Source organism: Dama dama, unplaced genomic scaffold (assembly GCF_033118175.1).
Source record: "Dama dama isolate Ldn47 unplaced genomic scaffold, ASM3311817v1 ptg000041l, whole genome shotgun sequence".
NCBI classification, from domain to species: Eukaryota; Metazoa; Chordata; class Mammalia; order Artiodactyla; family Cervidae; genus Dama; species Dama dama.
The window spans coordinates 67-72,155 of NW_026870879.1; the positions used below are offsets into that span (position 1 = coordinate 67).

Genomic DNA, 72,089 nt, shown 5'->3' on the forward strand with positions numbered 1-72,089 from the left:
TCACCTTCATTAAATCAAAACCGTGGTACTTCACTTTGCGACTCTTCAGTTTTGTATGAGAAAATCGTGCTTTATGCTTTATGTGACCGGTGAAAGTAGGGAAACCTGGAGACTCGGCCGTGGAAGAGAGAAACAGCGAGAAAATCGAGTTGCTGAATCCCAGCGTTTCAGAGTTGGGAGGGAGGAGTTCGGTCCCTAATTTACCGATGAGGAAGCGGAGGGGTGACGCGTCCTCGAGTCTCATTCAAGACACGGACACAGCTCTTTATTGAGGACCCGGGGGATTGCTATGGTTAAACTGAAGGCGGAAACTAACACTCTTTATAAGTCAATTTGAGAGGAGCATTTAGTTACAAAAAACTGTCAACAATTCGGGTGTAACTAAGTTCGTTGAGGAATGCATCAAATGAGTCAGCTGTCAGACCTGGTGAAACCGAGTTGCTTAACGGAACTGACTCTTTACTAACAAGCCTTCTATAGAGTCCACTGGCTCTCTAGCTTCGATTCACAAACTCCCGCAATGCTTCCCGAAGGACCGGAAAGCTCCGAGTGCCGCACGAGGAATGGAAACAGGAGTCCGGGGCGCGCCACTCGAGGGGCGGAGCAGTCGCGGGGTGGGGGCGGGGCATTGTGAGTCACGTGCCTGCTCTCTGAGGCGGGCGCTGGGAGGAAACTCTGTGTGTGATTGGTCCGCGGTAACCAGGTGACCGAAGGACGCGTTCCGGTTGGCAAGGGCCAGCCAGGCGAGCGGCTTTCAGTCGGGAGGCGGCGGCGGAAGGAGGAGGAGCTCCGGCCGCGCTCTCTCCCGGCAGTGGCTGTGCGTCTCAGCGCTCGTCGGGTCCCCACCCCTTTTAAATAAGCCGGGCTGGTCGCCGCCTTCACTGACTAGTTGACTCCGGGGAGGCGGCGGCGGCGAGATGGCGGGGTTGCCGCCGGGCCCGGAGCCCTGCCCCGGGCCCGGCGGCGGGGCGGACAGGAGAGAGGCAGGCGAGGCCGCGTCTCCATGTGCGGCGCAGCCCCGGCATAGCCCGGTGCCCGCCGGTGCCCGCCGCGCCATTGTTGGGGGAGGGGGCGGTCTCTGAGCTTGGCGGAGTCCGGGGCCGAGCGGAGGCGACGGCGGCGAGGAGCGGAGGCGCCCCATGGGGAACACGCTGACCTGTTGCCTGTCCCCCAATGCCAGCCCCAAGTTGGGCCGGCGCGCGGGGCCGGCGGAGCCAGACTACGAGTCTGAGGTCTACGAGGCGGCGGCCGGAGACGCGGTGGCCGTAGCACCGGCACCGGCGCCGGCTGCCGTGGAACCCACCGAGCTGGATTTCCGAGCGGGTGAAGGCCACCACCTGCAGCACATCAGCGACCGGGAGATGCCCGAAGGTAAGGAAGCGGCCGGCGCCGTCTGCTCTCGGGCTTACCTCTGGCCTCCGCCGACCCCCAGGTCCCCCGGGAGGAAGCCGCCGCCTAGGGCTCCTTCCTGCCTGGAGTTGGCTCTCTCGGGGCTGGGCACCAAGGACGGAGGCTGGCCCTGCCTGGCGTCCCCACCCCTTATTCTTTGTCCGTCGCGTCCAGCCAGTCTTTCTCCCTCTTCTCTACCCGAACGCCCAATTCTTCCCCATTCCCTTTTCGCAACCCGACCCAAGACCCTCAAGTCTGTGGCTCCTGTTCGTGATTCTATTTAACGTCTCGTGGGACTTTGTAAATACTTTCTGATGTATTCTCTCTTTTCTCAATGAAAACTTAAATACTCCCATCTTCGGCGATATCCATCCCATCTTCCTATCCTTACCTATTCAAATGGTACCTAAGAGAAGGAACGAGGTAAGGATCTAGATACACTTCCACTCGTTAGGATAGTTGATACTCGGGACAATTAAGACAGATTTTAGGGTTTGTTATTTAAAATCAAAACTGATATCGACAGAGTTAGTGTGGCGTTAAGTAATATTCTGTCTAGAGTTGTCCTGATTGAAGCGACCTTATTCTAACTATAATCTGAAAACGATAAGAAAGAAAAAGGTTGGAGGATGTCTTAAAATAACTGAACGGTGTGAAACGTTACTGCAACGGCTGCAGGGAATAGTTTTGTTGTTGTTGTTGTGTTTACCCAAAGACGATCCCACGGAGCTCTGATTAAGATTCCCACTTTGACACAAAAATGTCTTCAGCTCCCCAGCTTTAACCAACTTCACTTGCATGTTGCCTCTTCTAAGGGAGGATTGGGGGTGGTTCCTGAGACTGTTGGTCAAAAGTTTCAAAGGAGAAAAAAGAAATTCAGACTTTACTTTGTAATACAAAGATTTGGCAGTTAAGATGGCAGATCCTGCAGGAAAAGTTGTCTCCATGGCTACCTCTCCTTCCAACCCCCTCCTGCCAGTGGAATCCTATTCAACTTTTATAATGTTCAGGTAAAATTCTGAAGAGGAAGTGGCTGGGGGTGGGGGTGGGTTGTCATGGAGAAGAGGAGAGAGAGGAGAGGAAATGTTTGATTTTTTTTTTTCCTCTAGAATTTTGAAACTGGACGGCTCTAGGTTTTAAAAAAAAAAAAAGATTCTGGATAACACTGTGGCTCATTAATAAAGACTGTGTTCTTTAAAGTAGAAAACATTGTGCCGTGAAGATGTTAAAGCCCCACTGGCCCACTTGTTTCATTTAAATGCCAGAGAGTATTTCTTTATTTCATAGAGGAAATGTCTTATAGCTCTTCTATTTAAATTTTATTTGGGTTTACTTAATTTCTTTCAAAGTTAGAATAGGTAAGCCTGTGAACTCACCCATGTGATGGACATGGCTTTGTAAGTAGAAAGTACTCCCTTTTCAGAATAGTCAGATACTGTGAAAGAACAAATTATGTAAATTAATTGTAGCTTTAAAAACAAAGCTTGTGCATACCTGTGAAAACTGTTCAGCTTGTTGCTATAAGGTAAGCCTCTAAGTGATTTTAAAAAACAGTAGTAGGCTAGTGTAGGGAGACCAAAGTTGGACTTCTGTATGATTCTTTTACGATTTACAACGTATTTTCGGGTGTATTTCACCTGACCCTTCCATCTATAAATAAGGCCTGTAAATATTCTCCCTGTGATGCCAATGAAGAAGCCAAGACTTAGAGCTCTGAAATAACTGTGTAACATAGCTACTGAACAGAAGAGACAGACTTGAGAGTGGTAGATACACCAAATTCAGTTGTTGGGTGCTTAAAAAAAAGTTTGGAATGCACTTTTTATCTTATAGTTTATCCATAAGATAGGCCTAACTCAACTTCAGTTTGGTTATTTCCATTTGAGTTTATTGTTCACAACTCAGAAGCAACACATACCTCTCCATTCTGTGTCTGTACATTTATTACAATGGATAGGAATAAAAGAAGTCGTGAAATAGCCTCAATTTACCAGTCAGGTAAACATGTTGGTATATTTTAAAGAGTTTGTTCTGCTGACTCGAATTGAAGCCGAGAATGCCCTGGACAGAGGGACATTAGGAGAAACTGGTAAGCGGGCAGGTAAGGTACGAAGCATTTAGTGAGGGGGAGTGCTGAGTCGGGAACTAGAAAAAGAGAGTTCATGAGCACAGAATTTACCTTTTTATGTTTGACATGATTGTTAAAATTTTACTTAATTTTGTCTCTCTTTTTTGGCATTCAATAAAGTGATGAGAGAAACCTCAATTTCAGCATTTGCCTATTATTAAGTTTCCATAGATACGAGGTCAGAACACGAATGTAAAGTGCAAGCACATCGGAAGTTTGCTCTTAATGTTTTTATTTCAGACAATTTTATATCAGTTTCCCTGGAAACTGAGAAATACCTGCATTGATATAAAACATGTTGGCTTTTCAAAACCAAACATAAATGATGCTGTGTGTTTTTCTTCAGAAACCTTTGAGAAGAACATGATTTCTTCAAGCTGTTTCAGTTAACTCCTAAGAACCTAGAATAAATATCAGATAGACTCAAAAGAATTTTGTCGCTATCTTGCCTTTAACAGTGTATCTAATGTAGCTGATGTTAGTGTCAATAATAGAAAATAAGATGCTAAGGTCCTATTATCTGATTTTATTATTATGCATCAGCTTTTCAAACAGCCTTCATATTCTCCTCTTAGGAACTTTGCTCATTCTCTGGTGCAAGCTGCTCTCTCAAGTGATTCCTTCCTTCCATCCTCCAAGGAGTGGGTAGGGAAGGAATTGACAACGTAATGGGGGAAAACCTCTGAGCAACAGGTTTTTCCTCCTTTCAGTAGCTATTATAAACACTTTTTTTTTTTTTTTTACTTTTTTGATAACAGTAAACATTTGAGGTAAAAGATTTGCAAAATACTAAAAAGTCATTCACTCATACTCAGAATATCCAGAATTTTCATTAATATTTTGGTGTTGGTTCTTCCTGAACCTTTTGTATACGAATAAACAGAATGTTGTGTTTATTGTATGAGATTGTTCTTTGTGTGCCACGTTGTAGCTTTCTCTTGTAAAGTGAAGACGGGAAGCTCCTGGAACCGTGCTGACACCTGAAGCGTGCCCCAGGATGTATTTCCACGCAGCTGCATATAGCTGTGCAGTCTGCTTTTTACCACCTGTTTAATGGTTGGAGCATCATTCATTTACCCACCCTTTATGGTTGTCTTTTATAATCTCTTCATATTGCTTTAATCTGGGCACAGACATAAAAAGTGATGTATCGTACTTCCCTGTAGAATTCTGGTCTTGTGGCTTTGTCTTATGACTTAATTAAATTCATAGGGTGAGTCATTTTGTAGTTAAGGTATTTTAACATTAAATGTTCTTTCCCCAAATTAAAGTTACCATTGATTTTTCACTGAACAGTAGATTTCCTCTCTTAGGTTTTTGTGGGTTTTGGTAACCTGTCGGTGTCTTTGAGTCTGAGTAACTAAACTACCACTCGAAGAGATCTGAAATTAATGCTGGTCTTGGGTGACAGACACATCAAAGGACAGCATTAGAAGAAATCTTAGATGATGAAGGAAAATTGGGAGAAGCATAAATGATTTGGCGTACACTGAAATGGATGATTATTGGGCACGATTTAGGGGCAGGACAAACAGAGGTTATACTGACAAAACCCAAACCCTAACTCTGGTCTTTACTTCCTAGAGGTACCTGGGGCCTGTTGACACAGGAATAATGTCAAGTAGCGAGACACTGAGAAGAAAGAAAATGATGGTCATGGACTGAGAAGGGGGCAGTGTTACTGGGGGTGGTCTCCTTAAGTGACAGTGAGCATCCTAGGAGTGAGGGGGAGCCGTGTGAGGTCCTCAGAAGGAAATATGCTCGGTGTAGGCAGAGGACAGAAAGAGGGTGGCTGCAGCTGAGTGAAAGAATGCCAGGAGGAATATCAAGGGGTTAAGGCCTTGTGTCTAGTAGACCTTGACAAGAAAAAATACGGATTTTAGTCTAATTGTAATGGGAAACTATTGAAAGGTTATATGCAAGGGAATGGTGATAATTCTTAAAGAAGGGGAAGGAGACGTGGGGAGAGGGGAGGGAGATCAGACGAGCTACTCTAACGTGGGCAGGGGTAGAATGAAGCAGGGAGACAAGCTAAGAGGCTGGTGTAGTCACTCAGCTGAGAGCCAACAGTGGTTTGAACAAAAAAGCAACATTAATAAGGGCCTAAAATAGGCTGACTTGAAGAAACTGAGTGAATCTAAAAGTAGGCTAACAACAATATGAATGGGATAAGTCACAGAAAAAGAAATGCAGATGGCTTTTAAGCATATCCTCACACATAAGGGAAATGAAAATACAACTACTGTAGCTTGTGTTGGGAGAAAATTCAGAAACTTGGCACTGCATTCTTTGGTGATACTGAAGAAAGTTACATTCATATATTGCTGGTAAAAATGGGAAATTGGTCAACCCTTGAAGGGGAAGTTTGCACAGTCTCACTTAATCCAGAGATCCTACTAAAGGAATTTATTCTGAAGGTATAGGCTGCATATGTTGCATTATCTTCAGTAGCAAAATACTGGAAATAATTCAGATGTCCAGTAAGGGACTGGTAAACTAGCACATCCAGACACTGAAGAATTAGGGAGCTGTGAAGGAGCTCTCTCCACTGTTAATGACTTCATCTCCAGGGGATGTTAACCTGAAAAAAAATGGGGAGAAAATATACACTAATCTCCATGACAGAAGCAGGAGAAATGATATGTATTTGCTTATTAAAGAAGAAAAAGGAAGAACACTAGGAGAAATGCTTGCCCTTGGGTACTCTTATCCTCTTTCCTTTAGTGGGTGGCCTGACTCAATGACATATGAGTTTGCACAAACAGAATCATGTAGGACTGGGAAGCCTGGCGTGCTGCAGTCCATGGAGTTGCAAAGTCAGACACAACTTAGTGACTGAACAACAACAAAGCACTATTTATTTAAGATGTTATTTGGCTGAGGGTGATAAGTGGACATCAACTTTCCTACGAAATGCTAAATGTTCACTTTTGGCTTTTGAGTTAATTTGTGAAAGCTGTGATGTGTCATTTATTATGCTTTATATAGTATATCCCCTCATGGATTGCAGCCTTGTCATGGTGAAGGGGCTTGTGTAACTCAGTGAAGCTATAGTGTATGGATTGCTCTTGAATTTCATTTGATTCTTATCATGTTCTGAGTTAGGCAGTGTAGGGATTCTTCTCTGAGGTATAGAATTGTCCAAGGTTTTACTCATTTTTAAAACCTTGATCAGGACTGTAAATTCCATATACATGACATAGGGATAAAATTTATTGATGGCATTTTGTGCTCTGCTTTGAAATACTACCTTTTTTCTCGCCCCTTTTAGAAAAATTGTTTATTTTTAGGGTATAAAGTAATAAAACTTGAAGAGTTAAAACAGTAACAATGTATGATGTGAAATGAAATCACCGTAGCTTGCAACCCAGAAAGGTTCTTAAAAGTCCAAGAAGCCCGAGCTAAGTACTCTTTAGAAATACATAAAGCCAGGTATACTTACCTGTCTATCATCTCTTGGTCATCATCATTACAGCATTTGATTGAGGATTAAGGTAAGGCAGGACTGAGAACCAAGTTAGAGGCAAGTTGAGAAGCAGTTTGGAAGCCAGGTTGGTCAGAAACTGGGGAAGCAGGTCAGTTGAGGGGGTTGCAGGAGCATGCTGTGTGCCCTCCGGTGAGACAGCCCAGGTCAGCATCTGCTGGCAAGAACCGCTTGGTTAGGGTGTAAAGTGTGGACTCAGATGAAATCACCGGATGACTGTAAGCCATGAAATGTATTATTAGCCATAAAACTAATATACTGTACTACTAGGGGTGATAGGGCAGTTCAGTAAATGGAGTAAACCTTTAAGTAAACTGGAGCCCAGAAGTTGGCCCAGAAAATGCTGACAGTCCTGTTTAATTGCAATATATGAAGTGAAGAAGAACTAAAGGGCCTCTTGATGAAGGTGAAAGTGAAAGAGGAGAGTGAAAAAGTTGGCTTAAAGCTCAACATTCAGAAAACTAAGATCATTGCATACAGTCCCATCACTTCATGGCAAATAGATGTGGAAACAGTGGCTGACTTTATTTTTCTGGGCTCCAAAATCACTGCGGATGGTGATTGCAGCCATGAAATTAAAAGATGCTTGCTCCTTAGAAGAAAAGTTATGACCAACCTAGACAGCATACTAAAAAGCAGGGACATTACTTTGCCAACAAAGGTCCATCTAGTCAAGGCCATGGTTTTTCAGTGGTCATGTATGGATGTGAGAGTTGGACTATACAGAAAGCTGAGTGCCAAAGAATTGATGCTTTTGAACTGTGGTGTTGGAGAAGACTCCTGAGAGTCCCTTGAACTGCAAGGAGATCCAACCAGTCCATCCTAAAGGAGATGAGTCCTGGGTGTTCATTGGAAGGACTGATGTTGAAGGTGAACCTCCAATACTCTGGCCACCTGATGCAGAGAGCTGACTCATTTGAAAAGACCCTGATGCTGGGAAAGATTGAGGGCAGGCAGAGAAGGGGACGACAGAGGATGAGATGGTTGGATGGAATCACCGGCACAATGGACATGGGTTTGGGTGGACTCCGGGAGTTGGTGATGGACAGGGAGGCCTGGCATGCTGCGATTCATGGGGTCGCAAAGAGTCGGACTCGACTGAACTGAACTGAACTGAAGTCAGTATGTTGGCATTAGTCTCCTCCTGTCAGATGATTTCTTGGTCACTACCCTCTCTCTGATATTTTGACAGGGAAAAATCATTTATTGACAGTTTGACAGCATAATTTTAACACTTTTAGGCTTCAGTAATGCATCTTGTTTGTCCTAAGTTGCCTTTATTTTCATATTTTTAACATCTGCAATTGAGATGAATCTCACGATTGATAGAATGTTAGGTTGGAGGAAAAGTAATGTTCAGTGACCTGGTATTTTACGGGTTTCCTCCTGGGAGTGTTTATATTAAGACCCGAACTTAAATTTTTTTAGTCATCCTTTTTCCCCATAAGTCTATCATGCTGTCAAATAAGTTGCAATTTAAATTGGTAATATAAAAGTGATGGGTCTTAAAATATAACTTTAATGATAACCCCTAATCATAAGCTCAAGAATATTTCTCCTGGGTTAAAACATTCTTAAAGATTGCTAGAGAAGTAATTTTAGGAAGAATTCACATATAAAATGCACAGTAATTTCTCAAAATACCTCTAACATTACTGTGTGTGCTTGTAGGAGAGGGGATGAGGGGAAGTGTGGGTGGTAATGCTTTGCTTCAGAGTTGACAGTCTTACCTTTGTGACAGTGAAGAGTACGGTAGGTTTTTTTCATCGTCTCCTTAGACTCTTGGCAAAACAGTTAATGGAGTGTGCAGAAATATTGTGTGTATGTATGAGTTTACTGTCTAATGGCTTACCTGTCAAGTCTATTATAAAATAGTGATGTAATTTTCACTGGCAAAAAGTGCAAGTTGTATAGAAAATTGTTATATAGGCTGTAAACAGAAGATTAATATTTTCTGAAAACCTCATGCAAATTGACAGCAGTAAGGCCCTGGTATGTTTAGTATGTATGAATGATAGGCAGCTCACCAAAGTGGAAATGATGCTGATAATTATGGGAAAGTAGTAAAAACTGTGTAATCGAAAGAAATACAGATTAGATCTACAGTGCTGTTCCTTATTTATATTAGTAGGACTTCCCCCCTCCCCGCCTTTCAACTGTACAGAGCAGGGGTCGGAACTAAAACTGTCATGATTGGTAGTATTATACATTAATGTGGCCCCACCTTCTTCAGGAAGCAGTTTAGCACTGTACCTTGAGCCATGAAAATGATCTAACCTTTTGGCTTAGACATCCCACTTTTGAAGATCTTTGCTAAGGAGATAAAACCATTATTTATTTAAAAAGCTGTATAACAATAGATGAAAAGTTTCCTCATCAAAGAATAGAATGTTGTAAGTACCTAAACCCCAGCAATAGGGGATTGGCTAAGTCCAGCACAGGAATAACGCTTGATGGGCTGTTGTGTATTCATTAAACAGTAAATATGCAACAATCAGATGCAGAAGGGTTGTTAGTAACAAGAAGACATAAATTATACACTAATTAGAGCTTTTTCTAATGTATAAGGAAAACAACTAAAAGTAAGGGTTGTAAGTCTGTGGGTTAATTTTTAAATAGGGTCATTTTGTCTCATGCAAATTTTTGTTCATGACATTTGTTAAAGGAATGAGCAAGTGACTTTTACCTTTCCCCTCCTTCATTGTGATCATCAGTACTGCTGGTTAACCAGGTCTCTTTCAGTTGCAAGTTTGAGAAAATGTCTCAGAATAGCTTAAATTAAAAATTATATATATTGACTTTTATATAACTGGAGTTGAATGAGTAAATTAAGCAGTACTTGACCCAGGAGTTCAATGACCTCACAGCCTATCTCAGTTCTGCTGTCCTCTATTGATCTCTCCTGAAAAGCCTTTCCCCTCATGATGGCAAGAGGAGTGTCCAGCAGCCCCAGACTAGCTAAGGGTCCTAGGGCACCCCTCTGCCTTCTTCTGCTTCTTGGGAAGTTCCAGGAAAGCTGTGATCTATCAGTCAGTTCTGGGTCATGTGCCCACCCTTGAAACCTCTAGGGTAGGGTAGGGGGAGTGCCAGCTCTTTTCTGATCACTTGGGCAAGTTTACTTTTTTCCTGCGTGTTGTCATTTCTTTTATCCCAGCCTTCTTGCTTTCTGTATATAGATCCGTAGTAGCACATCATAGCGTACCTGGAACACACCCTGGGTGTGTGTGTGTGTGTGTGTGTGTGTGTGTGTGTGTGTGTGTTTGGCAGGGGTGTGTGTGTGTGTGTGTGTGTGTGTGTGTGTGTATGTTAAAGCTTGATTCTCTTTGATCCTGACACTTATTTTTCCTGGACTTCCATTGACTTGTTAAATTTTACCATTCCATAAACCCTGATGAAAAATATGGCTACTTTGCAAGCATTTCTGCTTATTTTTTAGATTCCAGTGTAGTCTGTTTACTTTCTGGTACAGGTAAGTAGTCATGAATCCTTTCAGAAGCCTTAGGTCGAAAGTCTGTGCCTGTCAACTTTGTATATAACTGAAATAATTTATTTTCCCAATGTCCCACTTTTCAAATATGTAGGGGGGAAAAAACTTGAAAATAATTTTATGGGTCTTTTACATAAAACTTTTGAGTAGAATATTTTCTCCAAAAACAGCTTAATAAACTCCAAATGCAGTGAAGGAATTTTCACGAAGAACAAAGCAGTCGGTTTAGCTATGTAAATTTCTAGTGCTGGCAGTAACAATTAAATTCCCATTAAACCAGGAAGTCCCAAATTACTGTTCATGCAAAATTCTTTCTTTGGGGAAGAAAAGGCTTCTAGGTAGATAACATTTGTGAAATGCTGGGTCAGACAGAATTCACTATGGGACTGGTTAGTTTTTATTTATTTTTTCATTTATTTTTATTAGTTGGAGGCTAATTACTTTACAATATTGTAGTAGTTTTTGCCATATGGGATGGGGAACCCATGGTTAGTTTTTAATGTATCAATGTATATTCTTTTGATTCTCAGCGATAATGTGTAAATGACGTTGACCACCAAAGTCCCCTTTAAAAATAGGCCAATTATTATGTGGTTTGGGAAATGCTGCCTTAACTGTTGCTCTTTAAAAATCTTGGTCCAGTTTCTTAAAAGATTGTTTAATTGGTTTGAGGTGGACTTCACTAAGTAACTGCCCACAGGGCTTTTACGTTTGTTTTAAACAACAACCTTACTGTCCAGCATGGCAGCTTGTGCTTGCTTGATATTTCTGCCTAAATAGAAGACTGTCCCACCTTGGTGCAAGGTGAACTGCCAGCAGACCCACCTTTTTTATGTAGGTATGGGCAAAATTTTTTTCAAGCAGCCCTTTGATGTGCTCCAGGAAGTACTGTTACTGAAGCCCTCTATTAATCATGCAGCATGAAAGGAAGAAGTGAGAGTTTAAGCTTTGGAAATAGAGGGCAAAGTTAAAACTCACTATCCTGGAAGTGTTCCTATGGATCAGAACATTGAACTCTTATGTAATCCTCTTAAATCTGCCATGATGAATAGCCCCTAGATAAACGGCAGCCAACCAAATGACTTCGTTTGTTGAGTGTAGTTGGAATTAGCCATTAGATTGTCTGAAGAACGTTTGCCAAAAGCAGCTCATTTGGTTATAGCATATTTGATTGATTGAGCTGGTATCTGATAGTAATTGACTACAGCATAACTTGCTTCTTGAGACTTCCTGAAATGTGCTAGTAATATCAGCTTAAAGAGAGGTGACTGAATTTTTAATCAATACGTAGGAGGGGAATCACATACATGATTCGCCTAAAAGTGGCATAGATTAGGTGCAAGTTAAAAAAAACCTAAGACATAGCCCTGGTTTTATTCCACATATATGGAGAATTTCTACAATTTTTCTGTTTCCCAATAGAATTTTTGTATTGTTGCCTTTACTACAGTTTCCTTCTTGTCATTACTAAACGCTCTTCTTAAGACTATTAAACTTGATTAAAATCAGCATGTAGCTGTTTTAAAAGTCATGTCTTTTTCTACTCAACTAAATTGTCACACCTTTTTCTCTTTTTCCTGTGCAGACTTAGCTTTGGAATCAAACCCTTCTGACCACCCAAGGGCAAGCACAATTTTCCTGAGCAAATCTCAAACGGATGGTAAGACAGTGTTTTCCCCCCGCTGAGAAAAAGATTGAAAACTGTTTTTGTTTTGTGTATTATAGGAAGATACAGAAAAGCACTTAGAATGGTTTAAATATTTTTTTTTCATATGTGATAATATTTTAATATGTGATGTTTTATTTTAATATGTGATGATACATTTTTCATTTAGGTGTCACTGTTTTAATGAGGAGAAACACCTAGACCATCTGTTTATACACTTTGCTATTTCTTTATCAGCAGTCAGCTTGCCACATGATTTAGTTGTGGTCTGTTTTTCCATGCTACTTTGTCCTTTTCCTTTCGCTCCAAGAGCACATGAGTTAAAGATGAATGATACGGTTTAGGTCACAGTTAGGTTTTCATAATCAGTTGTTATGTATGGGAGTCGAGGCTTATGATTTCGGCACCATTTTGCACAGTGCTCAACCGGGTGAACCTCTCTCACATCCACATTCATATGAATTTTTAAGTTCTTTTAAAAGTTCTTATAAGAACTTTTAGCTCTTCAAAGTTCTTTCATCCTGATGCAGTGCTGGGTCAGGGTAATCAGACCAATGTGCCTGCCATATGGGATTTTCCAGAAGGTTATCCTCAGTATGGGAAACCTTGTGTAAATTTCTAGTGTCCTGCTTGTTTTAAGATGAGAATCAGAAGTTTTTGCACTCCTGCTTGTCTTGCCTGCTTGTCTTCCTTAATATATGTTAAATCCTAGTTTATTTGCTAAAAAGCCATATATGATCAGGTTTTCCGGTTGTTTATGAGAGCAGGAATACCAGAAGTGAAAGTTCTATAATATTTGAAGTAATGCAGCACAGTAAAAAATAGAGGGTTCTTTTCCTCTTTTATTTTCATTAGATTACTGGTTTTTATCAAAGGGTCTGTCTCAGGAACAGCCAGACGGAAGAGGGCCCAGGCATGGGGGCAGGGCCCAGAGTGTACCACAGTTCTCCAACCTGGGAGCTCCTGGGGTTTCTAGTTTGCATTTTCTTAAAGTGTGTGTACTTTGCCTTGAGGCAATTATTTTTAGTTAGGATTACTGTATTTCTCAGTCTTTTCCAGACTCATGAGCTGCTCACACTGTAGAGAGACGGTGGAGAGAGTAAAAGAAACACTATCCCATGCCCTTGTCTCTCCTCAGTCTAAAGGAATTCGTGCTTGTGATGCCATGGGAAAGTGTATGGCCTAAGACCCTCTTTGAGCTTATATTCTTCTGGCCTTTGTTGGAGCAAAACAGTTCTATGTGCTGTCGATGTATGTTCAGTGAGGTCAGCACGTATGTTAAAATTTATAGATTACTTTCCAGTGTGTAAAGAACCTGTATTTTTTAAGTTGGGTGTTTGAGTAGGTGACCAGTAAGTGGTTTAGGATGCTTCCAGAGACACGGGTGCTTGACCAGAAACTGGAACTTAGAGTTGTCATCTGTTAATCCTGGTGACTAAAGTACATGTAGAACTAGAAAATACTACATACTGTGCAGCTGGTAAATTTTTTTATCAGCTAAATATCTCACCTGGCCTAATTTGCTTTGTCCTTTTCTTTTGTAAATGGAGAGTCTTTGATTTGTACCTAATACAGAGTATCTGTTAGTATTAGTCAAATAGTAAAACTAAGTTTTTAGATATTATTTATAGGATTCATTTTGCTGGGTGGTTTAAATTATATATTTTGTTGGAAATTATTTTAAAAAACCGAATGAAATTTTAACTCTTTGTGTATATTGGTAATCCATCAGATAATTAGTGACTTATTTTTCTATGGTAGTTTTATCAGAATTCATCAGTTAGTTTTTTTTTATTCTTAGTGCGAGAAAAGAGGAAGAGCAACCATTTAAACCATGTAAGTAAATAGTTGAAAAGTTAAGAAATCAATAGTTTGATTAATTAAAAGCATGTCTGCCATGATTCCTAGAAAGTATGATGGATCCAATACTGTTAGCATTAACCTCTTATTTATAAAATTTCTGAATCTCTAGTTCCTAATTATCAAGTATATTCAGAAAGGTTTTTGACTTAGTAGTACCCTTTTCTTTTTTTAAGGGTCCTGACATTTAAGTTAAATTTCAATAATATGATTATAGCATAAAGATCTACCTTAAATTCTTTTGCCTTAAATTTTTTATCTTAGTTTTTAACCAAAGTAATAAAAGTGTAATAGGTAATTTAATTTTTAGCACCGTCCATTGACTTCTTGGCACAACAGGTGAAAGCTTAACTTCCTCGTCCACCGTGATTTTATTTCCCTCCTTCTGTTCCCTTTACATGCATCAGTTTTTATTAAATCGGAATCCCTGTTTACATTATTATGACTAAGCAAGTGTTGTTCCTTGCTGAGCCATGTAGTTCTCTGTGCCACCTCCTTACGCACCTTTCATTCTTCTTCTTCAATGTTAATGAAATCTGAGCACTTCCACACTTCTCAGGATAATCCAGTTCTGCTTTTTCTAGCAAACATGATCTCACACAGCCCAACATAGTTGAGTAGCTCCCTGGCCAGTCTCCCTGTTTTCACATTCTTCATTTTTTTTCTGTGGAATTAATTTCCTGACTATATTCACTTGCCTGTTTTCTAACAGCTATTTTTTCCCCCAAATGTTGTAACATTTGTCACATGCCTATCAAAAATATTTACCATCCACAAAACCACATCTGTTCCATTTCTTCTTGGAGACACTCTTCGCCAACCTTTTGTCTTCCTACCCCCTACATACTAATGATTCCTGGACTGGCTCTGTGCCTGTTTTCCTGGGATATCTGTGTGAAGTCACCTGGGATCTCACATCACTGCTCTCTCCTGTTGGATCCCCTATGTCCTAGATTCTGTTTCCCTCTGTCCTGTTTTACTGGAGCACATTTTCCTGGAAAAAGGCACATGAGCAAAAATTTTATAAAGACCTAGCCTCTGTGAAACTCCTTCTATTTGATAAAGTGTAGAATTCTAGGTCAAAACTAATTTTTGCAGTTTTAGAGGCATTTCCTTCTTGCCTTCTCATTTACAGTGTTGCTCTTAAATCTATTGAATTTGATACATTGTATATTACCAAGTTAGTCTTTTCTCCATTCCTTCCTCCTGTGGAACCTTGTAGTACCCTCTGTCTTTGTGGGGTTTTGAAATTTCATAACATGGTTTGGTTTTGTCACGCTATTGGGGCATTTAAACATGCAGAACATCTTTTCTTCTGGTGAATTTTTTTGTGTGCTGCTTTGGTATTTTCTATTTTTTTCTTTTGGATTCCTGTTAGATGTTGAAAATTTTAGAGCAATATTTCTGCACAGATTTTTTTCCCCTTCTGTTTTCCATTTTGTCTTCTTGTCCTACTTCATGGAGGTTTCCTTGACTCTGCTCTAATCCTTCTATTGAATATATTGTTTTGTCTACCTTATTTTTTAGAGTTCTCTTCCATCCTTTCATTCTTTTTTTCACTGATGCAATTTCTCATCTTTCTGTAGATGTTGAAGATTTTTTTTTAAGTTTTTATTTGCTCCTGGATTTTTATCATTCCCATCAGTTCCTTCTCCCTGCTTTGATCTGTGACTTCTTGGAGGTTTCCCTCAAACATGTGATGGTCCCTCGCTGTCTGTTAAGATCTAACTGGAAGCATCACTTTGCTAACTGATAGACCTCACTGCACGGATTTGGCGACCACGTCTCTGAATTTTGAACCTGCCTTGGGTTCTGTAAGACAGATTGGTTTTGTTGTTCCTGGCCCAGTCACTCTGTAGTTCCAAGGTTGTGCTTCCTCTGTTATGCCATGTCAGTTACTACTCCTTTATCTCATTTTTTCATCTTTCAAACATCAAAAATCATCTGCAGTTTATCCTGTCTTGGGTACAGCTTTTTTGAAAAAATACTTTTAATTCTAATGAGATGATATTTCTGAAAGAAGGTGGGAAAAGAAGTAGACTTGTGGTTGGTCCACTCAAAGTTGGATTTATACTTTGAATGTAAATTCTAAGTTTAAAAGTTTTAATTCAGTGTAGTTAATGATACTGATTCAGACAATACTTTCTATTATACCTACAATTAAAATACTGTACATTTCTACTAAGGCCTTGATTAAGAATCCTGTTCAAACTACTCATCCTGCCACATTGTCCATTAATGTGCAGTAGTGTGGATGGAGTAGTTTACACTAATGCACTTCTTGTTGTTTTGTTGCTAAGTCAGACATGACTCTTTTGCAACCCCAGGGACTGTATCCCACCAGGCTCCCCTGTTCATGGACTTTTCCAGGCAAGAATACTGGAGTGGGTTGCTATTTCCTTCTTCAGGGGATCTTCCTGATTGAGGGATCAAACCTGCGTCTCCTGCATTGGCAGGTGGATTCTTCACCCACTGAGCCACCAGGGAAGCCCCACGCTAATGCATAGAATATTACAAAATTTTAAGTTAAAGTCTTAATAATTATTAATAAACACATCTAAAGCTTGTGGAAAGGGGAAGAAAAAAGTGAATTTCAGCTTAATTTTTTTGATGGGTTAAACTCAGAGGCAGTAGGCAGGATGGGAAGATTCACTTGGGTGGAGGCAGAATTTCAACAGGTGCTTGACTTTTAATGATAAGTTTTGGGGGGGATTGTTACTTATTAGTCTTCCAGTATGATGGTTTTCTAGTCTTTGCCATTAAACCTGAAGTCTACTAAGTAAGCCTTTTCCCTTCTTGTAAAGATTGTAGACGTCCATCTGTTCTGTCCTTAGCTCTGAATGAAGGTAAATACTCTTCTTCATTGAACATTAAACTATCAGTGAGTGGGTTCTGCTGTTTGATTTTTGTATTTGCATTTTATATCATTAATCTTTGTCAGTGTAGTTTATTGAGGTTTTGAGCCAGTGATGATAAGGCTTTAATCATAAAGGACAGTTACCTTAAATTTTAAAGTGAGATGAGGGGAAAGTAACCTGTTGGCAGCTAATACATCCAGGCTTTGCTCAGAGGCTTTAATTCTGCCATCCTTTAGTGAATAGTAGATGCCAAAAGTTTGAATCGCTTCAGGAGTAGGCCTGGAGAAGTGTTCACTATTTCTTTGGTAGGATCTAGCCAGTAGTCTGTAGGTTACTGATAGACTAAATGAGCACCCATAGTCTGTAGGGCTACGTCTGATTAAACTTCTTAAACGTTTCAGCACTAATATTTCCAAAGATAAACAGATATAATTCATAATAAAGAAAAAGTTTTAATAGAGAAAAACGGGATAAATGTTACCCCAAGCGAAAGCTCTACAAACTAGTCTATATTTTGGTGCATTTTCTTACTATTTTTATTCCCCTCATAGGTAGATTTTATAGTCAGAACTGACTTTTACTGTGTGTAATGTGTCATACTCTTAATAGTGGTGACCTTTTAAAAGATAACTTCATTTAGAATATAACTATTTGAATGAACATTTTTCATGCTGTGTCTCTTTTGAGATTCTAAAATTACACATTAACCAGATGGCTTAAGGAATATATGAGTTTCAGTTTAAATCATTTCTAGCTTGAAGGAGAAATTCTTCCAAATAGTACTTTTCAGGTATGTTATGTGTAGAACTTTTTGTTAATAAGGAGTAAGTGGCCTTGCCATAAAATACCTGAAACAAGCAAAATGGTGGCTTATACACCCATTTGGATAGTTCTTATTATTGGCTACTGGCAATGTTTTATTTAAATGCCCTGTATTTTAAAAAAACATTGACTAGATTTTCTCCTTGTTTCACCTTTGATGCGTTTGTGGAGGACACTGATAGAGTGTGACAGCGTGGTGAAAAACTACTTTATTTTAATAGAAGGAAGGAAGGCTCATCTGAATTAGTAAACAAAAACCAACAAAACCAAGTGTTAAAACTGTGTTCTGTGGTATTAAAGAATGCTATTACTCAGAGCTACTGACAGTGACTGGGATTTGATTATTGGCCTTTACTTAAAGGAAGAGAATTGTCCTCACATAGTTCAGGCTGTTTTAGTATTTGACTATGGCTGTGTTTTGGGCTCTTCACAAATAAATGGATACTTCTAAAGTGTTTTAAAGATAGCTTATTCTCTAGAGGGTCTGACAAAGCTCTTTGTCACCTACCCAGCACCACTGCAGATAGTTTGAATGTGTATCATTAGCATGATTTACCTTCCAGTTGTAATTGATCTTAAATAATTGGTCAAATGCTTCTTGATTCCTAATTTGTCCCAGATTCTGTTCTCAGCAGCTGGAGGAGGAGCAGTAAGAATCTGTCACCTGGAGGAGCTTGTTTGCTTACTTAGGAGGGGGATACCAGGCAAGCAGTTGAGACCATGTAACAGGTGGTGAAACAGAGGTGTAAGTGTGCAGAAAGGTAGAAGTTTGGTGGTGTGGCTGCTGGCTGAGGTTTGCTGGAGGTCGATGGGGTCAAGCTTGCTGGGACAAGGAGGAGGAAGAAGCCACTGCAGGCAGAGAGCAGCATGCGCAAGGCAGCAGAGTGCCATGATGAGTGGCAGATAACATGTAGAGTAGAATTAATAAAACTGTGAGATGAGTGGAAAGTATTCTCTGAGGCTCTCCCTTGTGTAATATAATGGCAGTCTTACTTAACCGTGAAATTCTCAGAGCTGCTCTGTCTGTTTCTTGGCTGTGAGAGAATCTTAAAGCTATACCCTTTCATCCTCCAGATAAGGAAACTGAGGCTCAAAGAGATCTATGGCCTTCAGGTCACTAGTGATAGAGCAGCCCTGGCATGCCCAGCCTCTGATTCAAAAACGCTTGTTTCCTCACACTGTCTCCCAAACTAATACATTTATGATTGGCATTCATTTACTGCAATGAAGTGCTCTCACATCGATATTATATAAAGCATTGCATTTTATTGTAGTAAATGAATAGAAATAGAATAGAATAGAATCCGCTGCATTTCATTGCTTAAGGAAGAAACACTGAAGTCTTACTAAAAGCTTTCTCATTACTATAAAGGCAATTTATAATAGGTGCTTTCCAGGTTCATTTGTGGGTCCTTTTTCAAGAGCAGCAGTTTATACCACATTTCTCAGATCTTGCCTGTGGAAGTTAGAGTACAGAGGTTTCCCATGGAGCTGCACGTGATGCCACACTCAGCAGTTCATGGAGTATAAGGAAAATCTTAATGCTTTATCGTCTGACATTTTAACCAAGGAAAAAACACACTTTTATAGGTTTAACTTACTGTGGCATTTTCTTCTATCTCCCTTCCCCTTCAGGTACCTTCAGGGCAGCTTACTAAAAAGTATAGCTTATGCCCAACCATATTTCTAGATGACAGCACAGTCAGCCAGCCTAATCTTAGAACCACAATAAAATGGTGAGTACAACTAGGTTGCCAAGGCTGAGTGGCAGACCCCCTTCATGCTGAAAGCATCCTCGCCATACATAATTTCATTCGTTTGGTTTGTCCTTTTCAGTGATCAGGTTAAGAAACTGGTGTCAACTCTATGTTGGTTTCAAGGACCTCTCAATATGAGTCTTCAGTTTCCATGTTAATCACAGAGTACATGATAGAAGGGAAAGTCAGTTAGCAAGTGAGAAATCCCAGGAAAAATGTAAACCTCATTTGATTCATTTCTATTGTTAAGACAATGTTGAACATAATGAGAAACAGAGGTACCTGTTTATTGTATGTTTCTAGAAAAAAATTATTTCTTTATGAGTTGGGAGAGTCCTACAACTATGTATACTAGTTTGGAAGCTACCATTAGAAGAAGGAACAGCTTGTCCCCTACTGGCACCGAAGTGAATCTGCAGTTAAATTTAACCGGACTTGGTCAGATTTATCCCACCGTGCATTTTTTTCCTGCAATATTTCTGTAGGAAATTTTACTTCTCCTTCCTCTCCCCCAAAGAGGGGGAAAATATATCAAAACCGTTTTAAGGGGCATACTCTCAAACTTAATTTCTCCATAGATGAAATTTGTTCAACTGAGATTTTAACTTAATAGACACATTTAATTTTTGTTTTTGTTTTTTTTTTAATTTTTGTTTATATATGTGTATCTCTAACACACTGTATCAATCAAAGCAGAGAACAAAAAAAGAGATGAAGTTTCAGAAACAAGGCTGTGGCCAGGCTTATACTTAAGAAGATATGAACAGTGTTAGGATGACGAAAACTATTCCTCAACTTTTGGAAGCCCCTCATAGTCCACAATTGGAGATGCACAGTTCAAAACGCCCTAATCATGGGAATGTTCAAGTTTATTTAAGAGAGAGAATTAAAAACCAAACAGGATGCAGACCTTCCTACCTCCCTTGGGGTTGTCCATGGAACATTAACTAATGTCTTCTTAGCATATGAATGTTGACTTTTCAGAACAGTTTGGGAAATGCTACTTGAAAATATTAGTATCCTTATCATTAATTTTACTTTTCTGTCTTAAAAATATAATTAGCTTATAAATTTAATTTAATTTTTAATGTGCAAGGCTTTTTATTTTTTAGCTATTTAAATGATCAGTAACTTCTAACTTTAATTAAAAACAACCAGTTCACAATCATAATAATGTAACTTTCTTATAATATTAGTTTCGGTCAAATCGTATTTAAACAAAAACTGAGCCCCACTGCTCTTTAAAGTCCTGAGTTTTGGCACTTCTCTCGTAATCACTGAATGTTTTTATTTAGCCAAGACTCTAAATCTGTGGGTTAAAAACTACTCTCACTGTGGCTAGACTCACAGCTTCTTTTGAATTCAAAAGAGCCTGATGTTCCAGTATATAATTCAGAAGTAGTTTTAAAGATCAACCTTGCTCAGACAAGTAGGTTTCATGCTTTTTATTCTCAACCTAGTCTTAGTGTTTGGAAATACAGTAAATTTATTTCTCATTAAGTTTTAAAAATGACCATTCACATTCATTATTGATGAAATAAAGGTTTACTGAGAAAATTAATAGGGCAAATTGGCTTTTAGGAATGATTTTGAAAAATACGATGGGATTAGTTTTCATTTGGGGTAGGTGAGCCTTATTAGAATCACTTATGCAACTGTTTCAAGATGTATGTCTCTGAACACATACATGAATTCCACCTTTCCTCCCTGCCCTCAAGACACAGTCTGTGGGTCTATCTGCCTCTCTGTCCCTGTGTGTCTTTCTCTCACACACACACCCCTTTTGACAAGCTGAGGAATGATGTGTGAGGCATGATTTCATAGACAAAAGCATCCTGAGAGATTCTGATCTTAACCCTGACTCATTCATTCCTAGGCTTGGCTGCACGTTGCAGTCCCCTGGGGAGCTTTAAATACAATCCTGTTGCCCAGGTCGTACCTAATGCAGTTAAATCAGAACATTTTGAAGCAGAAGCCAGGCAGTGTTTAAAGCGTCCCGGGTAATCCAGTGTGCAGCTGACCTTGGGAACCACTCTCTGCTTTGAGGGTAGGAGAAAGAGAACTACTTCTGATAATTGGTGGGACCTTGAGTAAGTCAATTTTAAGCCTTGATTCTCTTATTTGTAAAATGCGTTAAGTATCATATTAGGTTCAGTTGCCCTTTTTATCATGTAACTTTTAATTCTGTGACTTTAAAATCAGTTTGAAGAAACTTTGAAGCACTATAGAAGTATCCATCTTTGATGCTAGCAGTGTTACAGGCCTTTCTGCAAATGCTAAGATTCTACAGAGGAGTTACAAAATTCAGATTTGCCTTCTCTCCATTATTTTGAGTTTCATTTTAGATACTGAGAACAAAGGGAAGCAAATAACTTAACCAGAGAACCCCTTAATTGCCTAATACACAGCATCTGTGAATAACTTAGGGCTATAGTAATGTAAAAACTATCTGAGGACTTGTACCTGTTGGTTAGTTAATACTTTATTTAAAATAATGTGGAAATACCTGTCATTAATAGTGTACTGTGCTGTATTGTGCTGCCTTATTAGCAGTGCTTATTTCAGGATAACTAGGCCTATCATCAATTTTGTGACTATAAAATTTTGCTATTAAGTTTTCTAATAATTATGTGTGAAAGTGATTTTAAATCCATTTTACTTGATATGGAGCACTTGTATTACTTACTTTTAGAGAAATAATGGAAAATAGATGTGTTAGGGGGAATACCGAACGGAATCAACTGAAATGCAGTGCCTAACAAAAAGCCACACACACAAAATCTGTATGGCTTAAATTTAACCATGTGGATAGATGATGTAACTTGTATGGGATGAAAGATTCTGTGCATAGAAGGACAAATGACCGGGGAAATATATAATAATTTATATATTATAATAATCAACCCAAACATGTCTTCTAAGAGCACATCTATATTTTGGGTCTCCTAATTTTGCTAAAAGCCAAAGAACCTAAGACATGGGGGATACCACCTATGGGTACTGCTCTGAATTAGGGGGTGTGGGGGCCACCGGGCATCTGGATGGTCTTACCTCTCTGCCAACCCTTTAAAATGTCTTCAGGCCTAATGTGATAAAAACCAATTATTACAATATTTTTTTTTCCTCCACAGTGTGATCTTAGCAATATATTACCACATAAAGAACAGGTGAGCTCTTTTAAAACCTGTCTTGTTATTCCAGCTAATTAATTTACACAGTATCAAGTTTAGTGTTAATAACAATAGACAGTATTAGAGTAAGCTTTTACTGTTAGAGTGCTTTCATTACAGTATTGAAGTGAATCATTTGTTTTTATCTTGGGACTGTTAATTCATTAAGTTTTATGTGGTTTATATGGATATTTACTGTATTAGAAATTGAAATTTAAAATTTAAAAAATTAAATCCACTGTATGTTAAAACAGGCTTTCCTTAGCACTGCTGAAGTTTTGAGCTGGATGAGGCTTTGCTGTGGGGTGCCACCCTGTGTGTCGCAGAGTATTTAGCAGCACCCCGGCCTCTGCTCTGTAGGTGCAAGTAAGGTGTTCTGCTTCTCTCCACATTAGGACAGGAAAACTGTCTCCTGAGGGATGAGATCACCATCTGACTGGGGACCCCAGTGTTTAACATAAGTCATTTTTTTAATGAAAAATAACCATTTTCCACAACAAAATAGTGGAGAGGATAGTATCTCATTAATAGGAAGACAGTTGATTCTCATGTCAACATTGTCTTCAGTCATTTGCTTTGAAGAAGCAATATGAAGATCCAGCTACATGCAGACATATAGTTGGGAAAAGGAGAATTTTTAAAGCCTTGAGATAATTGGACATATTCTTTGATACTGTCCCCAAAATCCACATGTGCCAGTTTATTAAATTAGTTAAGATGGAGTTCCAAGTCATTATCAGTGAACTTGAGGTAGATACTATGTTAAATTAATGCCCATTGATCTGTCATGCATACTGAGTGGATCTTTTTATCTGTACATGATTTTATAATATTATACATTGTCATTTGCAAAGTATTGGTTCACATGTCTTCAGACAGTGTCAAAAACTCACTCTTGTTAGTATCACTACCAGTCTTATCGGGAAAGTCTTTAAGTATTGACAAATCAAGCTCACCATAAATAACACACTGGAAGGTACACATTTTCCAAAAATCCTAGTATTTTTAGCTTGATGGTTTGAATTTTATCATTGGCAACAAATAGTTTAGAGTTTTCTTTGAAGTGACAGGCTCACTTTGTTCATTTTTGAAAAAATGACTGTCAATTGGTGTTTGATGAAAAAAGTGGTTTAAATATGATGTTCTATGGGAAAAAGTGACTTGGTTCCCGGTGAGTTACAAGTGCTCTTCCTTAGCACAGCCATATTTCAGTACATACAAGTGCTTAATGCATACTTTCCGCTTACTCAGAATATGAGGAAGAAGAGTAAAGGTTTAAGAACACTTAATTTTTACTCTTTCATCATGGATGTTCTTAAGTGAAGCAGATTTTTTACATTCATTTGGCCAGGAATAAGTGAATGACTTCTAATTTAGTTTCATACCACTGCCTTGATTCACACTCAGAAATGAGCAATTTTACCCACTTTTGCTTTTATACAATCATAGTTAAGTGTCAAACAGGGTAGAGGCAGGTGATGTCTTGGTATTCTTATAAAAAACGTTTTGACCTCTTGGACTTACAGGATTTCTGAAGAGGGGCCAGGGGAGATTCCCAGAGGCCTATAGACCACATTTGCAGAAATACTGTTTAAATGGGCACAGTGTAGTGGTGTGGTGGAATTGAAAAGAAGAAGCCTGGTCTCTCTTAAAAGACAATTAAAAATTTTAACTCAAACTATTTAAAAGAGACAAGAAGAAATAAACAATAAGAATATAATATGAAGAACAAAAGGGGGTGGAGACAAGAAAAAATCATGAATCTCATATTTACATTCATTGAAGTTAGAAGACTTTATTGCCCACTACTACCACTTTATAAAATGTTCTTGTATATTCCATTGTGAGGTTAGTGAAGTGGAAATGTATTGGTCTACGAACATTGCCTGTTAGAAGGGGTCTGTGTGGGTAAAGGCAGCTCTAGCTGGTTGTAGAAGAGATTTCATGCAACTTGGTGTGCTGAGTATAAAATAGGTCAGAAAACCTTTCTAAGGGCAGAATCCAGGAGAATATGTAAAACTGTTTGCTTTATTAAGGTTAAGCTTCCTCTACTCCTCTCTCTACTTTTAGCAGATGTTTTACTAAGCTAGTAACTCCTGAATTAATTTTTAAAATACACATTCTTATTTTATAGAGATGCCAATAGGTCCTTGGACATTTTTGATGAGAGATCACATCCACTCACAGTAAGTGTCACTTTTATTGAAGGTGTATTTTTCTCTTATTACAGTTGTGTTTATTTCATGCTGATTTGCTTTGAAATTAATTACTAGAAGAAAATTATTGCCTCCAGCTCAAAGCCAAGATTGTCTTCCTTTAAGTCTTCTTCCCCCACCCCATATTATGTCAAGTAATTTTACCAAAAACATGTTGTGTCAGGGGTGTGACTGATAAGAACCAAGTTACGCTTTGTATGACGAATGAGCAGGTAAGTAAACATACCCAAGTAACAGAAAATGTAGGTTTTTAAAGGATGATTTTCCATAGCATCACACAATACAAACATTTCCTAACACATATGTAAGACCTCTAAGGAGAAAATTTAAAAACTGTTTAAATTTTAAACTATTAAAATGACAGGGTTTAAAAACTCACTTCTTCAGGTGCTCAGTAGACACATGTGACTGGTGACCGCTGTGTAAGAGAGCACACTCTTAGAGCCTCTGGTTACAGGACACTGGAAAGGTGTTTTCATAGTTGACTGCAGAGAAGTATGATGATGTACAGTGATCAGTAAGACTTTGAGCCTAAAAATAGTTTGCATTTGGTTAGAATTCTTTGGGGAAGAAGGTGAAAATACATTTTCTGAGGTTGTGCTTGCATTTTTCTTTAATGAATGGTAGTGAGTATTGAATCACTATGGTACTTTAGGATCCAATTGTTTATATTTAAAAGACTACAAGATATGTCACCTAGTCAAAATTATTTTAAGTAGCACGTGGGCCCACGTGTGAAGATTGCTATCTTGAGGGTACTTTTAAGTATTTTTCTTCAGTGGATACTTAACATTGTGTTTTTTTCTTCTTTCAGCGAGAAAGGGTTCCAGAGGAGTACTTAAAGCATGATCCTGAACACAAATTCATTTACAGATTTGTTCATACTCTTTTCAGTGCCGCCCAGCTGACTGATGAATGTGCAATAGTGACTTTGGTAATATATTTTTCTCTTAATAGAAGCATCTCTAGAAATTTTTTTCTTGTACAGAAGGTATGGGCCTGTTTTTCAAATGAAAGTAGGTTCCTGAAATGATCATCAGAACTTTATTAAAGAGAAATGTATCAAAAAGAATTAAAACATACAGATTTGAGCTTTAGGAATCATCATGATTTAAAATGTTGCCATTGCTTTTCTCATCACAAAACAGTTGATGTTAAAGGCAGCAGGAGAGACTTCTGGTTTCTCCTTCCACACCTCAGGATGCATGCACACACAGTGCACACAGGTACACACCGGCAAAGTGTGCTGGGTGGTAGGATGGAGGCGATCACTGAACTTCCTGGCCCACGGCAGGTGTAGATTCAGTGTGTTTCTGAGTCTCAGGCTGTGTTGCCTAGGCAGTTGTGATGTGTGTCTTGATTGAGACCGACTGCCTTCACCTCCCTGACCTTGGACGACAGTGTTAACCATCTCTTCTGTCCCCTGGTGCCAGCGTGTGAAGGTACCCAGGACTGGGGTGTCAGCAGTGCTTGGACAGGCTTTACTCAGGTTAGCCTGCCGAGCTCCAGCTATGTGAGGACCTTTCTGTCATCCATACTGAATTCCTATGGTAAGATTTTATCATTTGAATAATACATCATATTCAGCTGAGAGGTAGTTGGGATTGCCTAACTCCTCCCTATAGCAAACCTATAGGGGAAAGTCAGCTGCATGGTCTGAAGGGAGGGCCTACGTCCACCGCTGCCTGCGCCCCTGCAGGCAGAGTGTAGGAGAGGAGGCTTCCCCTCAGTGGGCCCCGGGTCAGACGCAGGCCTTTTCTTGGAGCTGCAAGCCAGTTACAGTGCTCAGTTAGCATGTGCTTGAGAGACGCAGGAGTGGCGCTGGCACGTGGAGAGCTGGGAAATGCAGGCAGGAGAGAGTATATGGGTTGGAAGAGGGGCATTTCTCTGTAGACAAGTTGAGCCGGTTGGACCTGTGAGACAGCAGAGTGACAGTGTCTAGCAGTCATTTGACTGTATGGGATTGGAGCCTGAAGCTGAGAGAGAGGCAGGGAATTACGTGTAGCTGTTCAAATGCAGAGAAAGTACATTAAATAAAAGTTGAGGAGAAGATAGATCTGTGGGGACTGTCAGCACTTACAGGACACATCCCCAGAGGAGTGGCCGGAGTGGTAGGAAACCCAGGAGAGAATCAGAAGAGCTGCCAGGAGAGCTTGAAGAAGGAGAGCATGGTGCATGTGCTGAGTGCTTCCAAGGAGCTCCTTAGGGCATAAATAGGCACCAAATGCCTGCCCGTGTCACGGTTCTCAGTGCTGGGCATAGAGGAGAGTTCTTGCCTTTCTGAGGTAAGTATAGCAGACATAAGGGTTTTGTTTTTCTCTAGTTTTTATGGAGTATGGTTCATTTACAGTGTGTGTAAGTATCGGGTGTACCACAGAGTGTAAGACTTTTTAAAATGAGTATTTTTAAAAAGATGACTGTTTGAAGTAGTAGTGAAAGCTAGAAAAGAGAAAGCAAAGTAAAGGGATGGAGAGATTAGAGGGGCTTCCCTGGTGGCTCAGACAGGAAGCAGTCTGCCTGCAGTGCAGGAGACTTGGGTTCCATCCCTGGTTTGGGAAGATCCCCTGGAGAAGGGAGTGGCAACCCACTGCAGTATTCTTGCCTGGAGAATTCCCCATGGACAGAGGAGCCAGACGGGTCCATGGGGTCACAGAGTCAGACACGACTGAGCGACTTAACGCATGCACGCTAGAAAGACCAGAAGAGCCTCTTTACAGAGGTGAGATCTGAACCAGGACCTGGCTGGACTGAGGAAGATGAGGGGCCTGATAGCACAGGCGGGGGGCAGAGCACGAGGCGCAGACAGGAGCGGGTTCTGTGCTGAGGGATCAGCAACGCGCCGCTGTGATCAGAGTAGGGAATGAGGGAAGGCACAGGCGATGAGGGCACAGAAGGACGATGGCATCTCACACAGGGCCTCGTAGCTAGCAGGCCACAGAAGTGACCTGTTTGATGGGAGAGCCCTGGCAGATGTTGAGCAGGCCCGTGAAGCGCACTTAATCTGAGAGGTTCTCCTGGCTGCTCTGGGGAGAACGGACTGTGGTTGGCGGTCAGTGGAAGCAGAGAAGTTAGGAGGCAATGGCAGTGATAGAAGCCAGAAGTGACGGACAGAAGAGCAGAGCCGGCAGGTGACCAGTGAAAGTGGAGATAAGAATTCCCAACAGATGGTAGTGAGATAACTCAAGTGGAGGTCTTTGGTCCCGGCAGCCAGGCGTGTGGCAGTGTCTCTCAGCTCTGAGGGCAGGCCTGGGGAGTGGGGCGCTGTGATGAAGAGTGCTGGCTGTTTGTCATGAAGGCAGCAGTGACCATGCCTCAGTAGTTTCAGGGGGACAGTGGCGGCCAGGGGCAGACTAAATGGGCTAAGGAGAGGATATTGGGGGTCATGAGGAGACAGTGAATGGAGATGTGAAAAATCGGGGTATGAACAAAAAGCTCTTTTTGTGCATGAATCTTCCCTAAAAAGGCACTAAATGGAAAGCACAGCTGCTTTGTGCTGCCTGTCCTGCTGTGCCACGCAGCAGCCCCTGGGAGGCTCTCTTGACCACCAGTTATTATCTTCAAGTTCACCCTCTGAAGAGAAGATAAAGAAATGCTCAGTCTTACCAGAGTTTAACATACTCAAGCTTTATGTAAAATTGCCACGTACCCCCCACCAGTATGGTAGGTACGTTGCACACGGTAGGCACTCAAGCATTTACTGAACGGTTGAATCGATGCTGGGCTATACATGCTGCCTTTTACAAGTGGGAAGGTAATAACACAATGCCTGTCTTTAGAATGCTGAGATGTCCTTTCATTCCTGCGACCAAAACTGGGTTGGAAATTCACATGGGCAGAGTGGAAATACCAGACTGACAGAAATGTTTGCGTTACAACTGTGACCCGGCCTTTGGCCTTGGCTGGCCGAGCAAAAGTCTCTGTAGAACCAAAGAATAAAAGACATGTTAAAAACAGATGAAACCTATCATTCCTAACAATTCTCTCACGGCCCTTAAACTGAACTAAAATCAAAGGTCAGTCCTCTACTTTTGCAGGTTTACTTAGAAAGGCTTTTAACTTATGCTGAGATCGACATTTGCCCCACCAACTGGAAAAGAATTGTTTGGGGAGCCGTTCTTCTTGCCTCCAAGGTTTGGGACGATCAGGCTGTTTGGAATGTGGACTACTCCCAGATCCTAAAGGACATTACAGTTGAGGACATGTGAGTTTGTAAGGTTACGGTGAACTGTCTAACCATTTTCCAATACCTTATTTGCTCCCATAAAGTTTACAGCTTAAGAAATGTTACATTTTAAGAAAGGTTACATTGCGCAGAGAGCTGAATTAGGTATAAATATAAAATTAGACTTCTTTCTGTCTAGCTGTAGTATAACCATTTGTATTTCCCATCATTAATTAGTTAAATCTTGGTGTGTTACTGTTGTAATATTCTGCTTGATAAACTGAAATTACTTTTCTGGTGGTTTTTGCCATTTTACAAGCTCACTACCAGAACAACATGATGCAGTAAATAACTTCACGTCTTTCTTAAAGCTGTCTACCAGGTCCAGTCTGTTTTTAAGAGACACATGTCTGGCCTTGGAAGTTAAGTGGTCACTGCTGAGGTCTTAGCACCTCCAGACTACTGAGGTTATAACTTCAACTTGAGTCACACATTGTATGTTTGTTTTTGCAGGTCTTTTCTTTTGTAATCTGAGGTTGTCTCTAAGGTTCTGTTGTTACGGAAACCATGATGTACAGATGACCAAATAGAAAGGTTTCAGATCTCTGTGTTCTGTCTCCTCCACTGTCAGGAGTGTTCCCCATGTTTAGAAGTAGGTCTGCTGAGTTAGGAAACTCCTTTGTCTCAGATAGCCCAGGAAGTGTCAGTGGGGCCTCACCCGGGGCACTCAGCAATCACAGCGGTACTTGGTGGGGCCTCGAGTTAACTTGGCGGGTTCCTCACAGATGGCATGCTCCCATGGGCGTGAAACATCAGGCTTGCTGTCTGGCTGCAGGGAAGGGCCCCGAGGGTGGGAGGCAGCAGGAACCAGAGAGGTATTTGCAGCAGACTCTATAAGTGCTCACTTGACAGGAAAAATGTCCTTGTGGGTGGCAATTAGGGAAACGTAAAGGGGCACCTCTTTATTATAGTGAACAGCAGAGGATGATCAAGGTCATGGCAGGCAGTGGCAAGAGTTTGTTTTTGTTACCTTTGCCCCTGACTCTTAATTCAGATTTACCAAAGTGCATATTTACAACTGAAGCAAAGAAGCTTGTGACTAAGAGAAGGGACCAGTGATTGTTGGTAGCTGTCAAAGTGGCTTTTGGTGAAAATGTCCACTTTGATGATAAAAAGTGTCATGGTGATATTGCTGGTAGCCACCTTAGTGTTACGGCAGATAATTCGAGATAAGTAGAAGTACTTTTGGAATTTGTAGAAACTAAGGTGACATTGAGCACCACTATCATCCATCTTTAAACTAGTTCCTTGAAGGAAGGAAAATGTGTAATCATAAACACCAGGTCTGCCATGATGGCAGCTGAAATTTTCTCAGAACCTGCAGCTAAGCTAACGGGGGCTCTGGGTCCAGTTACAGCATCAGAGAACATGCAGGGAAGTGTGTGGATGTTCATAGATGTGAGCCCAATAACACTGATGGCAGTGTCTAGCTACAGGAAGAAGCTAATTGTAAACAGCACTTTTCTGTGTACAACAGAATCACCAGGAGCTATGTTCGTAATAGGTTGCTTTTGTTTATGATCTTTGGAAACTGGAAAGCATTACAGCCAAGTGTTCAAGTCACATTGTCTTATCCCCCTGCTGTTGGCTGCTATTTGTAATGGTCTCATTTTGAGTCTAAATTGAAAAATTGGCATCTATCAGCTTTTCCTTAAAAGTTTTCTAACATCCATGTATCTTGTTTGAATATATTGAGCAGCTGCTATTCAGAAAATTTGCTGCGCCTATAAATGGCATGCTCTTCAGTCATCTAGTCATTAAAAAAAAAGAAAACAATGCAGAAGCGTATTCTGTAGTCCTAATGCTTTTTTCTTCAGTAAGTAAAGCTCTGTTAATAGACATGTTAATCCTATGAAGTACTGTATTTCCACACAATTAAAATGTATTAGTGGAAGAGAATATAAAAGGGATAGTGAAGTGCATTTATTCCCGTAGTAAATTAAGTCCTGATTAGCTGATTATCAAAACATTATCTGATTTACATTTCTATAGACTTATGGCCATATGAACAGGAAATTAATTTTGGAGGTAGGTTCAGTTAGGTTTAAAGTTCAGCAAATGAGAAACCTCATTTCTGCTCACATTCTGCTCTCCACGCAGGAGAACATCAAACATTTGATGACTTACCAATGGATAAAATATTAACACTTTAAAACCAGGAAACAAATATTTTGAAAAATAAGTCACTTTCATTTGTCTGGGTATTTATCATTTTTATATAATTAACTCTTTAAAGTGATTGCTGTGAACGTGGTAAGACTTACTCTGATTTTATTTACTTAAACATTAGACAAGCTAATGACTGTGTATGGTCCCACAGGAAAGACCTGCTTCCAGGACCCTACTTTCCCACTTCATTGAATTCGCCCCCTGCGAGCCTATGCACCTTCTGTCCTAGTCAGGGCCGGCGGACGGAGCACAGGGGGAACTGCTCCATCGGGGTCGTTGCTCAGGTGCATTTAGTCTAGCCAAGACGTCTCCCCTTAATCCTACTGCCTCCCATAGCTTAAAAAGTGTATCCCATCCTGTCCCAGGAACACCTTCTGGTCCTACTGGGATTAAGAGGAACAGAAACTTGCATTCTGCCCTTTGCCACAGTCCCCTGCACTGGAGCAGGGGGAGGGGATTCCCTTTCGCATGGAGTGTAGCTTATTTATTTATTTATCTGAGATGAATCCTTGTTGCCTCAAGAGTCTTCTCCCCTCAGAGATAATAGCAGTGGCTCTCCATGGCCCCATTTGTTGCCGTGGTGATGTGCCTACTCCTTTTGTTGGCGTGTCTCTACTTCAGTAAGCCCCTTGCTGTTATCTGTGAAAATGTCTGCAAGTTCTCCAGAGCTAATAAACAGCATACATCATTCCTTTCATCTGATGACTATAGCGGGGCCTTGTGAGTGAGCGTGGAGCATGAATGCACAGCTGCACTAATGGAACTCTGAAGAATGAGCCCCCGAGTCAGCAGCATGGGTGCATAAGAGGGCCGTAACCTCCCTCCCTTGTCCCAAACTCCAAGTGCCAGGACGCAGGAAGAACCACAAAGAGCTGTACCTTGTTTGAACATGAGTGTATTAATCCAGCTGGGGAGCCATTATTTGTTTCCAAACTGTATTTAGAGCTGTTGTGGCACAGAATGGGGTTTCTGAAGATAGCCCAGTTGACTAAAATTGTCCTATGTTGGTTTTGTCTTCTCCTCCCCCAGGAATGAGATGGAAAGGCACTTTCTGGAGCTCCTTCAGTTTAATATTAATGTTTCCGCCAGTGTTTATGCCAAATACTACTTTGACCTTTGCTCCTTAGCAGATGACAACAACCTGAGTTTTCTAATTGCTCCTCTTAGCAAAGAAAGAGCACAGAGCCTAGAGGTAAGACTGGGGATTCACTAACTGGGTTTTCTGTCATCCACCAAAGCCAGCATCTGTGGCTGACTTACACTACTCAGTGACTAACAGTTTGAAGAGCTTATTAACCCATTGGCATCTTATTCCCTGTGTCTTTTATGGGTTGGACAGAGATATCACATTTTTTTAAAAAAAATTACAGATATCTCTTATGTAACCATAATTCAGAATATTTTAAATCAGATTTAATTGTTCTTAATGGTTTTCCATTTGAACCTCCACACTTACATATAACCATACAGGAATAATTTCTTATAATTGTATCCCTAATCATATGTACATTGATAATTACTTACCACTCTTAACTGCCTGAGCTTGTAGTGTGTGTTTGTGTGTATCACAGTTCAGCCCCATGAGTTTATTAGACCAGAAGCATCAGGGGCTAACCTGTGAGACCTATACTTGGAAATTATAATGTGGGTTCAGAAACTGGATGTAGAAAGTAGGTGGGTTTTTAATGGAAGTGGTAACATACATGGGATGAAGTAATTTGTAGTAGTGATTTGAAGAGTAATTTGAAGTAGTTTGTGGTTTCTGGTGGGTATACAGCAAAATTTACAACTGAAATGAATACATATAAAGTTGACACTTTTTCTGGTACCTTGGTACTTTAGAAATAAGACATTTTTCTACAATAATTTGCATGCATGTGAAATAGCACCTTGTAGTGCTTCATCACTAGACCTTTCTTGCCTTCAACACACACCTACCCTCATTAAAATGTTTGTAGTGTGTAGTAAATAATGAAGACTGAATAGAAGTTGAATAGCTGGGTAAACACTGATTTTGCTCAGCTGTGTTCATTATGCTTAAGGACCTAGTATGTAGGTAACATCATATTGCTGTTAGATGGGGCCTATTTTGGGAACCCAGTTTTTAAATATGTTCCTCCCTGCCCCAGCAATCTCATCATAGCCCTTGAAGAATATTATCTTAGGAAATCAGCAGTGTAGATATGAGCTATCCAAAGTAGCAGCAACTGTCAACCTAAATGAATGCAGATGTGTGGCTTATCAATGCTGCTTTCTTTAAGGTTGGAACTTTTTTCCCCCAATTATACTTATGTTCTATCTGATTGACTTTCTTAGGCCATCTCCAGACTGTGTGAAGACAAATACAAAGACTTGGGCAGAGTTGCTGTGAGAAGGTCTTTCAGCGCTGATAATTTCATTGGTATTCAGCGCTCCAATGCCATCCTCTCATGAACAGAGAGAGGTGAGGGGTTGTAACATCATGAACCCCTCGCAACAAGGACTGGAGAAATACCACCTCTCCTGCTCAGAAACCAGCAAAGTTAGTATTTTCACCTAGAAGAAAGACACTGAATTCAAGAGACTTGCAGACAGCAAAGGTTATGGTCATAGGAAAAAACTGGACCTTGTCAAGGCAACACACTCTTCTGTCCTTTTTAATGTAAACAGAGTTACAAAAACCACTCCAAAGCTAAAAGTTCCCAACCCACCCACAGATATTTGCTTACTGTGTAGGCCGATAACTGTGAACTATGTGAGGTTTTTTTAATAGTTTAAATTTTTAGACTTTAAAGACACTAACTGTATAACTTTTACTTTTTCCTATTTTTCTCGCCCATATTGCTGCATATTCCTTTAGAATCAATGCAGTATTGCCGTTCAAACACGGGACTCCTGACGACTCATAAAGCCACTTAGGAACAGACTGTTGTAGCACTGTTAGGTTTGAAGGATTCTTCCTCCCTATTTCATTGAAGCTGCTAGTCATTTTTGGCAATCAGTTTAAACCAAAAAGCTGCTGAATAACACTTGTCATTCAGTTTTTTTGCAAGCACTACTTATTAGCATATTAGCATGTTTGGGATCACAAGCAGAGAAAGTATGTTGTTACCTACTTCTATTGAGTCCGAGCTGCGTTTCTTGTTAACGCTAATGGTGCTTCTCATTTTCTGATGATTTTCCTCTTTGTTAAATACTTGTATTAAAGGATATTTTCATAATTCCAGCCAACCTGTTAGTCCAGGAATAAGCAGATAGTGAAATAGAGGGTGTCCCAGAAGTCTTGGTGCAATTTTAAGCTTTAATACAGTGTGCTTGGACACTCCAGGACACTGCCGCAGAAGTATAAATGCTACAGACGCAAAATGTCACTTGAAAGTTTACTTGAATTTCTTCTAAACTCATTTAGTTTTGTAAATCTTAGATGTTAAGCTTTTAATTTGAATGTTTTGTTTCAGTCCCTCTTGAAGATGGCAAACAATAGGCTGAAACAAAAGGTTAAAATTAAGAGCTTAATGTTTAAAATTTACAAAACTAAATGAGTTTAGGAGAAATTCAAGTAAACTCTCAGGTGATGTAAGTTTGTAGCATTTATATTTCTACAAGTATCAAAGCTTCAAATTGCACAAAGACTTCAGGAGGATATCTTGTATCTTTATAGACCTGGCCTCCTCTTTTTAAAATAGTCCTTTGCCTGGCTGGGCTGTTGATCTGCTTGAACACGGAAGTTTCTTTTTTCTAGGTTTGGTAAAGGAATAATGAACAATAGCATTAGTTCTCGGTAATAAACTGAAAGGAACTGGACCCTAGTAGTAGTGACAGGAAAGTAAGGGACATGAAACAGCTTTTCTGTTCTGCGTGTTAACCTGGCTGTAGGTGTGTCACTTCAAGTTGTTACTTGAGGAAAGATAAATCTTAGGAACCCTTACCTCAGGCTTTTTAAAACACAGGGTACCACTTAGCCACCAGGAAGCCCATTAAAAGACAGGGAGGTCCAGTAATCAGTCTTTTAGGAAATTGGTAATGATGTCACCTAAACTTAAAACATTAAAAAAAAAAAAAAGTGTTCTCAACTATGTAAAATCTTTCTCCTACCTTCTCAAACATAATCCTAGGAATTTTGCCTGTAAACAAAGCATTTCTGGGCTAGAAATACTTTCTCTCTTTATAGCAAGGCTTCACATTATATTGAGTGCCACAGGTTCCATCATTTTTAAAGGACAGAGACATAAATGATAAATAATGGATATAAAATATTACAGTCTACCACCTCAAAAAATATTGTTTATGGAGCTTGGAGATTCAAGTATCGATTGCAGTTTTATTTTGAAAAGAATGCTACAACTTGTGTGGTTTTGCTTCCTCATGTTATATGAAAAGAAAAGCTAATAAACTCTATTTTAATTAAAATACGTGGCTGTTGTGCATCTTCTCACTGCTCACATAACATCACGGCTCTGCTTAGCGCAAATGTTCTCAGTCCACTCTGATAGGCAGGCCTGAAAGCATTTTCCAACTACCCATTCAAAAGTTTCTTTGACCGTTGCCTTTAGTTAAGAGGCATTTGTTTCTTCGGCTTATGTTCTTTTCAACCAGAAGATAATTTAGTACACTTAAAATCACTGGCTGTGGTGCTCAGTGGCATAGTGCATTAGATGGCACTTTGGAATTGTGTGTTATTGTACCAACCGGGGAAAAAAGCACACTGGAAGATAAAAGGTAAAACACAGAAAGGAGTTACAGAAATACTGTTGAATCAGAACATGAGTTACTTGAGGATTTCAAGCCACTGAACAGGAAAGAAGATGGAATAAGAGGAGGTAGAACTGTGTTGTTATAAAGAGGGTGATGTTAAACAAGCCATGTGATGTACCAGGTCACCATCAGGTTTCTCTAAGACCCTGGTCACTGCACTTGCGCAATATTCCATCACTCCTGGTAGTGCTGTTGTGTCTTCATCCACCTTCATTCACTACCTAGGGTCAGATCTTTTAACTTTGTTCTTGGTAAGTTGTTGATTAGGAGAAATAATCTGAATTAGTGCAGAAGGAGAGAAAAACTATGACAAATCACTAAGATAGTTTGTACCATGTAATAATATGCCAGTTACTAAGCAGAAATGCTGTCACATCTTGAGTGGTCAAAGGTGAAAAAAAAGGGGGGGTAGGAACACTGCTTGGACACGACTGTAGTTTAAAGACAAGTTAGAATCACTAAAAATTGCTCTTTCAGTGTTAATTCTAGAGACAATTACAGCCATTTTGATAAATGGAAAACTTAAAGGTTCTCATAAGTACTATAGGGCATGAAAACTAGTTCCTAGTAGGGGCAATAGGGTAGTGTTGAGATTTTATACTTAGGAAGAGTTTATTCCCTAAAGTACTAAGACTATAAAAGAATACCTCAACTCAAATTTATTTTCATTTTTAGTTTTTGGAATATACCGACGGTGCAATTTTAACTGGAATACTGTGAACTGAACTTTATAAGGACAAGACAAAGGTTTCAAATCTATGTTTGAACCAAATGAAATTGTCATTTTTCTACATTAAATTCACGTTGTTCACCCTAAGACAACTTAGGGCCCAGTGTTTCTGAGAAGTTTTTTCCATTCTGTATCAGATTCTATCATGACCCTATTCTATCACATCTAAAGTACCCTGTATGCCCATTATTGAAATTCAACATTACTAAATCCTGGTTTTATAACAACTCATGTTTCATTTGTTAGTTTTCCCATTTTATAAGATACACCATTACTTGATTTTTTAAAAGTGCTGATGAAGTCAGTATTTACTGGAAAATCATTCACTCTATATTTCAGGTTATGCAATGTTTTGGGAAGTGTTTCCATACAGCATGTAGGTTACCTGAACTCTTTGATCACACAAGCCTTCTAACCACGTGTAGAGTGACTAGGACTGTTCCTCGCCCAGAAGCTGTGGTCTGTGAGTTCAGAGCTACTAGGTAAAGCACCTGATGGCTGGCAGAGCCTCTCTCAGGCAAGCGCTAGTTTCTGTGCAGAATCTGTTGATTATCCCTAGCATCTACCAAGGATTAGATCACCTAAGATCTCAACTGTTGGCCACTTACCACCCTGGCCGGCCTGACACTGCCAGCAAAAATAAAATCCAGGAGCCCTTCAGCAAAGTCTGGTCCCTTGTACACAGGTGCAGTCTGGTTTCTGAGGCAATTTAGTCTATTTTAAATGGGTTTGGCAGATGAGAGAACAATTTACTTAATGTGAAACAAATTTTAAGAATACCAGTTTGTGGTTTAGGGAACTCTAGGATGCAGAAAGAACTAGGAAAGTGAAATAGAAATTAAGAGGAATCCAGAGTCAAATGAAAAGTGGTTAACATTCTTTAAAAAAGGCCCAGGTAAATGTGAAGGGAGCTAGTAATTTGAATATTAGAAAAATTCAACGACAGCCTCAGAACCTAAGGTACTCAAGAATGTGTCCATATCTACTCAGATTGTTCTCCTAACTTTTTCTTAAAACATCTATTCCTTCATCCTAGCATTCTCATTTCCAACCTTTACTTCTGGCTTCCCAGACGGTGGCCCTGTATTTCCTCCCTGTGGGAACTGACTCTTCCAAGGGCAAAGGTTGAGTGTTTGGTCACCTCCCACTGGCCTCTCTCAAGAGGATCATCTCAGCTTCACCCTCTGACTTTCTGCTAGTGCCAAATGTGGCAGTGCTTGATGCTGGTTACTACTGTGATCCACTTCCAAAGCCTTAGCAGGTTCCAGGAAGTACAGGATTTATATGGCTCACAGGCAAACTGGTCCCTGTGATCCCCTTTAATCAACTACTTGGGCCCTCCTCAAGGTGCTTGTTCCCTATCTGCTGCACTCAGTCCCCTGACCTGCCCACAATTCTAGACGTATCACCTCAGGCTAAGCAGCAACCCCATGTTCCAGACTCCACAACTTGTTTCACCTGGCGTTAGGAACAGATGCCTCACTCTTAAGGTAACCCCTCTCATCCAACGGAGGCAATTCCATCCCAAGGCTTAAAATCAAACTGCTATATCCACCCCCATCCCCTCCAGAGCCTCATCAGTTTATTGCCTTCTGCTTCAAAGTTGCATTCATCTTCCCAACATGAGGATAGGGCAGTTTGACCTTGCTTGGTCCTTTACGTGTCCCAGTATTTCACAAGATGTGGTCCCTAGACCATCTGCCTCTCATGGGCTGAAAACCTGTAAGAAATGAGTGGAATCCTGGAACAGATAAAGAAACATTAGTAGAAAATCTGGTGAGATCCAAATGAAGTCTGGAGTTAATAGTAATATGATAATCTTGACTTCAGTTTAACAAAAGTGCTATAATAATATGTTAATATTAGGGAAAGATGTATATATGTTTGCAACTTCTGTGTAAACCTAAAATAATTCTAAAAGTTGAAACAAGCAAACAAAACAAAAAGAACCATTTCCTGGACCCTAGACTAAAGGAATCTCAGTTCCTGGAGCAAAGCCAGGAAATCTACATTTCTAATAGGAACCCCCAATGATTCTTACACAGACACAAACTTGAAAACTAGTCTTTCAATTCTCTCCCATCCCATGCCTGAATGGCTGCTTCCTCCTCATTTTATTGATACTTACCTTAACCTGGTTTAATCCTTCAGATCCTCTCAACTCTAAAATATAAATACTATCATTATCGCCCTTTCACAGATGAGAAAGTACTAAGATGAGAGTACTAAAAGGTCAAACAATTTGTCTAGGGTCAAGCAGCCCATGATTGATGGAGCTGGAGTTTGAGTCCCTAGTCAGTCTAGCCCCCAAATCTCTGCGTAGAACAATCACACTGCCTCTCCCTCTGTTGGACGTGACCAGTTAAAGAGCTCTGCAACTAAGCACTAAAAATGCATTATGACCTGTTTCTCTAGCCACCCAAGTCTAACAGGCCCCTTTTCTACTGGTGGGGAATAAGCAATGTCTTAGAAAGCATCAGGAAGATGTGTCAACTATGGAGACCTGTATGGGGAAGGCACAGTGGCTCTTCTACCAGGATCCAGCTCAACTGCTGTATTTTCTATTCTCTCAAATGCCCTAATGTGTACCAATCTAACAATGCTCATCTTACTTTGACACTACATTCTCTCAGGTTTGCTAAGCATCTGTCCATATTGTCAGGGAAGTGGCAACTTTAAATCAACTTACAATAGGTCCTCTGTATCCACAGGTTCTGATCAGTGGATTCAATCACCATGGGTTGGAAATACTTGGGGAAAAAATTTAAGAAAGTTCAGAAAAACAAAACTTTAATTTGCTGCCTACCACCAACCATTTGCATTATACTTAAAACAACTCCTTACTGAAGATTTGTATTAGACATTAGAAGTCTAATGTCTAGTCTAAAGAAATCTAGACATGATTTAAAGTATATGGGAGGATGCAGGGGGAAGACGGAAGGACTGTGTGTAGGTTATATGGAAATATTGCACCATTTTACATAAAGGACTTGAGCATCTGTGGATTTTGGTATTTGCAGGAGGGAATGTTCCTGGAACCAGTTCTCCACAAATATAGAGGGAGAATATATATCTCCTTATCTGGACTCCTTGACTGGTGTTTAGACCTTAATGAAAGTGAAGGTGTTAGTTGCTCAGTCATGTCCAACTCTTTGTGACCCCATGGACTATAGCCCACCAGGCTCCTCTGTCCATGGAATTCTCCAGGCAAGAATACTGGAGTAGGTTGCCATTTCCTTCTCCAGGGGATCTTCCAGACCCAGGGATTGAACCCAGGTCTCCAGCATTGCAGGAACATAATTTACCGTCTCAGCCACCTGGGAGGCCTTCATACCAAGTTGTAAATTGAATGATCAAGTTTGGGGAGTTCATGACTGCCAAGCAGACACACAGAACAGCACCGCTTCCATCCAAATTGCTTCAGCAGTCTAGACAGAGCTGACGAAACAACACAATGTCAGGCAGTGCCTCTGTTCTTGTGTATTTCCCTTCTTCCAGTGAATCATAAAACAATCACAGGATTGGCAGGAGAAACCTAAGAAGTATATTCAAGTAAAACATGTTTTCATTAGTTCTGCTTCTGTGATTGGAGTTTGCTTAATTTCATTATCAATAAAAAGGTTGCCACTCATATCTGAAAAATCTGATAATTAAGTTAGAATCCACATAGTGCCTTCAGCCAGCACATGCTCATTCATGTCCAACTCTGTGAGATGCTGTGAACTGTAGCCCACCAGGCTCCTCTGTCCTTGGAATTTTTCAGGCAAGAATACTGGAGTGGTTTGCCATTTCCTACTCCAGGGAATCACTTAGAAAGCAGTATGTCTCTTTGTAAAAAGCATGAGGAGAAAAATACTTGTGTAGCATCTTTTTACTTACTTTACTATTGCTTTAATGCACTTTAAAATTTATCTATATTAATTGGGAACAAAGAAACAAAAACAGGCATTTCTTTGTTTTTCATAAATACTCTCCATATTTGATAAAAATCTCAAACAATTATTTTAGCTTCCCACAAATATAATACATACAGATTTTTTATCTGAAATAGTGTCAGCAAATTAAGTACCTTGAAACTAACATAACCACATACAACTGCTGTTCTACTGACTTCCAGGAACAAAACAAAAAACTTTTTATCAAGATGCTCTGGATTTCCTTTTGTTAGTGTTAAGAGATTCAATATTATAATCATCTACCAGTAACAATTTATAGATTTGAGTTGATTGTCTACAAATAAAATACCACTGGCATTGCTTTATGAGTTCTGGATTTGACATGACATCGACAATACCTCATGGGACAGGCAATACACATATGTGGAAATCAGAAAAAGTAGTGAATGCCTTGGGCTCAAACTACTGACTCAGTATGTGCCTCATTTGGCTCAGTAATAAATTCACCTGCACCAAACCCGTATCAAAAGTCACTAAATCTCCCATATATAAAAATTATTTATATACACCCACAACACATACATACTATGCATACAGTTTTTAAGAACATGAAGTAATATTGTCTTCAAATGATGTACCACAGACATTATCCTGGCTGAAATAAATCCTGTAATTGTCATCAAGCTGCTAGAAGATTTTGAGAGTTCTGAGTCTGGTTACTTAGTTACTTTCATCCTGCCTACCCTTCACCCTGCTTTCATGTCCTGGTAGCTTTTTCTTTCAGAACCACCCTCCTCAACCCAGGCAGATTTCTTTCCCAGGATCACTTGATTGGACTTTGGAGGCAAGAAAGGGCACGCAGAGGGAGCAGGCAATTCTCAGCCACCGTACCTCACACCTGCCTAGATTTGTGATGTTCTCTGTCCTGTTGGCCCCATTTGGTGTTAGAAAGCAGTGATTCAAAGCTTTGTCCCTCCTACCCTCCTTGGTCTTTCTGTAGAGCACAAAAGTGAAAGAAGCCTCTTTAGCAGGGGTGGCAGTTCATTAAAATATACAACTACGTCTCCTAGCTCTGGGGTTCCCATTCTGTACTTGAGACTGCAGGTCACGGATGCTGTTACTAAGGTTTGGTGTGGGATCCATGAGGTTTTCTCCTGGCAGCCGGTGTCAGGATTAGTGCAGCCCTAGCCCAGGAGGAAAGGGCCTAATGAATACCAACTTGGAAACAGGGCTGCTGGCACATTATTTAAGCCTGTACATGCGCACAGTGACACACAACACACACATGGGCCCGTCGTTGGAAGTGTTATAGCCACGCTTTCCGGGAAACAGACTCACTCAGAAGGACAATGCAGATAGTGGAGTGCAGTTTATTACGCCGGCAGGTCCAAGGCAGAGTCTCCTCTTAGCCAAGGACCCCGTCCAGCATTTGTGAAAATCTTTTATACCCCATGTGTACGTGTCCAGACCCAACACCTACCCCATGTGTACGTGTCTAAACCCACCCCCTACCCCATGTGTACGTGTCCAAACAGTCAATAATCAATAAGCCTGCAGTTACATTCCAAATAGTTAATAACCGATAAGCCTGTGCTTACATTCTGATAGATAGTGTCCGGAGGCAGGGGTGATTAGTGTCTGTTTTCTCTTAGGCAATGAGTAGCCTGGATGTGATCTTCAAGATTCCCCTGTCTAGAGGGGGTCTTATCCTTCCATTGTCGTCCCCACAGGCACTAAGCAGAGAGTTCAGAGTCCGCTGGAGAGGCAGCCGAGCACGGCCAGCACGGACAGGCCTGAGATGGAGTCCAGGCCCTATGAATTCCTTCTTCAGAAGCGACGGCAAGAAAGTATGACAAAGGTTTGCAAGGATAAACCAATAAGGCACGAAGAGAACTTTCTTCCAGTCAATTTAGACAGCTTCAGAATGTGAGGTTAATAATACATAGTAAAAAGACTTCCTAAGGCTCTTGTCAGCTGATTCACTGATAGGTCGCATATTAGTTCCTTCTAAATCTTCACCCTCCTGTCTATGCTGAGAGACATTGCTTAAAATTGAACCACGAAAGGGACAGCACAAAAGCTGTGTAGGAGACTAAACTGGGCCTTAAATCCTCACTAAAATCAGAGCTAGCTGTAAAGAAGCTGCTAAACTACCTCACAACCTTTCATTTTATAATTGCTTTCATGAGTATGGATGGTCTGCCTAATGAAAATAAAAATCAGGAGAGAACTGAGTATGAGATGGAAACGGGGTGAGCATAAATAGATGGGTTTCTCTGCCTGGGTAGGGGGAGGGGTGGTTGATGCAAGACTTCAGGAAGCAGTGGGCTTAATCTTTGAGGGAAGGGAGAGTAGGGGTGAGAGAGAGAGAGATAGACTGAAAACAGGCAACGCTAAGAACTGGGATGAACCTAAAAAACACCCAGTGCATTACCTCTATTACTGCTCTTTGCCTTAGTATCCTTTCTCTTAACTGTCTTAAATGGTTTTTAAAGTAAATTGGTTGTTCTTTTTAGGTTTGGTATATTGCCGAAATAAAAAAATAATTGTTTTAAAAGTAAGAATTAAATCACTTCAACCACATCCTCTCACAACTTTTAGATAAATTCTGCATCATCTTTACACTCTTCCAGAAAAAAAAAAAAAAGGAAAAGGAACAACCCAAATTAGACACAATGACTGAAGGCAGCAGAATAATCTATGTACTTTCTGGGAAGAGGTCAAGGTGATCAGAAAAGGTCCTCATTTGAAAAACAGGAGAGGAACTGGCCCTCAGGCAGGGGATCTATTTCAAGGTTCTAAGCAGCTGCAGAAAAAGCAGACGAATTAGATGTGCAGAAAGTTCTGTAGCTCGGTGTACCAGGTTTTGTCAAATATACTGAAATTTAATTTTGATTTAGATGAGTGTTTAAGAGCAGTGCATTTTTATAAACATGAACAGCCTTTGAAAGTTCATGAAAACTATTAACATCATGCTTCTTTCCATCAGCATAGTGCTTAAATCCATTGTGGAAAATACACACTTGTTTACTTAATATCCATAAAGTAAAAGCTGACCTGGGCTTAAATCTTACTTTTCCAACTTTGGTATAAATGAAGTGCAAATCGTTATACTTGTCATTTTTCTAGAGAGGCCTTCCCAAATTTTAATTGCATTTGCCATTTTAGCTTCTTAAATCTAGTCCCCAGTATTTTACCGGAAAATGCACTGTCACTCCCTTCCCCAACTGTAGCCTCACACTCTTCTTGAATGAATGGTTAAACAGATTAGAAAAGCAAACAGCAGTTTTAATAGTAAAGTGTGTGTGTGTAGTGTGTGTACGTGTGTATTCAACAATACGCAGGCTTTCATATAAGAATGAGGGAATGGTTCAACAGATTAGAAAAGCAAACAGAATTCTCTAACAGTAAAGTGTGTGAGGGTGTGCTCACCAATATACAGGCTTTCTCAGAAGAGGAGGAAAAGAAAAATATATTGAGGTGGGGTGGGGAAAACGGCTTTCCTTTTGCTACACTGATTCACGTTTCAAAAGCTTAAGCAAGTGTGTTATGGGTCTCATTTGTTGTCAGAGGCTGCAGAGAGCAGTGTCTCGCTGCTTTTGAAATATCTGGCTGTAATCTAGTCCACTGTCCAGGGACAGTCATTTTCCCTCATTGCTGCCAATGTTTGTTCACAGGTAGCCAGCCTCCCTTTCAAGCACCTCATTCAAGGATGGGTGTGGTTTCTAATCACAGCTCTCCAGGAGAGGAGGAATAAGAAAAGCAAAAGGACTGTTTAACATGATAAAGGAGGTGGGATGGGGGAGGAGCAGATAAGAGAAGTGTTGGAAATTTACTTAATTACAGGAGGTATATCCAGTTTAGTCCTTAAATGTAAAAAGGAGACCCCTTCAGCTCTATCACTAAGTACTTTCAGAAGAAGGAAGTGGGCTCATTTTTACCAAAATATAACACAAGTTTTTTGTTTGTTTTTTTTTTAAGTAAGATCACTAGAGTCTATTAAGAACCACCCACTCCTCCAGCACAAAGCTGCCATCTTAACAGTCTGGAATTGAAGTTCAACCAATCGCCATCCCTTAGGTTAGCACTATTCCAAACATTTATTCTGGACACTTACAATGCTACCTCTAAGTCATTCAAGCTAAGCTGGCACCGTTAAGAATGAGAATGATTACAAGGACTACAGAAAAGAAACCCAAGCTTGCTAAACAAAGCTAGGACGCACACAGAAACTCTCAACACTTCCTAACCTTGTCACTTTCCGGAGGCGTAAACCCATTATGCTCCCCCTCCTCAGTATGACTTAGGGTGTCCCCAAAGTTAGGGAAAGGGCCAAGCAGCTCATCTTAAAGCATCTGGGACACTTGAAGCAGTGGAAGGAGAAGTAAGCTGGAGAAGCCCACGGGAAACTTCCCGCTCACAGCAACCTAAACTTTCACTGTTCACATTATTTTTAAAGACACAAGTATAGGAAATACATTTTCCCAATTGAGACCACACAGCTCACAGAACCCTGAACCAAGTGGACCTTCATTATAATGCCAACCTCAGGAGTGTAACCGCCCCCCCAAAGCAAAGGTAAGTTTTGTTGCCAAAATGCAACAAAGTTAAAAATTAAGAAAACGACATATAAATTAAAAACATGGTTCCCGTCAACGAGGCAGGAAGACAGAGCAGACGTCAGCTGAGCCCCTCTGAGAAGTCCTGGGACAGGTGCCCCCCTGGAAGCAGCCCCTTCCCCTCCGCTCCAAGTTGCCCCAGGAGGGGGCATCAGCACCATTAAGGTAAGACGGAAGTGACCTTGGCAAAGCTACCAAAGGAAAACAACCTAGCTCCCTCAACTCCCGCCCGGCTCCTGGTCCCTTGGCCGCCGCCTCCTACACGTGCGACAGCGACACCTGCTTGTGGTAGGCGGCGGCGGCGGGGCCGGGGGGCCGGTCCTGCCCGTGAGCGCGGCGCTTGCCTCGGCGTAGTCCCCCGCGGCCGTGGCGCCGCACGTGTCGTGGCGGTCACCGGCGTGATCGGTGGCTCGCGCGCTGCTGTCCTCACGGGTGTTGCGAGTGGAGGGGGCTGAGCTGGGGGTGACGGTCCTCGCCTCCGGGCAGGGTAGGGAGTGGCAGGCTCTCTGGTCTTCTCCCTTGACTCCTGGTTCTCCTGCTGCTGAATGGTCTCCCAAAGCCAGTCGGGAATAAGCGTGGACACTTCAGGGCTGGCGGGAGGCATGTGTTCTTGGCTGCTGAGGTCGGAGGAAACGGCCGGCCTCACAATGATGGTGCGGGCCCCCACCTTGGGTTCGTTCGTGTCACTGCCACTGCTAGTAAGCCAGCCCTGGATCTGGTCCCTTCACCAGCCCAGCATCATCCCCACTGTCACCCCAGGGTGCTCTTCACAGATTCTATATCTGTATCATCTCCATCTATTCTACATCTACATCTATATGAACTACATCTATTCTATGTCTCTATTATTTCCATCTATTCTATATCTATATCAACTACACTTACTCTACTGTTAGCACACATTCCTGTGCATGCACACTGGGGTCAAACAAACTGAAACATCAGAGTTTGAAGCAGAGAAAGGTTTATTGCAGGGCTATGCAAGGAGACAGGTGGCTCACACCCTAAAAGCCCAAACTCCCTTAAGAGTTTAGCAAAGCACTTTTAAAAGCCAGGTGAGGGGGGAGGAGTGAGCTGGTATACAATTCTCTGATTTGGGGAGGGAACAGGGTGGTGTCACATTCTCAATCCTTAGGCTCCAGGAGGCCTGAGGCTGTGTGCTTTTAGTTGTCAAGTAATCAGTGTCTTCTATTCTGTTGAGCCAAGAAATTAAAACATGTTTACTCCTTAGAAGGAAAGTTATGACCAACCTAAATAGCATATTAAAAAGCAGAGACATTACTTTGCCAACAAAGGTCCATCTAGGCAAGGCTATGATTTTACCAGTGGTCATGTATGGATGTGAGAATTGGACTGTGAAGAAAGCTGAGTGCTGAAAAATTGCTTTTGAACTGTGGTGCTGGAGAAGACTCTTGAGAGTCCCTTGGACTGTAAGGAGATTGAACCAGTCCATCCTAAAGGAAATCAGTCCTGGGTGTTCATTGGAAGGACTGATGCTGAAGCTGAAACTCCAATACTTTGGCCACCTCATGCGAAGAGTTGACTCATTGGAAAAGACCCTGATCCTGGGAGGGATCGGGGGCAGGAAGAGAAGGGGATGACAGAAGATGAGATGGCTGGATGGCATCACCGACTCAACGGGCATGAGTTTGAGTAAACTCCGGGAGTCGATGATAGACAGGGAGGCCTGGCGTGTTGCGATTCATGGAGTCACAAAGAGTCAGACACGACTGAGCGACTGAACTGAACTGCACTGAATCTGTGGAGGGATTTTCACATCTGCAAAACAACTCGGGAAATGTGCATCAAATCTAGGTACTTTAGAGAGAAGCATACGGCATCGAGGAAGGCTTGTCTGAAAAAGCCCCCTAGAATCCTACTCAGTTGCACTATATCTATACCATCTATTAATAAGTCTATTCTACATCTATATCATCTATGTCATGGTCTGTGTGCGGGTTGGAAAATGATTTCCAGACATGAGACAGAATGAGAGGGAAATAAAGTTTATTAGAGTGGAAGAGGCTGTTAGAACAGCTGGCCAGCCCAAGAGAGAAGGGATGTTGAAAAGGGGTCCTTAGCTCACTTTTATACCCAGGGTACAATGAGTGTGATAGGGGTCTTGCGGGTCACTTGCTGATTGGACTACGCACATATATGGTGTGGGAGGAAGAGTAAGGCAAATACCTTCTCACTATTGGGTAGGAGGGAGACAGGTTATACTTCTCAGGAGAACCTGAAATCCATTAATAGTTACAATGTGGGGGGAAGGAAGGACAATACGGGTCTGGTTTTCTGTTCCTGAATTCCAGGACCCTCCTTGGTTTCATCTGCTCATTCGTCCTTGGGTCACCACATTCCTCCCTCTCTTTACTTTTAGGACCAAATTTTTGGCCCCTGTTGATACTCTGCTCACATCTAACTATCTACCTATTTTCCTTCTCAAGCATTTGGGAACCCAGTCTCAAAGGAAAAGGGGCGATGACCACTCTGGTTTCTTCAGGCTGTAGGGACATACTGGGGCTCTGGGTTTCAGTTCCCTTTGCCTGCTCTCTGTCAGGGTGCATTTATGGACGGAGATGAGAGTCCATGGAATAATAAAGTGGCTTGTTTCAGCATTGTCTAGGTGTTGGTCGGGAATATTCTTGTCAAACTATCACTCGGAGATTTTTTGTTTTCTAGAAGAAATCAGCTTAATGAGAAATTTAAAGATATATGGCCTAAAGACTAATAGAAGTAGAAAAGATTCTGAGGAGCTAGCCAGGAGAACCAGGACTAGACTTTGGTTTGTGACATTAGTGTTTTTCCAGGTAAGAGAAGATGCAAGAATTTGGGCTCATAGAAACCTTTACCTGAAAGCATCTGACCCTCTGAAGGCCAGTTCTTCTGGGTTTTTCCCAGAGCACAGAGTGCCTTATTTCTGATCTCCACCCTGAATTTCTTCCAAGGGGTGTTGAAGGTCAACAGCTTGCAATGGTCATGATGTAATCTTTGTAGAGATAGCTGGCAAGCACCAATTTCCAGTCAGCAGGATCCCTTCATAGTCACATATTTGACCATGTTTGGGGGGCATTTCATGGCCATTGTGTCCCACGGTGCTGGGAAGGCTCATTTCCAGGTCTCGGGAAGATCCCATTGAGAGGCCACTCGTTGTGCTGTTGCTGGACCAGACCTTGAGAGTAGCAAAAGTCTCTGGACCATACCTGTCTTACTAGCCTCTTGGTCCAGGAAAGTATTCCCTCTTGTTGCTTCTTCCCAATTCTAGAGTTCCATTATTACAATCATTGATCTCATATGGAACTGCATATCAGCATTTTATCACAGGCTCAGGCACACATTTAGTAACATAAGAAACAGTTCTGAAACAAGTGACACAGAAAATAATATAGCTAGCAGGTATTAGTAAGGTCATAAGCAAGAATTTTGGAGAAGGAAATGGCAACCCACTCCAGTATTCTTGCCTAGAAAATCCCATGGACGGAGAAGCCTGGTAGGCTACAGTCCATGGGGTCATAGAGTCAGACACGACTGAGCGACTTCACTTTAAGCAAGAATTTAAGTCAAGAACTTTCATTGGGTATAGCCCAGTATACCCCAGGTCATCTGACTTAGTTAAATGACTATAGCCATGTGTTAATCTCCTGGTGTACATCACGGAGCCTCTGACCTTTATCCAAAGATTAGTCGTTGAGATAAGCTTTAGAAACAAACTTAGAATGTCCTTTCTAATAACTTAATTAATTAAACCTTTTAGCAATATAACATAACAACAAGGAACTATCTCAGAAATGAATAGTACTAAACCAGGCCTTAATTAGCAAAACTAGAACTTAATATTAAGTGAAATATAATTTTTTGTCATTGTGAGGACATTAACCCTGTAGCCAGGGAAGGCTTTAACTCATCAAATAAAAATGAGGTTTTTCAGGGAGCAAGGAAAGCCAAGCGGCCACCTTGGATTTCCCACAGCCCTGACTCTTTGATTTACAGCTATTGTTCACCTATTTTTAATTCCCCGATTTAGGAGTAGACTGTTGCCATGTTTTAAGGACATCAGGATAGCAAAGGTCTAACAGTGAGGACTTATTTTTTGTAGAAGCAGAATGAGCTTTGCCTGTATGTACCATAATCTTAAATAATACTTATTTACTTTATCAAAGTAACAAAAGATTTTAAAAACAAATATAAATCACTTAAAGGCAAAGAAATTCATAATCCATTAACAAAAGTTGCATTCTAAGAAAACTTTGTTCTCTTAACAAAGAGAGTAGAATAAATTCCAGTCTGTTACCAGTTTACCAGATAAGAAACAAACAAAATTTGTTTATTGGTTAATCTTAGATAAGTCTTTTCCATAAATCTTGAAGTAGCAGTATTCTTGCAGTCATCAGAGTGAAACCATGGAAGGCATGTTTAAAATCTGATTAAATTGCAATTGACAAAATAGCCTGGTCATTGCTGTGAGATGTAACACTTCAATATGATAACTAGCATTATAGTTAACCACATTTTCTCAGGGTATATCAGATCTATACGAATTCCACATAACTTTAGGATATCTATATTAATAACATCAACCATTCAGTATAACCTGAGAAGATTTATCACCCCTTCAATAGTACTTCCCATGTACTTTAACATGTCCAATGAACCCAGGTAGTTTAATAGCTCCTTGGGATGTCTCAGGGGCCCTCTGAAGCACCCCAAAGTTAGCTAGAAGTTAAGTTATTTAAGAAGTTTTGTCGATAAATATCGAAAGGGCTTATAACAGTCAGATAGAATCATATAGATCACTGTGAAACAATATATTCATTTAACCAAAGTATTAAGGAAGATTTCAAAAGTAAACATAGAACATATCACTTCAGAGGTAAAGAAACTTAAAATCTATTATCAAAGGCAGTTCAACATCTCAAGAAAACTTGTATTTATGCAAAAAACTCTTCCCTTGGGGTCCACTTTCCATAAAATCTTCTTATCACTATCTGTACCCATTACTTTCCTCACCCATCCTGAAACAGCCACCTATAAGTCAGACCTACTTATGTTTCCATTTATAAAATGTAATTTCATTCCTCATACCTTCTTTACTAAAAACACGCGTCCTACCTTCCTCAAGCAACCAAGAAGTGACTTTTATATTAGCATTCTATAGATTGGTGAACATAGACAATTTCTAAAAAAAAAATTCTATAGAACATCTCAGGATGGCATCAAACATTATTCATTAATAGTCCAAAATCTCTAGTTTCTCTGTAAGAGGAAGTTAGTATTCCGTAATTAATGTTTCAGAATCTTATTTTATTTGGAAATGACCTAGCTATTCAATAAACTTCTGTTACTTAGTTTAGCACAACCCTAGAAATTCAGGTTACCAAAATCTAGAGAGACTGTTTTAGACAGACATTTCTAAAGTATGATTATTCTTAACAGAGTTTATCTAAAAGCTCATATCTCATTTATATATTTTTTTTGAAGTTTCTTCTCTTGAGGTTCTTTCCTTGTGGATAAACTTGTAATAGATAATAACAATATAATAACATATAACTTATAATAAACCTAGGGACAGTGAAAATAGTATGCTTAATGTTAATAACTCTTGGACATGCCTATATTAGATTAACAAGCAAACATTAATACTAGATATCTAATACTGAGTATTTCCCAGTTCATGTGAATCTTAAATTCATTTAGGTTAATTTCTCTTGTGTTTAGAATTATCTCATTTGTAAGTGCTTACTTTTCTTTAGGTCAATTTAGAACTCATTTACAACTTCAGCAATATTATCAAAAAAACAAAACACAGAAGACACACACTGAGACATGCATAAATCCAGACAGACAGACAGACAGACAGACAGACAGACAGAGATCTCAGTTTTCTGCGAGATCTCATAGTTTTCTGCTTGAGCTTTAAAATATCACTTTGACACCACCTCCCCGGCCCCCACCCTCTTTTTTGGCTTGCAGTTCTAATTTGGCCAAGGTTGAGGTCTCAAAGTTGGTTGTGTGTTTCAAGGACATGGAAGGGGTTAACTTCAAGCTTTTCCCTAGGCAGGCCTTTTGACAAGCTAGTTTTTTTTAAGTTGCATACGCAAAAAGAATTGGTCTTACAATTTCCAAGAAAAAAAAAATTTCATTTTAACCAGATTTCTCCAGAGTCTAAAGAATATCATGGCCATCCTGTGTCAAAAAGTCATCTTTCTTTTCTGTAGTCATAGTTCTATAGCTAAAATATAGACCAAATAGTGCTCAAACTGACTCTGATGTCAGGCGATATCAGCTGATAAAAATCTCTGGTGGGAAGGGAGGTCTTTGTCCCATCAGAAGAACCTGAAGGGTTAGGGGAGTTTGCAGGAGTGGGGGAAGCTTGGTCTTTCTCTACCCTGAGAAACAGGAGTAGTCAGAAGGGAATTCTTTAGGATGCTCAGGGGTGGGGAGAGCTTGGCTCCCTCCACACCCGTGAGATGAGTGTAGTTAGAACATTCTTTAGAATGTTAGGAGAGGTTTTAATCCTTCAGGCTTTTGAATAGAGGAGAAAGACTTGGACCAAAGGGAACCTCAGAATCCTTTCCTAGAAATCATGCGGATATGAAAGGTCAAGTAGGGGTCGCCTCGGAAATCTGGTGGAGAGAGTCAGAGGCGGACAGGAGATAAGGAGGCAACAGAAAGACACGTGAGGCGTGAGTCCTGAAATCCGGATTCTGACTGAGGGCCATGAAGGCCTGAACGTGAGGAGATTCTGAGTCGTTTCCCTGCTCTTGGCAAGAGCTGGTGTGCCATTCGGAGGCCATTTTGGGGGCGTCCCCCAGTTTGTATTGAGGCCAGACCTTTCACAAGGTCAGAATTTTCCCGTCTCTGAGAATGTAGCCAGGGGGTGAGTCTGAGAGGGCTCCCAGGACACCCAGAACCCACTCAGCCTACCTGCCATAGAACGGGGGTCCTGAGAGTCACCGGCTGACAGAAAGGCGTCCCTTTGTCCCAGGGATCTCTCCGTGCCACTAACGGCATAAAAATGGCTGCCCTTCCCCACAGCCATGTCCGACAGTGAGAGGCGACCCCTGAGAGCCGTGCAGCTAGGGCACCGTGTGACCGGGCAGAGGAAGACAGCTTCCCGGGAGCAACAGGGTGGCGCACGGTTGGGAGATTCCCTGAAACGCGGAGGGCACTCTTGGCATGGCCCAGAGGCAACACCGAGGCTCCTGTAACCGAATCCGGACTGAAAGGGAAAGAAGGGAGAGCGACAGGGAAGAAGGCTGAGGAATCTGCCTTCCGAGCCTCCTGGGGAGGCGGTGGCCAGGGGACAGTGGGCTCTGCTTTGCTTTAGCCACTGTGAGCCTGACGCGGTGCACAGAAGTTGTGGGTGCATGCCCTTGTGGCCTGATCTGTTCCGAGTGCCCCTTATCCTCACACGGGAGTCTTCATGTGGCTTTTAAGTGCCTAACCTGTGCTCACACGATATTGGTTGGCCTAGTCCTCAATTGGAAAGAAGACAAAGGAAAGACCCTCACCCGTTCTGGCGGCAGCTACTGGGGCGCAGCGGGCAGTGGGCCCTTTGGAACACACCAGAGGATAACCCTGGCCAGAGTGCCTCAGTTGCTCCACAGCACTTGTGTGTTCGCAGAGGGTCCCTTTGAGAAAGGAGAATTGAGGCGGTGGGGAAGAGACCCCAAGTCCCCATACAGGCCCCTAAAAAGGTCGTGGTCCGGGCACGAGTAGGAAAAGAATTTCCAGACATGAGACAGAATGAGAGGGAAATACAGTTTATTAGATTGGGAGGCGCTGTTAGAACAGCTGGCCAGCTCAAGAGAGAAGGGACGTTGAACAGGGGTCCTTAGTCCACTTTTATACCCAGGGTACAAGGAGTGGGATGGGGGCTTGCGGGTCATTTGCTGATTGGATAAGGCACATATAGTGGGTGGGGGGAAGAGTAAGGCAAATACCTTCTCCCTGTGGGGTAGGAGGGGCGGCAGGTTACACTGCCCAGGAGGACCTGAAATCCATTAATAGTTACAACATGGGGGAGGGAAGGACAATAAGGGTCTGGCTTTTCTGTTTCTGCATTCCAAGCCCCTCCTTGGTTTCATCTGCTATTTCAATCTTGAGTCACCACAGTTCCCACTCTGGCTACCAATTGCATTGAGATTGTTTTCCTCTAGGGAGAAGGACTATTACTTATTGACCACTTGCTATTAGACTAGCTTGTTCTATCTTGTGTATTGCCTCAACCTTCACATCTTTTGGAGGTGGACATAATGGTCCTTTATAGATGGGGAAATTGAGGCTGAGAGAAATGAAGAAATTGAGAGAACTCAACCGTAGAAATGAGAGTGTGACAGATTGTATCAGATAATTAAGGATATGATTTTGTTCAGGCTATTGCAACAAGGACAACATTCATTAATGAAGAGCATCTCATAAAAAGGAAGAGAACCTGGGTTTTGTAGAGCAGATAAATAAGGAAGTAATCTACAAGTCTTATGGAAGTCAGGAGAAAGGATGAGAATGGATCTTGGAGTATACAAAGGAAGGATTGGGGGAAGGTTTCTTTTTTGTTTGGTTGGTTGGTTTTGGATTTTTGACTTTTGGCATTCATTTTTACTTTACTTTTTGAAGTATAGTTGGTTTACAGTGCTGTGTTATTTTCTGGTGTACAGCAAAGTTATACACACACACACATATGCACAACTAATTTTCTTTTCAAATTCTTTTCCATTATAGGCTATCACAAGGTGTTGAATATAGTTCCCTATGCTACACAGTAGGACCTTGTTTATTTTATATACAGTAGTGTAGGGATTTCTTAACTGTTGCAACTTTCTGAGAGCACAAGTTTCAGAAAATAATTCAACATTGTCAGAACCCCTTTTTCCCAGACAAGCATCATTCATTGCTGAACAACTCAGAGGTAATTATAAGCCTCTTGAGAGGGCAAAGTAGAATCTAAGAAATAGTCTCCCAGGTGTTGCAGGAAGGTAGTTGTTAGAGAAAACACTGACTGAAACTGCCTATCCTGGCCAGCCACCACAGTAACAATTTGTGTGAGTTATTTGATGACAAGTGATCCTGGTAAGGAACATGAAACTAACAAGCCACCAACAATGATTAATAGAAGAACTTGGGAAAGTCAAAAGGAGGTACCAATTCATTTCCAAGTGTTAGACAAGAATCCACTCTCAGGGTCCCTTTTCCTGCAATGCAAGGATTCTTGTTAATGCTATTCCTGTAAAACCAGTTGAACCATCTGTTGAGAAGTGGTAGCAAAGATCAGTCGTTTTAGGGTTCTGGAGATCAGGCATCTTGAAAGAGGGATACCTAAAGTTAGAAAGGTAAATATTAGCACTGAATGTTATATTAAGGTAAAGAGCCAGAAGCTGAATTCTAAGGGCAGCTAGTCCAATGGACTCCAAGAGGTTGGAGAAGGTTGTTCGGCAGTACTCTATTTCTTAAAGTTCTCCAGTTGGGACGTTGTTGTTCTTGGTGATGTGTCCACTGTCTTGGTTACATCTTGTAAAAGAGCATGTATGACCTGAACTTTTCACTGCACTCACTTAGTGATCCAAACACAGCTTGTACAGGGAGAATTCTGCTGCAGTGGTGAGCCCTTGGAAGTTTATGGCAAGTTGTTGGGCTTCGGCTTGCAGGGCCTCTTCAGATCTTGGGAAATAGGACCAGCTACAAGGCAATCTAGTATCCTAATAGGGATCTAAGCAGTCAGGTTTCAGTTCTAGAAGTTACCAGATTTAAAGTAAAGAAATAAAGTTGCAACAAAGTTAAATTTTTTTTTAATACTGAAAATATGACTAATACTACGCTGATGTTATCTAATATAAGGCAATGAAGAACCAGGAATCTGATAAATAGAAACATACTGTAGAAAGCAAGGGCACCGACAGATCTCTAGGAACTTCCTCTATGACATACAATTTAAAATATTTGTATTAATAATATCAGCCATACAAATTTACCTAGGGAAGGCTAAGCATCTCTTCTGATTTGACAACTCTTTGCTTTTCATCAATAGTAACATAGGAAATAAATTTTATTATTTCTAGAACCTCTCTTTTTACAAGGTGAAGGAACAAATTCTCTGTGAGTTTCTAGGGGCCCTCTGGGAAATCTCAAAGGCAGTTTTAGGTGTAAAGATATCATTTATAACTGTATTTTGGAAACACAAAACTCAAAAGTTGTTAGGAAATTTGAACATCTAAGATAGAATTGCATCATGAGTGCCTGAGACATTTTGCTTCTTGTTCCAAAGTGACAATGAAACATCCAAAAATAAACACCGAAGGTAACATGCTTTTTCCTAAGTGATAAGCTTTTATTTTCTTAAATCTTCAAAGATACATTAAAACCAACATTAAACCATAGAGGGTTATTCTGTTAAGACACAAAATCTTTGTGAACTAAAACATTACGCAGAAGGCAAAGAATAATATTTTAAAACTTCATGCTAAATGGACAGAAAATTTTGCCGTTTTAACAGAGATAAAAACAATCTCAATTTTGCATCAGCATAATATTTGACACTAGGGCTTCTCTGGTGGCTTGGATGGTATAGAATCTGCCTTCAGTGCAGGATACTGAGGTTTGATCCCTGATCCAGGAAGATCAGGATCCCTTCTCCTGATCCTGGAGAAGGAAATGGCAACTGCCTCCAGTATTCTGGAAATCCCAGGGACAGAGGAGCCTGGCAGTTTACAGTCCTTGGGGTTGCAAGAGTCAAACATGACTTAGTAACTAAACCACTACCACCAATATTTGACACTAAAAGCCCTTTTTGAAATCTTATATGAAACCTACCAAACTTGAGATAGCACTGACCACAACAAATAAAATTCCCTTTTCAAAAATTTTCTATTAGGGTTTTACATCCATTTAGGTTCGGCCTTCCTCTTTTCTCTTTCTCATTCTGCAGCAACCAGTGATAGCTTAGAACCAAACCACTCTCTTGCTTCATTAACAAAAGCACATCCTACCTACCTTGCATATGGAGTTAGCCCTCTCTGGCATCTCCTTCACATATATTGATTATAACTTTTAACCACAGCAACTTCTATTCCACAGGGAAAATTAAGAGGCTGATAACTGAACAATCTGCCACACACCAGCATTTTGCAGCAGATTAGCAGAGCTCACAACTTCCTGTAACCATACATGTCCCTTACAATACAGTGTCTCAAAGTGGCAAAAATTAAACATGCTCATTAACAACCCAAAGTAGAAAACCTCTCGGCAGCGTATAAAAATAAGAGGCAAGTGTATTCAAACTTTAAATTATGATTAGTAATTAATGTTTTAATACTCTATCTTACTTGGAGGTGATGTATGTAAACTCAATTTAGTAGAAGTCTAAAGTTTTAAATCACCTAATATTCTGGGAAATTACCTTCAAGCTTACAGATTACAAAAGATAATTACTGTTGAAATAAAGTTTTCAGAATAGTGATTCAATTTGGGAAAATATAAATGTATGTCTTTCATAACCTTAAGCATTAAGTAAAAGTAATGTTAATTATCTAATAAGTGAACATGTGTATGTTTAGAAAACCCATAAAGTACAACAAAATATATGCTATTTTTATACTTACTGTCAATAACTCAGAAAAACAGCTGTTTTTATTAAACCAAAATCAAACAAGTCTTCTTTGTGAAAGATTTACCTAAATTATGTTAACTTGAATTCTTAAATCATTTCTGAGTTCATTTACATAGGAATATCTCTTTTTCACATTGAAAATATTTGGGGTTTAATTTCCTTAATTTCTTGGAATTTTAGGAATATTCCATTTACAGAAGCACTTATTTACCTCTAAGATAATCAGAATAGAGCTCCTATAAAGAGATTTATAATCTAATTTAGTAATACAATTCAGAAACAGGAAAACATTACACAGTCACACAAAGGAAAGGTGAAGGTCTTTTTGAATCATATATATATAAACACACAAACACATACAGAGAGACATAGCTTCAAGTTTAAAATGTCAGCTATGGGTCAAGCATAAAAACAGAAATACAAGACTCGCTGGTCTGTATCAAGGAATTTTCCCCTTCCTCATGGTTACAAATTCTTAGTTAATTCAAATTCAAAACAAACAAAAGACAAACAGGAAAGACTAACAATTCTGATTCTGTGCTATCTTCCATCCAATAGAGAAAAGAACTTCTTCATGATGTTACATCTGTTACATTTACATTAGTCTATTTACAGAGAACACCAATTTGTCAGACAATAAAACCAAGAAAAGCCAGGACTGGAAGTCAAGTGAGTACGCAGAATCAGCACCAAATCCTTACTCAGCTACTAACAGACAAGAGCCCAGAATACCAGCCAGGAGTCAGGGGCACCATGGGGGTCCCAAGTTAGAAGTCAAGGAGGGAGCACAGCTGACTCTGAGAAGCTTCAGTATGTAGATAGAGTAAATGTGGATTCAAAGATGAGGTCCAATCTTATTTAAGTCACAGCACCGAAACTGTGAAAGACAAAATGCATTGGACAATTAAGGATATGATTTTACTTATACTATTGCAATAAGGAAAATGGTAATTAATGAGGAATGTCTCACAGAAAAATAAGGGGACCTGGGGTTTATAGAGGCAGGTAAGCAAACAACTTATTAGGAGTCTCATGGGAGTCCTGGATAAGGATGGAGACAGATCTTATCTCAGAATATACAAGGACCTCCTTTGTTGTTAGCAAGTCCAGGAACACAAAATCTTCCAGGAGTGCAGGGCTCATATAAAATGCAACACTGTCCAAAGATTTGTTCTTTCAAAGATGAACTCCTGGACTTCCCTGGTGGTCCAGTGGTTGAGAATCCACCTGTCAATGCAGGGGACACAGATGCCATTCCTGGTCAGAGAAGATTCCACATGCTGCGGGGCAACAAAGCCCCTGCACCACAACTACTCAACCCACATTCTAGAGCCCGCAAGTCACAACTGCTGCAGAGCCTGTGCTTGACGACTAGAGAAGCCACTGCAGTGAGAAACACTCTGACCACAACCAGAGGGTAGCCCCAACTCGCTACAGCTAGAGAAAGCCCGTGAGTAGCAACAAAGACCCCATAGCCAAAAAGTGAAGAAAAAAAAATGAAACAGTTTTCAGGCCTTTTACTACATTCCTTTATATTTCCTGGTTTTGGTTGCAGGCAGATAGAAGGTGCATAGTAAATGCTTGCTGAGCTAACTTTAACAGAATATGATGATGAGGGCTCTGCCTGCCAGAGAGGACTTGGAGAGAAAGGTGCTTGCTGTGCTGCCCAAGGAGGGGACTCAGGTCAGTCTGTGAATGTCAGCAAGGAGTAAATCCATGATGGAAGTGGACACTCTTCAAAGGTTCATCTCTGCTACAGGGGAAGTTCAATAATTTTTTGGAGACTCATTTTTTTCTCCCTAAAATGGAAATGCAACATATTTCATAGATGTCTCTGAAACTTCAGCCACATAATAACACTAAAATGCCTGCCATATGTTAGGCACTCAGTGTTTCTTCCCTTCTCCCCAGTCATCCCCATGCTGTTTACAGAGCACATTTTTTTTTTTTTTTTTATAATTAGGTTATAGTTCAATCTACAGTACTGGGATACTCTCTCACACCACACTGCAAACTCTCTCTAGGCAATGAATATAGGTATACACCTTTGAATCATCTTTGTACATCAAGCAGAGCAAGTGCCTTGTGAAAGCCAAGTTTATTGCTCTTAGATAGGCATAGGCTGAGATGCTACCAAAGAGCCTGTAAAAGAAAGTGACTTAAATAAGACAAGTTTATTTCTTTGTCAGGAATTAATCTAGAGGGTAGCAATCCAGGCTGATGGAATGGTTCCATGTGACTTCAGAGATCCCATTCCTGCTGTGTGTGGTTTTGTGTTAATATAGACTCCTAAAGGAGAGTCAGCAAACTGAAGTCCATGAGCAGACCACCTGCTTTTCAAAATGAATTTTACGTAAACACAGCCATGCCTACTTGACTGCATACTGTCACAGCTGCTTCCGTGACAACAGCTGCTTTTCTTAAAACAGCAGAGTTGAAGAGCATGTGTGGAGACCGTAAGGCCCACAAGCCCAAACTATCTGTCCCTCAACAAAAAGTCTGCCCATCTTGCCCTAAGGCACAGTTTTCATATACATGGCTGAAGCTGGGTAGTTGCAAGAGCGTGTTGCGTGAAGAGGGAGAAGATGGAAATTCAGAACACACAGTTTTTGTTTTCCTTGGAGATGATTCAGGCATAGCATGTAGGATTTCTGCTTTTATCTCATTGCTCTGAACTTTGCCAGATGACCACACCTAGCTGCAAGAGAGGTTGGGAAAAGTAGCCAGATGCCCAGCTTAAACCCCAGAAGTTTAGTACTAAGAGAAAAGACTGCAAACCACATATCTAATAGAGGATCAGTATCTGGAACATACAAAGGACTCTCAAAACTTAAATAATGTTTAATTATTCTCAAATGAGCAATCTAATTAGAAAATGAGCAAAAGATATGGACAGACATTTCAGTGAAGAAGATATACAGATGGCAAACAAGCCCACAAAAATATTCCACATCATTAACTGTTAGAAAAATGCAAATTAAAACCTCAAGGAGATACTACATATCTATCAAAATGACTAAAACAAAAATAGTGACACCAAATGCTGGTGAGGATGTGGAGAAATTGGATCATTCATACACAGTTGGTAGGAATGTAAAAATGGTACAAGGCACTTGGGAGTTTCTTATAAAACTAAACATGCCACTACCATACATCCTAACAATTGCACTCTTGGACATTTATCCCAGAGGAGTGACACTGTTGATTAAAAAACTGTTATCAGATGTTCATAGCCAAAAACTGAAAACAATTACGTATTCCTAAATGGCTGAATGGTTAGAAAACTGATGCACCCACACCTTGAATATTACTCGACAATAGAAAAATAATTTTTAACTAATTTTCATTTATGTATAGTTGTTTTACGATGTTGTGTTAGTCTCTACTGTATAGCAAAGTGAATCAGCTCCCCTTTCTTTTTTGCATTCCCTTCCCATTTGTTGTTCAGTCACTCAGTCGTGTCCAGCTCTTTGTGACTCCACGGACTGCAGCACACCAGGCTTCCCTGTCCCATTTAGGTCACTACAGAGCACTGAGGAGAGTTCCCTGTGTATGTATCATTATTGATATTATGTAAAAAATAGATAATAATGAGAGCCTACTGTATAGCTCAGGTCCGGTCCAGTTCAGTTCAGTTCAGTCGCTCAGTTGTGTCTGACTCTTTGTGACCCCATGGACTGTAGCATGCCAGGCCTCCCTGTCCATCACCAACTCCCAGAGTTTACCCAAACTCATGTCCATCGAGTCGGTGATGCCATCCAACCATCTCATCCTCTGTCATCCCCTTCTCCTCCTGCCTTCAATCTTTCCCAGCGTCAGGGGCTTTTCAAACGAGTCAGCTCTTTGCATCAGGTGGCTTGCCCAATTTATCCCACTTTCTCCTTTTCCCCTTGGTGTTCATACATTTATTCTCTACATCTGTGTCTCTATGTCTTTTAAAAACCAATTACTGATAACATGAAACAACTTGTATGAATCTCAAGGGAATTGTGCTGGGAAAAAAAAGTCAATCCCAACATGGTGTATACTGTAGGATTCCATTACACATCTTCGAAGTGCCAAAATTATAGAAATGGAATAGATCATGGTTTCCAGGGATAAAGACACAAGTGGAGGGCCAGGGGTTGGTCAGGTGAGGAGGGGAGAAACAGAAGGAAGATAGATGTGTTTATAAAAAGGCAACACTAGGGACCACTGTGATGACAGAATCACTCTCCACCTTGACTGTGATGATGGCCACAAAGACCTACACAGGTGATAAAATAACAAGCCCACCAACGAGGACAAGTGAAACTCCATCTGTGAAAAGGAAGAAGGAGACGATTGCCAGGGGAGAGTAAGCAGTCTCCATAACTGTGTTAGAGTTCTGGTGCAAAGACCAGAGATAGAGGGATACTCCTATCACTCTGACCTCGCTTCTGCCCATCTCTTCTTCTGAAATTTGCTACATGGCATGAGAATATTAGCATGTAACCAACAGTATCTCTCTTCCACCCTCCCCAAAAAGGAGAAAAGATGAGAGCAGTAGCTATTTATCTGCTAGTTAAGTAAGGGATTTTTATTATGCTGTTAAGAATTTCCCATGGAAAAGACTAGAGAATTAAACTCCCCCTTTTTACCAGATAACAAAATAATAAGATGAACCCTTGAGGGCTTTAATAGAGCAAATAACAATGAGATTGTTTTCCTCTTTGTAAAACTTAGATGCATGAATCATTTAAATTGCAAGAGGAGTTCTTGGAAGTGGCAAATATAAACTCTTTTAATCATCTGAGCTTTCCAAGGCAACAGGAATCACATAATAATATATGGTCCAGAAGGAATTAAAGTCTGGTAAGGAGTATGTCAAGGCTGTATATTGTCACCCTGCTTATTTAACTTGTATGCAGAGTACATCATGAGAAATGATGGGCTGGATGAAGCACAAGCTGGGATCAAGATTGCCGGGAGAAATACCAATAACCTCAGATATGCAGATGACACCACCCTTATGGCAGAAAGTGAAGAACTAAAGAGCCTCTTGATGAAAGTGAAAGGGGAGAGTGAAAAAGTTGGCTTAAAGCTCAACATTCAGAAAACTAAGATCATGGCATCTGGTCCCATCACTTCATGGCAAGGAGATGAGGAAACAGTGGAAACAGTGTCAGACTTTATTTTTGGGGGCTCCAAAATCACTGCAGATGGCGATTGGAGCCATGAAATTAAAAGACGCTCACTCCTTGGAAGGAAAGTTATGAGCAACCTAGATAGATATTAAAAAGCAGAGACATTACTTTGCCAACAAAGGTCCATCTAGTCAAGGCTATGGTTTTTCCAGTGGTCATGTATGGATGTGAGAGTTGGACTATAAAGAAAACTGAGTGCCGAAGAATTGACTGCAAGGAGATCCAACCAGTCCATCCTAAAGCAGATCAGTCCCGAGTGTTTATTGATGTTAAACTTGAAACTCCAATACTTTGGCCACCTAATGCAAAGAGCTGACTCATTTGACAAGACCCTGATGCTGGGAAAGATTGAGGGCAGGAGGAGAAGGGGACGACAGAGGGTGAGATGGTTAGATGGCATCACAAACTCAATGGACATGAGCTTGGGTAAACTCTGGGAGTTGGTGATGGACAGGGAGGCCTGGCGTGCTGTGGTCCATGGGGTCACAAAGAGTCAGACACGACTGAATGACTGAACTGAACTGACCAAACTAAAAAAATACCTTCTGCTCTTGAATGTCCTGAGAACACCTTTGCTACCCAGAGAGAGTCATTCAATTTCCCATCTATTAGTTGTGTACATTAATGCAAATTGGTTTCTTCTTCATTTCGATATGACAAGAAGAGGTGCAGGGTTTTCTGTCTAAGGCACTCTGTGAAGGAACAGCAGTCAAGGGCTTTGACGGTGAGCACAGGTGCTGGATCCACTCCAGTAACCTGAATTGGAGGTCAAACGGGGCAGAGGTGGGCTCTGCAGGCTCTTGAATGGTACTTCCTTCTGCTCTTTGGCTTCTTTCTGAATGCCAAGGCACTATTCACCATATACCACACTCCTGGTTTTCCAGAAAGATTCTAAAAGGAGGCCAGGTTAGGGGACTGTCTTCTCTCTTAATGAGGGTGAATTTATCCCTGAGTTAACTGGGAGGAGGACTCCAACCCCAGGGCCTAAGTAAGGGATTTGGTCTCTCTGTTCCCACCAGAAAGGATTGTTTTATTTATGCATCTTACATCTGTTTATTGAACATCAACTATGTGGCAGGCTTCATGAAGACAAAGATTAAATTGCAGACAGGGGTTAAATCCTAAGCTGACCCTGACACCTAACATCACAGATTCTCTCTCTGTCCTGTTATCAGCGTCTATGAGAAACTGAGACTGGCTGGCCACTTTGTGGCCAGTGTGGGCATGTTTGAGCCTTGGCCACCCTCTACATCTTTTGTTACTCTGGTAGTCTTTAGAGGGGGTTTCTTAAAAAATGCTGCTATAGACAAATAGCATATGATATCGCTTACAAGTGGAATCTTAAAAAGTGCTACAAATAAACCTATTTACAAAACAGAAATAGAGGCACAGATGTAGAAGGCAAACTTATGGTTACCAGAGGACAAAGATGGGGAGGGATATCATGGGAAATTGAAATGACATACACACATTACTAACATATAAAATAAATAGCTAATAACCTACTATACAGTACAGGGAACTCTACTCAGTACTCTGAATGGCCTATATAGGAAAAGAATCTAAGAAAAGGAGTGAATATATTTATATACATGCCTGAATCATTTTGTTGTACAACAGAAACTAATACAACATTGTAAATCAACTGTACTCTGATAAAAATTGACTTAAAAAAAGGAAATGCTGCTATATGTCATTAATGCAATCAAGAATGACTTATCTAAGCCAGTGGTTCAGTTTACTGTGCGTCAGAATCACCTGGAGGGCTTGCTAAAATAGTTTCTGATTCAGAAGATCCAGATGAGGCCTGAGAATTCACATTTCTAGCAAGTTCCCAGACGCTGCTTCTGGTGCTGCTTTAAGGGCCACGCTGGGCAAACCACTTACACCATCTCCTTAGAACGCCTTCTTCTACCCCTTTCCTCACTCTTAGCCATGCATGATACAGTCCCAAGCGGACAGCTCAGCATTGCTTCTCTGTGTAGGTAGAGCCAGCAAGTCCTTTGAACACAGAACTTTATTAGAGAAGAATCTTTGTGATAACAGTCTCGGCTATGTAACTCTAAAACCAGAAGGCATCCAGGAGAGAAAGATGGAAAAGGACTTTGTGGCCTGATGTCTTCCTGGGTCCTCTTGCTGTGCAGAGCCCTGGGAAGGGAATGAATGCTTTTGTGTAAGGAGTCCGGGGGGGTCTGCTGGGTGGGAAGGGACTCAAATTTAGTGACAAACAACATCCACTGATTATCTGGTTTCTGCAGAGAAATCTGCGCTCTGCTGAGCAAGATTTTCTGCCTGAGGGGCTGAAGTCAAGGAGTTCACCAGGCTGTGTTCCTTCTTAGAGCTCCGAGTCCTCTTCCAAACACAGGCAGTTGTAGGAAGAATTCAATTTGTTGAGATTCTAGGACTGAGGCCCCTATCCTCTTGCTGGTTTGTGACTTGGGCTGCTCTCAGCTTCCAGAATTTTACTGCAGTCCTTGCAATATCACCCCCCACCTGCACTCAGCTCCACTGACCCCCTCACATTTAGTATATCTTCCTCTTCCCTGAGGTCAGCAGGACCACAGGTTTCTAACTTCTTTTAAAGGCTCTTCTGATGAGGTCAGACCCACTCAGGGAAATCTGTCTTTTGTTGAACTTTCGATCACTAGTCATGAAAGTGATACCCTATCACATCCACAGATTCCCCTCCCCCCCCCCCCCCCCCCCACAAAGGAGAGAGGATTATTCAAGGCATCTACCCAGGGTTGGGCATGAGGTGGGTGAGACTCAGAAAGGTGAAGCTTGAGAGACACCTTGGGATTCTTCCTAGAACTCCATCCTTCCTAGAATCTCCACCCTGAGATTCAAATTTATTAAATCATATTTAAGAGGATTCAAGTGATTCTGATCAAGGTCAAACTGACAAGCAAGGATGCCTAGGGACTCAAAAGCACTCCCACAAGAAGAAGAGGTTGGGAACGGTGACATGAAGGTTTAAAGGCTCCTGGGAGAGCTGTTTTGGGCCCAGTAATTAGCTGAGGCTGCACTGGGATTTACTTGGAAACAGTGACCAAGCAAAGTGTATGAGAAGAGTGGAAAGGAGTTTGAAGTCCTTAACTTCTGTCCCCAGTCCTATGTTCTGGTTTAGCCCTGCCACCTCTCACTTGGACTATTATGAAAGCCTCCTAGATCCCCCAGTTTTGCTGCTATCACTATACTGGATAGTATCCACTGACTGGATACTAGAGAAGATTGAAAAGTATTTCCTGGGGAAAAATCACCCCCACATGAGAACCATTCAAGATTCTCAAGTGAGGGAATGCTCTTGTTGGGCTATGAGGAATCCGTATCAAAGTAAAACCTTTCTGAGGACCCACATTCTCATGGCTATAAGGTTGGTTTTGGTGAGATTTGACAGCCCAATTCCTTCTTCCCAGATCCAATGCAGCCTGGTCATTTTGCCAAACCACTCTTCCAAAGGATTATTCAACAAATATTTCCTGCAGTGAAATCCAAGCCTGAGGTCATATCCTCAGCTGCACTTGAATATTTCCTAAGTTTCCATCAGCAGCATGTTTACAAAGCTCTTCTCAGGGTAGACTCCGCCTGACATGGCCAAGTGTATCCACTGTTTGCTGAGTCTTCCTGGTTTGTCTCTTGGATGATGACCTCATCTGCCACATTCTTGAAGCAACTCATTGCATACTCCAACTTTCTATTCCTGAGCTGAACCTGAACAGAGCAGGATTCAGAATGACAAATGCAATCAACTCTGCCAGGCACAATTTATGCAGACTGTCTTGTGTCCACTTTTGGATGTGGGGGTGGGAGGTCTTACATTAAGTGTGCTCAGTTATTGTTGTTGTCATTCAGTCACTCAGTCATGTCCAGCTCTTTGCAACCTCATGGACTGAAGCATGCCAGGCTTCCCTGTCCTTCACCAACCCCTGGAGCTTACTCAAACTGTTGTCCATTGAGTCAGTGATGCCATACAACCATCTTGTCCTCTGTCATTCCCTTCTTGTGCTGTCCTCAATCTTTCCCAGCATCAGGGTATTTTCTAATGAGTCAGCTCTTCACATCAGGTGGCCAAAGTATTAGAGATTCAGCTGCAGCATCAGTTCTTCCAATGAATATTCAGGATTGATTTCCTTTAGCATTGACTGGTTTGATCTTGCAGGCCAAGAGACTCCCAAGATGCTTCTCCAACACCACAGCTCAAAAGCATCAATCTTCAGCATTCAGCCTCCTTTATGGTCCAACTGTCACATCCATACCTGACTATTGGAAAAACCATAGATTTGACTAGGTGGACATTTGCTGTCAAAGTAATGTCTCTGCTTTTTAATATGCTGTCTAGGTTTGTCATAGCTTTTCTTCCAAGAAGCAAGTGTCTTCTAACTTCATGGCTACAGTGATTTTGGAGCCCAAGAAAATAGTCTGTCACTGTATCCATGGTTTCCCCATCTATTTGCCATGAAGTGATGGGACTGTATACCATGATCTTAGTTTTTTGAGTGTTGAGTTTTAAGCGAACTTTTTCACTCTCCTCTTTCACTTTCATCAAGAGGCTCTTTAGTTCCTCTTTGCTGTCTTGCTTAAGGGTGGTGTCATCTGATATCTGAAGTTATTGATATTTCTCCTGGCAATCTTGATTCTAGCTTGTGCTTCATCCAGTCTGGCATTTCACATGGTGTATTCTGCATATAAGTTAAACAGCAGGGTGACAATATACAGCTTTGACATACTCCTTTCCCAATTTTGGACCAATCCATTGTTTCATGTCTGGTTCTAACTGTTGCTTCTTGACATACATGGAGGTTTCTCAGGAGGTAGGAAAGGTGGTCTGGTATTCCCATCTCTTTAAGAATTTTGCACAGTTTGTTGTGACCCACACAGTCAAAGTCTTTAGTGTAGTCAATGAAGGAGAAGCAGATGCTTTTCTGGGATTCTCTTGCTTTTTCTATGATCCAGTAGATGTTGGCAATTTGATCTCTGGTTCCTCTACCTTTTCTAAATCCAGCTTGAACATCTGGAAGTTTTTGGTTCACATACTGTTGAAGCCTGGCTTGGAGAATTTTGACCATTACTTTGTTAGCTTGTGAAATGAGTGCAGTTGTGTGGTAGTTTGAAAATTCTTTGGCATGGCCCTTCTTTGGGACTGCAATGAAAACTGACCTTTTCCAGTCCTGTGGCCACTGCTGAGTTTTCCAGATTTGCTGGCATATTAAATGCAGCACTTTCACAGCATCATCTTTGAAGATTTGAAATAGCTCAGCTGGAATTCCTTCACCTCCACTACTTTGTTCATAGTGATGCTTCCTAAGGCCCACTTGACTTCACACTCCAAGATATCTGGCTCTAGGTGAGTGATCACACCATCATGGTTATCTGGGTCATTGAGGTATTTTCTGCATAACTCTTCTGTGTATTCTTGCCACCTCTTCTAAATATCTTCTGCTTCTGTTAGGTCCATACCATTTCTGTCCTTTTTTGTGCCCATCTGTGCATGAAATTTTCCCTTTGTATCTCTAATTTTCTTGAAGAGGTCTCTAATCTTCCCCATTCTATTGTTTTCCTCTATTTTTTTTGCATTATTCATTTAGGAAGGCTTTCTTATCACTCCTTGCTATTCTTTGGAACTCTGGATTCAGATGGGTGTATCTTTCCTTTTCTCCTTTGCCATTTACTTCAATTATAAGCATTACTTATTTTATACTGGTTACCACTGAGATGTTGGGAAGACACTCTTTTGGTGTTGGCTTTCTTTAAAGGTAAAGGTGAATCACAGAATTAATGGGGAAAAGGATCCCTGAGTATTTGAGTCAGAACGGGTCTATAGGTGGAAAGTGGCAAAGTCTGCTGAAGGATGCTGTACTAAATGAAACTAGAGTTGTTTTGTAACTAAATAGATTAGATAGACTACTGGACCAACAGAAAGATGCAGTCAGCTGAGCAGTAGGCAAGGACATGTGGAAATTAAACAAAAAACTCGGAATTTAGGAGCCAAAGCAGAAGGTATGAGATATCTCAACTGATTTTGCAGGACAGAAATGATTCCAGTACAAGATCTGATAGTTTGCAACCTGGCTCCTGAAGCACACAGTTCTCCACTCTCCACAAACACCCCCATCAAGACAAGCATCATTATATATCTTTTATATTACTCCTGTCTATTTGCATACTGCTTGGCACAGAGATAGTCCATAAATGTTGATAGGTATTTTTTTAATTCAATCATGATGCAAATATAAGAAAGTAGTTATTTATAGATGAGGAAACTGAGACTCAGATTCCTTTGCAGATTGAGGGCAGAGCCAGGACTCAACTGAAACTCTGGCCTGATGATTATAAGTCCATTTTTCATTTCTGCACAAATTAACAGCGATCACATGTATTCCTACAGCTACATTTTGGCTCTTCCTTTCAAATTATGCCATCCTAAATCATTTTACTTGAGCTAATATCAAGTTATAAAATGAGCATATTTCACTTTTCACTCTTTTTCTCTCCCCAAGGAGAAGCAAAATCATAGGTTAAAAAGGAATTAGGTAATAAACCACTGTATGATGAAAAGCTGGATTTCCCTAGAAGACCCACAAATTTGCAAAACCAGGTCAAAATACTCAAGTTCTAATTTAAAGAGCTTCAAGGTAAGCACCAGAACAAATCTGGCCAAATGAAGTATAAACCTCTGATGCTTTGTATGAGCAGAGACAATAGGCACTGTGGAAGGATAATGGTCACCCTAGAGCAGGGAGATCTGAGTTTGATTCCGGTTCTGCCACTTCAAGCGGTGTGGCTTACACAGGTCCCTTAACTTTTCTCATGTTTTCCTTTATCTTTGAAACTGAGTTAGTCATGTCTATATTGTAGCGTTGTGGTGAGGATTACATGAAAAAGTCATAGGGACTTCCAGTTTCTGGTGCAGCAAGTAAAGAGCTTGGAAGTTGTCACTTAGGAAGTTTCCTAACAACAAACAAATGCTGAACAACCTGTATACATATATATATATATATAGGGACTGCAATGAATATATATATATACACACATGCTATATGCTGTGCTGAGTTGCTCAGTCATGTCCAACTCTTTGCCACCCCATGGACCTCCTCTGTCCATGGGGATCCTCCAGGCAAGAATACTACAGTGGATTGCCATGCCCTTATCTAGGGGATCTTCCCAACCCAGGGATCGAACCCAGGTCTCCCACATTGCAAGTGGATTCTTTCCCAGCTGAGCCATGAGGGAAACCCCAAAGATATATCTATATCTATCTATAGATAGATAGATAGATATTTTCTGGTACAGCATGCAAATATATTTATATATATATAAAATATATATATGTATATATTTTAACGTATATTTGCTGACCAGAAACAGGAGCAGAACCTGGAAGTCCTTAGATTTATTAGAGAAGTGAGTCTGTCCTATATTCAAGGCCAATCCTTCCTATTCACCAATGGCTACACAAAGAGAGGGTCATTCCTTTCATCTCTTTCCCTTCCCTCACCCACCCCACTGATCTTCCTATTTTCTAGAGAAAACAGAAGCCACCAGAAGAACACATCTATACCTTCCACCTACCTGTATCTTTGCCAGTATGTTCTGCCTTGCCTTCTGTTACCAAGAACATGTTGTCTTTCCTGTATTCAAGGCCAAACCCTTCTCAAGACTCTACACCCTCTCACTCCAGGAAATGACCCTTCTCTCTCCTATGTCATCAGTTTTTTCCCTCTCTACTTCCTCATCCTCACCAGCATACAAACATGCAATCTGTTCTGTTTTTTAATCTCTTGATCCCACATGCCCTGCTTGATATTTGCCCACTTTCTTGCCCCTCTTCAGAACTCCCAAGTGGTCTGCGCTACTCATTGCTTCCTCTGAGTCCTCTCCTCTCATTTTCTACTGAGATTCTACAATCAGGATGTTGTTCCCAAGACACAGAAACCAGGGACCTCCAAATTGTTAACTCTGTCAATTGTTCATTCTCATCTTACATGGCCCATCCATAAATTTGACAGAGATAAACAAGCCCTTCACCTCAAAACTCTTTCTTAGAACATCATCCTCATCTGATCACCCCCGTGCCTCACCAGCTGCTCACTCTCACGTCCATTGCTTGTTCCTCCTCATCTTCTTGACCTCTAACAGTGGAGTGCTCCAGGATGCATTCCTCAGCTCTCTTCTGTCCTCTGTCTACATTTACTCCTACAGAGAACTCATTTAGCTTCATGACTCAAAAAAAAAAAAAAAAAAAAAAAATCCACAAGCTGTGTAAGAACACACACACAATTCCCACATTTCTAAACCCCCTTGGCGTTTTCTTCTGCACTTCTTCTACATGCTCCTGCAAGTATCTGCTCAAATGTCACCTTCCCAGTGAGGCCTCACCCAACCACCTTTATTTAAATCTGGAACCTACCCTCATCTCACGAGACTGCTCCCCATTCCTCTCCCTTACTTTCCTTTTTCTTTATAATTTTTTTACCTTCTAGTACCTCATATACTTTATTTACTGGGTTTATTTTGTGCTCTTCAATACTGGAACACAGGTTTCCTGAGTTCAGGGGTTTTTATCTGTCTGTACAGCTGTATTCTCCAAACTTGGAATTGAACCAAGCACATAGTAAGTGCTCAAGGAAGACTTGTGAAAATGAATGCATGAATGTCCTTACAGGAGCTATCATAAAATTAAGGGGCAGAAAATCATATTTGGAAATATCTATTTTCACACAAATAGGTGAACTTGATTTCTAGTTGCACATCTGTTTATTTGCACCCCTGAGGCCTCAAGCCTCAAAGCTGTATGGTACAGTCCGCTCCCAAAGCACCTTCACTCTGTTGCCTCCAGGATCCTCTAAGCCAGGTATTTGAGTCCCACAGAAGTCAAGGGGATACCTTGTATGACAAATAAAATGCACCACTGAAGAAGTCCACATCCTAATCCCCAAAACCTGTGAATATGTTACATTGTTCAGCAAAAGGGACTTTGCAGGTGTAATTAAGGGAGGTTAGCCTAATTATTCAACTAGACCCAATCTAATCACAGGAGAACTTAAAAACAGAGGACTTCCTCCAGCTAGAAGCAGAAGAGATTTGGCAGAAGGATCACAAGATTTGAAATGTGAGAAAGACTCTCAACCTGCCTTTGTTGGCTTTCACCCAAGTTTTACTGATATGACTGACACAAAAATTTGTGTAAGTTTAAGGTGCACAACATGTTGATTTGTTATACCTTGAAAATAATCACCACCTTAGCAGTAGCTAACACCTCCATCATGTCATATACTTACTACTGCATTATGTGATAGGAACATTGAAGATATACTCTCTTAACAACTTCAAGTATTTAATTCAGTGCTGTTAACTATAATCACCATGCTATGCATTAGATGCCCAGAACTTATTCGTCTTATACCTTGAAGTTCGTATTCTTTGACCAACACCTCCCCATTTCTCCCATCCTCCCCCTGGGCCCTGGTAGCCATTCTTCTACTCTCTGTCACTATGTATTCAACTTTTTAAAAAGCTGCATGTAAGTGGGGCTTCCTTGGTGGCTCAGCAGTAAAGAATCTGCCTGTAATGCAGGAGACATGGGTTTGACCCCTGGGTGGGGAAGATCCCCTGGAGAAGGGAAAGGCAACCCACTTCAGTATTCTTTCCTGGGAAATCCCATGGACAGAGGAGCCTGGCAAAGGGTTGCAAAGAATTGGACATGACTTAGTAACTAAACAACAACAACATGTAAATGAGATCACCCCATATTTCTTTATTGTGTGACTTGTTTCACTGAGTATAACACCCTCTAGATCCATCCATATTGTTGCAAATGGCAAGATTTTTTTACATGGCTGAGTAATATTCCATTGTGTATGTCTATGTGTATATATATGTGTGTGTGTGTGTGTGTATACATGTGTGTATATATATATGTGTGTGTGTGTATATATATCCCCTACCTGTTTATCCACTTGTCTGCTGACAGACACCCAGGCTCTTTCTGTACGTTGGCCACTGTGAGCGATGCTGTGATGAGCATGTGGGGACAGACACCCATGAGTCAGGGCATACAGGTGGTCTCTAGAAGTGAGAGTAACTTTCGTCTACGAGTCAGGAAGAACACTGAGAAA

At 40.8% G+C, this 72,089-nt stretch overlaps 1 protein-coding gene across 3 annotated transcripts; it reads left to right on the plus strand.

Annotated features, from left to right (window-relative positions):
* The first annotated feature begins 953 nt into the window (after nt 1-953).
* Nucleotides 954-35,294, plus strand: LOC133053673 (cyclin-Y-like protein 1). 3 transcript variants are annotated; one of them, XM_061138191.1, is made up of 10 exons: nt 954-1,371; nt 12,074-12,148; nt 13,956-13,990; nt 19,330-19,430; nt 22,583-22,618; nt 24,756-24,807; nt 25,652-25,771; nt 28,872-29,038; nt 32,258-32,420; nt 33,545-35,294. In XM_061138191.1, exons 1-10 carry the CDS (start codon nt 1,140-1,142, stop codon nt 33,659-33,661), a joined length of 1,098 nt encoding a protein of 365 aa, XP_060994174.1. In that variant the 5' UTR covers nt 954-1,139; the 3' UTR covers nt 33,662-35,294. The 3 variants fall into 3 exon arrangements, with proteins under 3 accessions (XP_060994174.1, XP_060994176.1, XP_060994175.1); XM_061138193.1 differs by lacking the exons at nt 19,330-19,430; nt 24,756-24,807 and having other exon boundaries at nt 955-1,371; XM_061138192.1 differs by lacking the exons at nt 954-1,371; nt 13,956-13,990 and having other exon boundaries at nt 12,099-12,148.
* Nucleotides 35,295-72,089: the final 36,795 nt, after the last annotated feature.

Excerpts from the sequence above, each read along its gene's own strand:
- LOC133053673 (XM_061138191.1), top strand. The coding sequence starts at position 1,140 with ATGGGGAACACGCTGACCTGTTGCCTGTCCCCCAATGCCAGCCCCAAG. Across the intron at positions 19,431-22,582 it reads CTTAGAACCACAATAAAATG|TGTGATCTTAGCAATATATT; the intron begins GTGAGTACAACT and ends TTTCCTCCACAG. Across the intron at positions 24,808-25,651 it reads AGAGATCACATCCACTCACA|CGAGAAAGGGTTCCAGAGGA; the intron begins GTAAGTGTCACT and ends TTCTTCTTTCAG.